Genomic DNA, 72,089 nt, shown 5'->3' on the forward strand with positions numbered 1-72,089 from the left:
GGTCTAAATGAGGACTAGAATCAATGTGGGCTGGGTGGGCTGAGAGGCCTGTTCTTGTGCTATATTGAATTGTCTTGTTGTTGGAATCCTAATGCAGGAGAACAAAAATTAAAGAGAATTGAACAGTGAAACAGAGGCGAGGCAGGAGAAAGCAAAAGGGCATCTGAGTTTTAAAGCTGAAATGGAGAAGGAGGACGCTGAGACTCTGACGAGCTTTCCAGTGGGGAAGCATCTACATTTAACCCAAGAGTAAGTGGGAAAGTTTATCAATTTGGGAAAGCCTTTCTGAATTTTGATGAAAGGGACATAGAAGCATTTTTGATTTTTTGGAAAACACAGCCAAACAGATGAGGAGGCCAACAGATAACTGGGCATTGCTTGTGTAAAGCAGACTGATCGGAAGAACTCATGTGGCTTTCACCTTGCTTCCTGAGGCGGGTTCTATAGATGTCGAGGTGACAAAAATGACAACTTTTAACACAAGACTTTGTCTCTGAGGCTCACAGGCAGATATTTCATAATATCCAGAAGCAGTCTATGCAGGCTTATGGAGAATTTGAGAGGGTAAAGAAAACTAATTTTGGTCCTTGGATGCAGACATTAAAGTTGGAGATGATCTAGGAGACTCTTTGGAATTAATTCCTTGAGAATTCCTAATTCCTTAATTATTTACTCTCTTTCTCCTCACATAGAGAATCAGATAATTGCAAAACCAGAGAGGCAACTGAGATCTAAGAGGAAAAATCCAGATTAAAAAAAGTAGGAAGTTTTGGAAATGAATGTACTGGTAGTATTGGAGCACTGTTCTGAATGAAACAAAACAAGTCAGACCAGTATACATCATTTGTAACTTTCACTGTTTTTTTTCACTCCTCGAATGATTGACAGTTCCATATGGTCCACAAATTAAATAATATCTTTCCTGTCAATATCACAAATCTGAGGAGGACTGAATGTGGGAGGACAAAAGGAAGACAATTAGCATGGGACAAGGACGGTCAGCTGGGAATCTCTCAGAAACATTTCCTCAGTCCAGGAGGAAAGGTGCTCGGGGTGGAAATGATATCCCATTTTCCATTGTTGGAAGGTGGAACATGCTCGTGAAAATATCTGGAAGTTGTGGGGTAAATCAATGGGATTTATAGTGGTCCACAAAATCGATGCAAAGTATCGAGCCCTGGCTGAGTGTACTCCAGGCCAGGTTGTAGCTCTGATTGTAGCTGAAAGGCCAGATACAACGTACACCTGAGAGTTAAATTGCATTTCTTGTCAAACTAAAAAGGAACTCCATATTCCTTACATGAGGAAGTTGAAAATGCAGCCACACTGGGGAAGACAGGAGCCATTCAACCTCTTGTACCAGTGAACAGTATAACATTTCCATCAAAGAGTTCACTGGATGCCAAAGTTTTAATAAATGGTATTGACAGGGTATATACGAGCTCACTTTTGAGAAAGTAGATCTCTGGGCCAGGAAATCTACATTCAATTCCTGCAGGTTCCAAAGATGTGTTATGACATGTTCGAGCAGCTTGACGACAAGCTGACATTGCTATCAGGTGCACCTGGATTGTGATCTAATGTCTGGGCCGGTAACTGTAGGCACAGTCTATAGCTTGTCTGTAGACAGAGTATGCATATTCCATCGTTCACCTGGAGACAGAGGTAGATACAGTCTGTAGTCTGCCTGGAGACAGAGGTCGGTGTAGTCCACTGTTTCCTGGAGACAGAAGTAACATAGTCCACATTTGTCTCTAGGTATCGGCAGGTGCAGCCCATGCTAGGCCTGTATTCGGAGTTGACCGATTCCTGGGGGTGATTTGGCCTGGATAGAAGTAGCAGCTTCTCTCGTCATCACTGAAAGCTCGGTGAGGTTAAGGAGATGGAGCAGTTACAGGAAAAGGTCAAAGAATTTATCCTTGATGTATAATAAGAATGTGTAAGGCAACCTTTTTCCTTGCCAGGTCTTCACAGGGATGTAATACAGTTTTGTAAAACAACCACATAAGCCAGATCATTGGAATACCGCAATCTGCACTCAAACTGTAACCCTCTAACTGTCATTCCAGGTTTTAAGGCAGGGTGTTAGTGGACTATGTGAGATCTTCACTGAAAACCAAGGCAGGCCACCAGCATATCCTTACTCCTGTGGATATATACGGTTCTACAGTTCCCAAAAACTGTTCCCTTGAGAACAATTACTGTTAATCTCGTGAGAGTGGTCGATTCAGTTCTTCACTTGATATTGTGATGAAGGTCATGATATATAAAGAAGAGTGCTGTCATGGTAATGTCAGTGGACTCCAAACCCAGAACTTCAGGCTCATGTTCTGCGGACATGAGTTTGAATCCTATTGTGGCAGATGGTGAATTCAATGTAAATCTGGAATAAAAATCTGGCCTAATGGTGACCGTGCAATGATTATCATAAAAACCCGTCTGGTTCCTTTTGGGACGGAAATCTACCATCCTCACCTGGTGTGGTCTGCACATGATTCCTGATCCACAGCATTCTAGATGGCCCTTGACTGCGTTCTGGACAAGTCGGGATAGGCAATAAACACTGGCCTTGTCAGTGGCTCCCACATACGAAGAATAAACAAAAACAAAATTGTTCGTGTAGTTTGGAAGCCTGGGCCCTAGACTGGATAGAACATATACAGCTTTATGTTTGAAGTGTATTGGTATTCAGAAGGAAAGGGCATCCTTTTAGTTTCATTTTTGAGCCCCATGAGTTGCACTGTGTTGTCTGGTGTTTAATTTATATTCTCCTGAATTAGGTCATTAAAGCACCTGAGGTGAACATGGTAGCGCATCTGGAATAGAGATAAAAGTAAAAAAAAAGTCTTCTGCTGTTTCAGATTAATAAGGTGTTGTGTGACTCAGAATGGCGGAAAGACAGAACCATTCAGCACATCAGGAAGAGTGTGCAGTTTCCATCAGAGAGAAGCGTGTCATTCAAAGAGGAATGGCCTGCAATGTTAATTGTGAAATTGGCACAAGAGCAGGCTGTTCAGCTCCTTGAGCTTGTTTTGTCTTTCTGGATCATGGCTGATCATTTACCTCACTGCCACATTCCCCTTGTGTCCCCTTATCCCTTCATGACCTTTGTATCTCGGAACCCATCAATCTCTCTCTGGAACTGAATTAATGACTGAGCTGTCACAGCCTTTGGGGAAGAGAATTCCAAAGATTCATCACCCACTATGTGAATAGATTCCTCCTCCTCTCAGTCCGAAAAAGCTGGCGTTTTATTCTGAGGTGTGTCCCCAGGTTCCACTGGAAGCCAGAGAAGTCTCATTGGACTTAGTCTGGGTATGGGGAGGATCTGTCTGATGAGGAGAGGTTGACTAGGTTGTGCTTGTACACATAGGAATTTAAAAGAATGAGGGGGATGACCTGATTGAAACACACAGAAGTCTTAGAGGACCTGAGAAGATAGATGCAGGAGGCTGTTTTTACTTGTAGGATATTCTAGGATGACAGGGCATAATCTCCATAAGATGTAACAGCAGAAGTAAGCCATTCAGCACATCAAGTCTCCTCTGCCATCGAGTGAGATCGCGGATGTTTTATTAATCCTACATTTCATATGAAGGTTCAGTTATTTAAGACAGAGATGAGGAGGAATTTCTTCTCTCAGACAATATTGAATCTCAGTATTTCTTGACCACACAGGACTGTTGAGGCTGGGTCATTAAGTATCTTTAAGGCTGAGATAGATGTTTGACCAGTACAAAAATTGAGTATCTTGGGGAAAAGGCAGGAAAGTGGATTTGAGCGTGATCAGATTCGTCATGATCTCATGGGAATGGTGGACCACTCAATGGGCTGAATGGCCTATTTCTGCATCACTGCCTTATGGAGTTCTTAGTCAGTGCATTGAGCATAGGAGTTGGGACAACATGTTGCAGTTGTACAGGACGTTGGTGAGGCCACATTCAGAACACTTCATTCATTACTGGCCTCCCTGCTATTGGAAGGATGTGATGAAACGTGAAAGAGTTCAGAAAGAATTGACAAGAATGCTGCTGGGATTGGAGGGTTTGAGCGATAGGGAGATGCTGAATTGGCTGGGGCTTTTTTCCCTGGAGCATGACACCTTACAGGTGTTTAAAAAATCATTAGTGGCATGAATAAGATGAATTCTTAAGGTCTTTTTCCCAGGGTTGGGGAGTCCAAAACAAAAAAGCATAGGTCTAAGGTGAGAGGGGAACCATTTAAAAGGGATATGAGTGGCAAATTTTCATGCAGAGGGTGATGTGTGTAAGGAACGAGCTGCCAGGGAATTGGTGGAAGGGGTACAATGACAATATTTAAAAGGTATGTGGATGGGTACATGAATAAGGAGGGTTTATAGGGATATGAGCCAAATACGAGCAACTGGGAATAGATTAATTTAGGATATCTGGTCAACATCGATGAGTTGGACCGAAGGGTCTTTTCCATGCCAAATGACTCGATGGTCTTACTAATCTCTTTGTGTCCCACACGAACCACTAGATCCTTGGATATTATTCACTGCAGGGACATGCTTGTGTTTTGATCTATGAATCCTTATTTAGTTTCTCTGACATGTCTCTGTATTGATTTGATTTATTGTTGTCACTTCTGGAGATACAGTTAAATGTGTTGTTTTTCTTGCTCTACAGGTGGATCGTAAAATACAAAGTGCATCAGGGCCACAGAATAGAGTGCTGAATGCAGTGATACAACAGCAGAGAAAGTGCAAAGAGAGAGATCAACATTAGCTTTTGAGAGGCCTGTTCAAACGTCCAGTAACAGTGGGGAAGAAGCTGTTGTTGAATCTGATCGTCCTTGTGCTCCAACTTTTCTATCTTCTGCCCCACAAAAGAAGTTGGAAGTTAGTATAACTGGGGTGAGAGGGGTCTTTAATGATGTTGGTTGCTTTCCCAAGGCAGTGGGAAGTATGGATGGATCAATGGACTGAAGGCTGGTTTTGGTGATGAAGTGTCTGTAGAGTCCTGTGGTTTTGAGAAGAGCAGTTGCTATCATATATCTGCTATTACAGATTCTCTTGTCTCTGCCTACAATGGACCTACATTTGTCTTTGATAATGTTTTCCACTTTACTAACGTATAGAAACGCTTCCACCCTTTGTTACGTTCCTTGCTATTGTATACTCATATCCTATGTTCTCTTTCTCAGTTTCTTGGTCCTCCTTTGCTTAATTCTGTGTTAAGAGTTTGATACAATTGGAGTAGTTTTAGTTCTTTCTGATTTTCAACTGCGGTCAGGGAAAATTCTGGCCAGGCATCATTCAAATAACTACACAGGTCAGTCAGGATGTACAAAGCACAAGCTCATGAGTGAATTGAGTGCAACCTTCAAGTATCATGACAGAAGTCTCACAGAAGCTGTCACATGTAACACAGAACTGGTGATGTTCACTCAGAAACAGTGGAGGCTGAACTGACTTACATCTGATTTGCAGAGCAGAGGGAGATGAAACCCAAGAAGACCATCGAGCAGTTTTAAGGTGGAGGTAGATTGATCTTGACAAACGAGGGAGTCAAAGGTTGACAGAGTGAGACGGGAATGTGAATTTGATATCACAATTAACTCAGCCATAAAATTATTCAATAGTGGAGCAGGCTTGAGTGGCTGTTTAGCCTATTCCTATTCCTAATTCATCTGCTTGTCTGTTCATATTAGAGTGTAAAATCCAGAGATGAACATTCAGTTCTCATCAGTGGGCGAGGGAAAAGGAAGGCAACATATCATGTAATTCCACATGCAGAAAAAAGTTAGTCTGGCTGTTTACATCCAGAACAAAACCTCATCCTCTCTTGGCAAAGATAAAGGGGGAAGATAAGCATGGGATTGCTTCACCCGCAACAAAACCAATAAGCTGGTGATCAAAAACAGTTTCAGCGTCAAAACCCAAAACCATTCACTGTCAATGAAACAGGTGCATCTTCCACAAGTGTGGGGTGTCTGTTATTTTAGATGCCGAGAGAAGGAAAGCCCAGACCATCAAGATGACCGGAAAAGCCTGAGGAAACAGAAAAAGTGATCAAGGAAGAATGATGGGCTGTGACACGGCCATTCACAGAGTATGTATCTCCATTTCAAGATAGAGACTGGCCACAAACCCTCACGGAGTCCCTGAAATTATATGTTTGCCCAAATTTCATTGTGAGAACAACAATTCTGACTGAGGATAGTGACTAGGATGGGTTTACTGGGAAAACAGCAGGCTACTGCAAATGCTCTGTCCCTGATCCCTGAGGCAAGGCCTGATCAAGACGAAATAGCCCTTGTTGAAGATGCAGAAATCTTTACTTTCTCAGTGTGACAAAACACTGCAATTTTCACTGAAACATAACTTTTAGAATTCAGAGTTCACATTGGAAGCAAATGGATGTTGGTTACCAGAGTGAAAAGCTTTCTTTAAAAATAAGGTCAGACAGACCTTTCAGCACAGTGATTAGAACCAGTATTTGGTCAGAAAGCGGATGAAGCAGATCCCTGTACTGTTAATGCAAGATGTTTACACTGTCATGCTTGTGTCAGGTGAGGGAAATATGCAAGGCCATGAGATTTGTTCATTGATCTGAGAAATCCAGGAGGAACATTACTTTTTAATCTACTGATAAAGCACCGGAATTAAATGCAAAAGCAAGTTTTGTTGCTCTCTCAGAAAGTATGAGGGTAGTTCAGGGAGCAAATTCTTGCAGTAGAAAGATTTAGTTTACAAACTGTCCAGCCCAGGAGTGTTTGGTCTGCCATCTGGAGGGGCAAACTGAGAAAGGTGAAACTTTCAGGTTTGTGAAAAGTTCATGTCAGCAGAATTGGAAAGGACTGATCGAACTGTCTCGATAGCCCACTGCTACGTAACAAACTATCAGAAGTTAGTTTAGTAAAACCCTGAAGAGCTGGAATAGCAGTGTAATTTCTCTGGACTTGAGTCTCGACCAGAGATGTTGGAAACAGGCTGAAACTTTGTTGCATTGTGCTCTGTAGAATCATTTTAATTGCCTTCTGTGTGTAGTTAGTTTGATTTTTCTGAATTTCATCTTTTTGTTTTTTCATTAACAGGATGAGGTCATTACTGGCGAGGGCAGCATTTATGAAATGTCTCTAATGGGCCAAAGGGTGGTCATGAGTCAGCCACATTGCTATGGGTCTGGGATACAGCGGCCAGACCAGTTAAGAATGGCAGGTTCCTTCCCGAAACGTCATTTGTGAACCAGATGTGTTTTTTCTGACAATGGATTCATGGTCATCATTAGATTCTTATTACAGATATTTATTGAATTCAAATTGCAGCATTTGCCATGGTGAGATCCAAATCCAAGTCACCAGGACATTGCCTGGGTCTCTGGATTAACAGTATCGTGATAATACCACTCAGCCATTGCCTCCCCTTCTGTGCAATAAATGTCTGATCTGTTATTGAAGAAAATCTGCAGCCTCACGTCAATATGTTTCAATAACTAACCACCACATTAACCAAACAAACAAAATCAAATGCTGAACTATAAGGTCAGATTCCATGCTTGGATCTGACTGACCCAAACTACTGTCAGCTCGGATTACAAGAAAAAGAGACACAATTCTCTCTGTCATACTCAGTGACTGAATGAAATTAGGGAGGCACAGAATCTGTTGAAGAATATGCACGGTACAGAGGATACTGTGCCAAAGGATGACCAGCTGACATGTCACTCTGTCCGACCACGGTAACTGATGGAATCTGAATACAATTAAGAAACCTGTTATTGAAGCTAGTCTCTGTAATGCTGACCATGAAACTGTCAGTGATTGTTGTAAAAACCTAACAGAAAGAAATCTGTAATCTTTGCCTGGTTGGGTCCAGGAAGTCACAGAGTCAGAGAGACCTACAGCACAGGAAAACCCCTTTGGCCCATCACATCCAGTCAGGACATCCACCTAACTGTGCTCATCTACTTTTCCAGCACTTGGCCCACAGCCTTAGCTTGGCACCACGAGTGCACGTTGAAATATTTCTCAAATGTTCTGACAGTTTCTGCTTTGTGACTTCAAACCCACAGTGATATAACTGACACATAACTGCCCTCTGAACTGGTCCAGCGAGACATCGATTCCCAGGAATTAGGGATGGGAACAAATGCTGCCTTTGCCTGTGACACCCATCTCCCTTGAAATAATATTTAAAAATTCTCTGGCAATGAGTGGGCAGATAAGTGTGGAACCGACGAGGACAGTCCCATTCTGCTGGACACTGGAAGAGGATGGTGGTGATCAATTGTGTGAAACGCTGCTGACACATTGAGGAGGATGAGGAGGGACAGTGTACCCCGGTCACAGTCAGAGTTTGTCATTTGCATCAATCATAAAGATTATTGAAGCAAATATTCCACAGGTAGAGTGACCAGCCCTGTAGGATGTGACAGTGTAGGCAGAAAATTTGCTTCATGTGAGAGACAACTGCCAAGTTTCAGTTCTAATACATCTATTAAACACGTTCTAACAGAATCTCTCAATGTGCAGCAATTGTTGTTGGATATTGGAATAGAAATCGGGGGAAATGATGATGGAGTTGAACAGATTTCTGGTTCCATCACTTGAGGAGAATGTCACTCATACCGGGACTGAAGCCCAGGAAGGCTGTATTGACCATGGTGAAGGTGCTGTGAAGATTTACCAGTATGATACCAGCTAAAAAGGTTACAACAAGACATCATTTATATTGTTTTGACTTGTCTTGCCTCAAATGTGGCATTTAGAAGATTGAAGAGTGATGTAATTGAGAAGTTCAAGCTGATTAAAGACTAAAGAGTATAAACACAGAGAAATAATTTATCTGGTGGAGGTGGGGGAGCAGATCGTTAAAATTTAAGCCAGGCATTCAGGGGCGCTGTCAAGAAGTATTTTCTGACACAAAGGTTGGTGAAAATCTCAAACTGTCTTCCCTGAGAAGCTGAGATAACAAGGTGTAGAGCTAGATGAACACGCAGGCCAAGCACCATCAGAGCAGCAGGAAGGCTGACAACTCAGGCCTAGACCCTTCTTCAGAAATGATCTTCCCTGAGATGCAGATGAGACTGGAGAATGATGTAAAAAGTTCAGCACTGAGATTGACGGCAATTTTCTGAAAGAAGCATCAAAGGATCTAGAACCGAGACCGGTAGGTACACCTCAGCCATGACCTACTTGTGAGTAATCAAGGGGCTGAATGATATACTCCAGTTCCGATTTTCTTTTGTATTTGAACAGCATTTCACAGTGTGCAGCTGTCAAGTTATAAGAAACAGGTCTGATATTTTCATTCATGGCTGTCAGACGTGTGAAACTTAGCAACAACCTCATGTCTATTTCCTTCTCCTTACATTTCCTGTGAGAGTTGGCAGCATCACAGAAACTGAACAGGGGGCCTCCCAGAGAGAACAGTGTTACTAAAAAGAATAAGCACAGTGTTTTACATATGGAAATATGCTTCTACTTAGTGACCAACACCAATGATTGATTCTTGTATTTACCCAAAAAAGATCAGACCAACAGGACTAAAAGTGTGAAAGGAAAAGAGGCTCAAAAATGAGTCTCCTTGTATGAGTAGAGAATAATCTGTCCCTCGGACAGAAACAGCACAGACTGTCTCTAAAGTGGAAAATCTTCACACTAAATTTGAGGAACTCTGTCATGATTTTAAACAAAGATACTAAGTGAGTTTACCAGTAAACGGGAGTTTGGCTCAGATTGAAGGTGGTGTTTACCTGATGAACAACAAAATGAATTAACGATGAACAACAAAATGAATTAACCTTGTGATCAAGAAAAAGTAAATCATTCTTCAGCTGACCTATGAATCTGCATCATTCAAAGCCCATTTACAATCCACACCGTCCTGGGATTACCACCCATTTAATATCCTTCCACATTTTATGGACACAGTATCCTGACCTCTAAATTTATTTACTCCCTTTAATCTCCTGAGGAAAGCCTATGGGGGAATAGTCTCTGGCTTTCAAACACAATTGAAGAAATCTCCTGAACATTTAACAATTCTCACATCTCCGTCATCAAGACTGAGCCTGGATCCTCAGAGAAAGTCGGAACTGCCGATGCCGGAGTCCAAGATAATCAGGTGTGGAGCTGGAGGAACACAGTAAGCCAGGCGACAGCGGAGGAGCAGGAAACTGACATTTCAGGTCTGGGCCATTTCTGACGAAGGGCCCAGACCCAAGATGTCAGCTTTCAGGCTCCTCTGATGCTGCCTGTGCCTGGATCCTCCACCCTTCCAGAATCCATTCTGTCCCCTGTAGTATTGATTCTCTGAAACAGAACCTGCTCCTCATCGATGGGCAGACCAGGAAAGGACTCCAGGATTTCTTCCGGAAAGACATTCATGACTTGGTTGCTGCCAGTTTATTTTTAAATGTCGACATTATGAAATGGACTTCCAACATTCAAAGTGGTGGGATTTGTGAACCCTAGTTCTGGATTGAGAGTACAGTGACAGAACCCCTCTGCCACTGTGTCCCTGTCAGGGAGACTGTCCAGTATGTGTGAACCTTTGGGAAAGAGAGGTCACTGAACAAATTCACCGCACGCCTTCAATTCCATCAGTGACCAGTCAGTCAAGGTCAGTATTGTTTCAGTGAGACTTCACAACCCAGTCTTACTGAGTGAGGTTTGAGGGGCAACAGTGAAGGAGACAACACGAGGGAAAACACAGGAGAGGGCCATGCAAGGCTGGGCAGCGATCTGAGCAGAAACAATTTGCCGCAAGTGGAGCTGTCACAGCCAGTGAAACATTTCGAATGCGGTTTCCATCAATCATTGCTGATGGGGTGAGGTTACTTTTGGGTGTGTAACGCTGCTTGTTGCTGATAAGGACTCAGTCTAAAAAAACATTTCCGCTGTTTATCTCGAGTGTAGCAGTGGACCGGTTCTGTGTGCAACCCACTGTGTTGGGTGGGTTTTGGGGCTGGAGCTGGGATTGTTGGGGACAGGGGGAGGGGGTGATCAGTAAAATGTGGATGATCGCCCCGGTCTCATTCACTGCTTAACTCTGCATTATCAGAATCAAGTACAGGCCATTCACCTGGAGAGCTGAAACTGCAAATGTTCAACTTCATAATTAACTTTAAGGAGCCACATATATTTTGAATATATTTATCGATGTAAAAATAAACATATAGCAATATAATGTATGTGCATTCCTATTAATAAATACATAGAAAGCACAGGATAAGGATATAGATAGAGAGATTGATTTTTTTCCTGCTGTTTACTAATAGTTCAGACAGCGTTCCTGGTGAGGGTGACACAATGACATTCAGTCCGGTTACTGATGCAGGCTCAGTACGAATACATCTGGTGTTGGTATATACAGGGAAACTCGGTGCTGTTCCTGATGCAGGTACAGTATTAATACTTTAGACTGTGTTACTGGTGTCAGTAAATTGTTCAGGCATCTGTTGGTGTTACTGCTGCAGGATATTTACTGATACACTTTGTGGTATTATTATGGTGCAAATGCTCCTGTTACTGGGAATGGACTAGTGGCGATTGGCATTTTGCCATTGTCCTATATCCTTCATTATGATCCAAACCTGCCATAGATTCCCTTTCAGAATCAGATTCAGTGACAATATACTGTCACTACATCCCCAATCATAGATTCTGATGCTGTCACACTATTCTCTCCAGTACGACTTCATTCTGCAGAACATCCCACAGTTCCTCAATTTCACCCAGATCCTTGATCCTCTCCTCCTTCAGGAATGTTTTGGGGTCTTCTTTAATATCTCTGCCCATTCCTCGTTCCCTGTTGGGATTTCCTCTGTTTCTGTCTCTTGGGAATCCATGTTTACTCTCATTAATTTGTTCCTTCTTACATTCTTCACTGGCTTTTGCAATAGCATTCTATGTTTGTTCCTCATTTACTATCTTTTTTGGATTTCTTTTACTTTATCAATGACTCAGTGTCCTTTGCCTGATTCTAATATCCACCCAATCTTTACTATTCTGTCTGCTTTCATAACAAGCTTCCTATGTCCACATGTCACTGACCCACTCACCCGAGAAAATATTTCATCTCAATCTGTCCTGAAACTTCTCACCAGCTAAATGGTTAGATCGTAACCATCTTGGCAACTTGTATTTATATGACACGTTCAGTAATGAAAACCATTCCAAGGCATTTCATGGGAGGGATATGAAATGTAATTTGACACAAGGCCTCAATTGGAGATATCAGAGAGATGGCCAAAGGTTTGACCAAAGAGTTGTGTTCTACAGCGAATTTTAAAGGAGGAGGAAGAGAGGGAGAGGTTGAAGGAGATTTCAAAGCATTAAGTCCAAACATTTCCAACTGCATCATAACTGAAGTCCTTCATTTCTGTTCACCCTCCTCTGATCCTTTTCTGTGATGTCCACCTTCTTCCTGGGGTAGAGTGCCCAGAATTGTATTTCCTACATCACTGGCCTGTCTGTCTGGCTAAGCAGCTGTCAGTGTCCAAACTCCCCACTTCAAGACTAGTGTCTGTGTTCTGTTCCTGAAAGCTCAGCATCTATCCACCTGCCCCTCTCAAACTGACATCAAAAAAGCATTATTTTAATGTCATGGGGAATGATGTCTTTCCCAATGCCCAGAAACGTAACACTTCTTGCTTCAACCCCAGGAAAGACACTTTGTGATGATTATTCCATATTTTACTGCTTGGTCACAGAATGTGGACATGAGCGGTTGGGCTATTTTTCATCTGTAAATGCCCTTGAGAAACTGGGGTGATCTACCTTTTTAAACTGCTTCGGGGGTTGGTGGCGGGGTTGGGGGGGACATGTAGCTGCAGCTGTCAGGGAGACAATTCCAGTATTTTGACTCAGTAATGATGAAGGAACAGCGATGTCGTTCCAAGTCAGGATGGTGTGTTGTAGGGGAACCTGCACGTGGTGGTGATCCCATACACAAGCTGCCCCTGTCCTTCAGTCCGGTAGAGGTTGTGGGTTTGGAAGGGGCTGATGAATGAGCTTTGGTGAGTTGCTGCATTCCACCGTGTAGGTTGTTCATACTGCTACCACTGTAGAGGTGTTGAATATTGATGGTAGTGGATAGGGGCCACACAACCCAGCTGCTTTGTCCTGGATGGTGCCAAGTTTCTTGAAGGAGATATCTGCACACCAACTGGTGTCTTCTTTCTGTCGCCTGTTATCTCTCTCTCTCTCTCTGCCTCTATCTCTCTCTTTCTCTCATGGAGATGTCTGCACACCAACTGGTGTCTCTTTCTGTTGCTTGTTATCTTTCTCTCTCTCTCTCTCTCATGGAGATATCTGCACACCAACTGGTGTCTCTTTCTGTTGCTTGTTATCTTTCTCTCTCTCTGCCTCTCTCTCATGGAGATATCTGCACACTGACTGGTGTCTCTTTCAGTTGCCTGTTATCTTTCTCTCTCTCTGCCTCTCTCTCTCTCTTTCTCTCATGGAGATATCTGCACACCAACTGGTGTCTCTTTCTGTCGCTTTTATCTTTCTCTCTCTCTGCCTCTCTCTCTCTCTCATGGAGATATCTGCACACCAACTGGTGTCTCTTTCTGTCGCTTTTATCTTTCTCTCTCTCTGCCTCTCTCTCTCTCTCTCATGGAGATATCTGCACACCAACTGGTGTCTCTTTCTGTCGCTTTTATCTTTCTCTCTCTCTGCCTCTCTCTCTCTCTCTCATGGAGATATCTGCACACCAACTGGTGTCTCTTTCTGTCGCTTGTTACCTTTCTCTCTCTCTGCCTCTCTCTCTCTCTGTCATGGAGATATCTGCACACTGACTGGAATCTCTCAGTTTCTTTGCTGTTCACAAGCACTTTATTTTTGAAATAAAGAAACAGGACAAACTGTGGCAGAATCTTTAATCTGATTATTGCTGCTGATCACCTGTTGCATAAATTTCTAACTGGCAGAAAATAGAAATCTGTGCTGGAGGCGGGGACAGGAAACTCTGTTTCTGGTTTCAGTGGGTGGAGCTGCTGTTGAACTTGTGGGACCCTCGCTCACTTCACTCCCCTATTTAAACAGCACTGACTCCAGCTCCAGATAAAGGCGTCCTGAAGCAGCTGGATTTCTGGAGTGTCTGACTCTGCCTCTGCTTCCACACAGCGATGGGGATTCTTCCTTATCTCTGCGTCCTCCTGCTCTGTCTGACAGGTGAGAGCTCCCGAGGCTTTCTCCCCACACAGTGAGGCTGCTTCTTCCCAGATTCTGTGACTCTGTTTATCTGACTGGTTTATTAAAGTGAGCTCTCTTCTGTTTCTCTTTTATTCACAGGTGTCCGGTCTGGGATCATGCTGAACCAGCCCGAGTCAGTTGTGAAAAAGCTGGGGCAGCCTCACAAACTGATCTGTTCAGTGAGTGGGTTCAACCTGGATGACTACGTGATGCACTGGGTCAGACAGGTCCCCGGGAAAGGCCTGGAATGGTTACTCAATTACAAGCAGGGTGGCAGGAGTGAATATGCACCTGGAATTCAAGGCAGATTCGTCCCTTCAAAAGGGTCCATCAGAGTCGCCCACCTGGACATCAGCGAACTGAGAATGGACGACACTGCCATCTATTACTGTGCGAGACACAGTGAGAGGATGTGAGGCTGGACTGGCACAAAATCTCACTGAGCGAATATCGTCAGGGGAATCAGTGAAAGGGAAGAAATGATCACGCAGCCCCAGCTATCAGCAAAGCTTCATTCCCTTCCTGGCTTTCCAGTGAATAGGGAAATGTGATTATTCACAGAGGATTCCTGCCGCTGGCGACACGATGGGAAGAGGATGTCGGGACGTGAACAAAGATTTCTCTGGACTGAAACAGGAGAGGGCATCCCCGGGCAGGGAGGCTCAGAGCAGCATTGCTCACTTGGAGCAGTGTCAGTGCGATCAGTTTAAATGTGAAGTGACTGTATTTCGTGACAGGGAAAGTGGAGGAGATTCATGTAGAGCTCTCCATCGCGGTGTGTATACGGCTGGGTCACAGTGAGAGAAATGGGAACCCTCTCCATTCAAAAACCGAGCACAGGAAAACAATTAAAACTGCACTCACTGGGTGCTCTCACTGGCCTTCAGCTCCAGAGCAGTGGATATAAATCAGATTCCGATTCAATAACCTGGATGTGGGAAGAACTTGCCATGAAGCTATTACTTGAAAGATGAAAAGAGCAGTGATGAACAGAAGAACAATGATGAAAAAATAAAAGTTTTTGTGGATTTGTCTCATCTTCCTGCACAGTACTGAAAACCCCAGCATTGACTCCTGGTGTGTGGGAGACACACAGAAACAGAGCGGGGAGTTCATGAAGTAGCCAGCTGTTTGTCCGGGATGTTTGATTTCAGGCTGGATCCTACAGCTGTTGTTTCTGATCTTGGATGAAGCATTGTGATGGATACAGCACCACAGCAGCACAAAGCTTGACATAAACAGCCCCGTTCCTAATGACCATGTATATCCATGGATTTCCCATTCCTGTTTCCCAGAGTGAAATATCTAGACACTGGCTCAGATTGTCAGGGAAAATGTTGATTTCTGGGAGAATAAAAGGCAAAAAGGAGGCAATTCTGTTTCTGGGTAACCTGCAGGATCTGGTGTCAACAAACAGGAAAAATGTGAAAACATTACTGGATACATTTGGGACAGGATTAAGATGGAATTTCAAATGAAAATACAGGAAGTTGCTGCTCCAGGTTCCAACACAGTTTATATTTACATTCCCTGGGGATTATTATATACGGTGCTCAGGGTCAGTTATTGTATTGGGTGAATAAAGAGACAGAGCACAGTGCTGGACTACTGGGGCAGCGGAACCTTTCTGGAAGTGACTTCAAGTAAGACAACCTTCTCTATTCTACTCTTTTCTACTGTACATTGTATTTAATTTGTGTTTTTGATAATTCAGTAAAATCAGTGAGATATTTCAGACAGTTACATGATTCCATCCTAGAGTGGTGAATTTCTATTGAGTCAAGAATAAACCCAGTAACTGGAAGTGAAATCTGAGATGAGATTTCTTCTCAATTGTTCATATTAAACCCCAGAAAATCCAGGATTCCAGGATCTGTTTGATATGTTCAGCTTGGTCCAGTTTACATTATTCAGGATACGTGTTGTATTGGGCAGGTTTGATGATTTTGGACTTTAGGATACTTGAAGGATTTTGTTATAATTGGAGTTAAAATATATGATTCAATTGTTTTGTGATTCAGTCATTGGTGTCATAGTTGTTTACATTTTCTGCGAATGTAGTTCATACCTTGTTGAACAGTTTTAAGAATAATAGGTTCCAGATTCTACTTGATAATTTTGCAAACAAACAGAAATGATTTGGACAGAGTGAGACACAGGGATTACTTTATATTTAAAGTAACTCAGCCCAACATGTTTACAGCATATGTCCAGAGAATTCACTGGAAGACAGCAAGCTGGCTGTGTGTGGAATAAAGTTGAGTCTCATTGACATGCGTGTTTTCATATTAATTGTTCAATTATCTGTGAGATTTCAAGCCATCTCTCACTCTGAAATCTCATCTCTAACTGGACCCACATTGAAGGGTTGAGAACTGCAAGAGTTTCTGTTTGGTTGAAATCATTCTTGTGCAATAACCGCATGGGATCAATTTTTTTATTTGTTGATATTAGATGTTTTGGTTCACTGTTTCTATATTTACAATTATTGGATTAAAGCATTCAACAAGGGTACTTCAGACTAATAAATGAACTGGTCGATGCATAAATCTCACCTTGAGTGGAAATCCGTAGGGCAGGAATATGATTTATTGTTACAGGGTCAGTGGAACAAGGTTTAATATTCAGCCAGCTCTGACCACTGTGTTCTTTTAGTTGGTCTGATCCCTGAAATATAAGTTAGACATATTGGAAAGGAAGGGCACGATCCTTTCTCAGTGGCAGGGTTATGATCCATTTGATATCAATTGACATTTCACAAGCTTCTTGGATGGGATGGCGAGTTTTGTGAAGGAACCTGATTCTCTGATTATTCATGAGAACTATAATATTCTGCTGTGTGCTTTTTAAGATGAGTTTTCCACATTTATTTGAAATAGATTTGTTTTAATAACATCATTAACTAAATAAACAGGAAGGACAATGATGATTTCAACATGTCCTCCTGAGGACATGTTGACATTTTTTAGCTAAAAAGCTGATTTTTACAAGAAGCACACAGTAAACATTCATTGCACCTCCTCTATCTCCCTGGATTCACTGGTTTAGAAATTCCTCCCAGGGAGTGAGACAAAACAGGCAGTTCTCCGACCTGCCACTCATCCTGCCCACTGCCTGAGCCGGAATTCCAGGGACTGATCTGGAATTGAATGCTAGGCACAGTGTGGAACAGGCAGGCGATCACCTCAGGTTTCCTTCACCCACTGTGAACAGTTTCTTGGCTGCAGTGTTTGATTGTAACATGGACTGTGTGGTGGGAACATCCCTGATCACAAACACTGAGTGAGCTCGGAGTCAATTTTACTGCAGTGTCACACCTCAGTCTGTGTGATTCCAATTCTCATTCTTCCTCACCAGGAAGACATAAAACACTGGACAAATATTTCTTGTAGTTGGGTGATTCTAGATGTGTTTCTGCAGTTGTTCTTGTTCAGCCTCTTGTCTGAATTTACTCACTGGGTGCACTCTCCTTCCTTTCTCATCTTTCCTTTTGTCTTCCACTATCTTTTCTTCGTTTTTTGTCAGTTCTTTCTTTTTTCTTGGTCTCTCCTTCTCTTCCCCTGATTTCAGTCATCAGACTTTATCTTTCAACTTTCTCACCCTCTGTGTCCCACAATTCCAGTCGACAGTCCCACCACCCATCAATGGGGTTAAAGCTGGAACATTTGGAAAGATGTTGAAAGGATCAGTTCAGTGTGAGGGGATGACGTCTGCAGAAGGATGTTGATATTGGACTGTAATATACTGGATGAGGGCCATTACAGCGTACGGCGTGAGCTCCTGTTAACATTGAAAGACATTTCAAATCTCTCTACTTCAACTATTGAGGATCTAGAAGCTTGTAATTTGATTACATCAGTGATGGGAAAGGGTATTTAAAATTCTGAATGACATTGAGAAAGTGGCTGGAGGATACAAGGGAGGGAATTAAAAGCAGGAATATTACTGACATAGTACAGTCCAGTCAGCCTGATGGCATGTCTGAGGAAATTTTGAGAGAGAATAATTCAGGGTAAAATTTATGGCAACATCATTTACCCAGGGCATTCTTGTGATCTGTTATATTCTGCCCGAATGGACAGAAGGATCAGATTCCATTGTAAAAATCAAAATGAAATAGTATTGATATTGAAAGGAAAACATTTGACAGCCCTCTGGCAGAAACAGGGTGGTGAGATTGTGTGTTTAGTCTCACCAAAGAGTTACCATACACTGGTACTTGTCGCATGGACAGAGTGGGACCAGTGCATGTAGCTTCTGGATTTTCAGAAGACATTTGAGAAGTTCCCACACTGGGGATAATAGATTAGATTTGGGGGAAATATACAAGTATGATTAGAGAATCGGTCACTGGGCAGAGGCAGGGAGTTGAATAAATGGATCATTCTCAGGATGGCTGTTACTACTGGGGTGATAAAAGGGTCAATGCTAGTTCCACAACTGCTTGCAATCCATATAAATGATGTAGATGTGTGAACCAATGTGAATATCTGCATATTTTCTGATGACATCAAACTGGCTGGGAGCATGATTTGTGAGGCGGGTGCAAACAGACTTCAGTAAGATTTGGACTGGCTTTGTAAATAGGCTAGAACTGGGCTGATAGAAGAGAGGAGTCTGAAGTTATTCACTTTGATTAAAAAAAACAGGAGGTGTGATTTGGAGGTGCAAGTGTCCAAAGGGATCTGGATGCCCTTGTCCATGAGTCACTCAAACCTAGTGGTTGGGTATAGCTTAGAAAGGAAACAGTATGTTGGCATTAATTTCAAAGGGATTTGAGTATGACAGTAAAGATGTCTTGCTGCAGTTGTCTCTGGCCTTAGTAAGACCACGCCCGGAGCACTGTACACAGTTTTGGTCCCCTTATCCAAGAAAGATACGTTTGCCATGGGGGCAGTGCAAAGATTGTTTACCAGACTAATCCCTGGGATGGCAGGGTTGTCTCATGAAGAGGGATTGATGAAACTGGGTCTGTATCCTCTGGAGTTTTAAGCATGTGAGGTGATCTTAATGAACTTGCAAAATTCCTAGAGGCTGACAGGGTGGATGTAAATAGGACAGTTCCCTTGGCTGGTGAATCTTGAACCGGGGACCAATAATATTAGGACCAGAGTCTGGTCATTTACAACTGAGATGAGGAGGAATTTCTCCTTTCTGAGGGGAGTAAATCTTGTGGAATTCTCTACCCATAGGGCTGTGGAAGTACAATCATTCATCAGGTTCAAGACAGAAATCAATGCAGTTCTGGAGACTGATGACATTAAGGGGTATGGAGGTTGTTGCCTTGCTCACTGAGCTGGCTTGTTTTTGTTCAGCCGTTTCATCACCATTCGAAGTGACATCAGACGTGGTGCCTCCGATGAAGCAATGTGATTCTGCTCTGCTTGGAATTTATACTGTTCAGTCCGTTATGGTGAGTAGTGTCATTTATGGTTTTGATCTGTATGAGTTTGTATATGAGGACCATTTCGATATGTTTGTTGATTGAAGTATGGTTGGAGAATCATGCCTCCAGGAATTCCTGTGCATGTGTATGTTTGGCTTGGGCTACTATGGTTACCTTGTCCCAGTTAAACTGATGGCCTTCATTGCCTGAATGGATTAAGGAGAGTTTGTTGTGCCATTTTGCTGTTCATGAAAATCAGCTGGCAGTAAAATGGCACGTCTCCTTCATATCAATCCATTCAGACAATGAAGGCCATCAGTTTAACTGGGACAAGGTAACCATCAGAGCCCAAGCCAAACATAGACACATACGGGAATTCCTAGAGGCATCGTTCTCTACCCTTTCTTCAATCAACAAACATATCGAACTGGACCCATATGTAAGTCCACACAGATGAAAACTGGAACTGACTGGGCTCACCATAACAAACCGGACAGTATAAATTCCAAGCGGAGTAGTATAACATCACTTTATCGGAGGCACCACGTCTGATGTCACCTTGCATGGTGATGAAACAGCTGAACAAAAACAAGCCAGCTCAGCGAGCAAGGCCACAACCTGGAGCTTCTTTAGCCGAAGAGTGGTGAGAATGTGAAATTGTTAAAGTACGGAATGGTTGAAGTGAAGAGTAGAGATGGATTTTACAGGTAAGCAAGACAAGCCCATGAGGGGGAAGGGAATGGATGATTATGATGGGGTAGATGAGGATCCTTTTAACCCCTTCAATATCTGCTCCCTCCAGCACTGACCCTTTGTGTGCACTACCTAGACGATGCACTGCAATAAATCACGAAGGCACCTTCAACAGTCTCTTCCAAACCCACAACCACCACTATCTAGAAGGACAAGGGCTGTAAGTGCTTTGAAACCTCTCCATGTTCACGTTCCCCATCTCTACCTGGATCTATGTTGTTGGACATTTACCGTCACTGGCACGCGTGGGTGTCTGTACACTAAATGGTCAGTATGGGTTCAAGAAAATGTCTCACCATCACTTCCTCCAAGGCAGTTAGGGATAAGTAATAAATACTGGCTCCGATAGTGAGTACTGAGCCCAGGAATAAATGGAATAAAAGGAGGCTTGAGCAGAGTATGAACACGCATGGACTGATCAGCCAAAAGGACACATTCTATGCTGCATATTCTGTCTAGATACCAAAACATCTTTATTGTATTAGCCAATACTCTTTGTGATATGCTTGAAGTAGTTGGAAAGTAAATAACTTGTATTTTCTAGCACGTTCCATGAATTTGGGATGTTGCGGTTTTGAGTATATCTGAAGTGCTGTCAGTTTTGTGAAGGCATTTTGTGCAAACCAGGACTCATGAATAATAAGATACTGACCGGGCAATGGCTTTTAATGATGTTGGCTGGAGATAAATACTGTATGGTATACTCAGAAATCAATTTAATGTCTGATCTAAAAGCCCAGCCGCACCTGCCCCCAACAGTGTAGCTCTCTCTTAGTAATATCAACCTCGACGCTGTGCTCACGAATCTGCTGAAACCCCCAACCTTCTGGTTTTGAAGTGAAACTGCAACCATTGAGGCACTGATGAGTGAACAGCCATTGTCTGTTGTACACCAGTGCCAAAACATTATACTGCTCAACTCTTCCAAAGGAAAGAACATCAATCTGCTTCATCTTACCCCGCACTTCACTTCTTAAAACTCTGAGCCATTCTGAATCTGTTGGACCTTGAGTTCTCATGGACCACAGTATCCTTTAGCTCTGTTGGACAATTCAGAATTACACACAGACATGAAATGAGGTTTCACCAATTACACACAGAGGGTGAACGTGGTCTTGGCTGCAGAACACATCAGGTTACATTGAATCACCCATGTGTTTCACAGCTGCCCAGATTTTCAATCCCATTGAGTACAGTAGGAAAGAGGCCAGGGTGGACTGTAACCTGGGCTGAGAATCACACTCACCAGAATCACTCCAGGCTAGGTTCACCCTGAATACCATTTCATAAATTCCAGCTCTCTAACGATATAGTGACACTCATCATTCTCCTCATTACTACTGTATTTCAGCACAATGCTGACATCCTCAGGAGTTTATCAAAGTTATCCCCAGATCCATGCCCTGACCACCATTTCCCAACACTGCTTGAATTATGAATTCTGAATTATTATTGAATTATGAATTATACTTCTGGCCCACTGGCTCCAGGATGTGAAAGACCGTCAACTGTAAATGATGTTGACTGATACGATCCTGTCACCTACACTGGAAAAGATCAGCTGCTCCATCAAAGTCAGTGCAGAGAGAAATAGAATTAAAACTTTGTCAAGTGCTCACACCCTGATTTCTGAGACGTACAGCTAATTGATTTAGTTTCACTGTTTTTTTCAAAATGCCTGAATTTATATCTTGCCTTTGGGAAAACTTTTGGCAGCTAATGAAATACATTTGAAGTGTCGTGATCAGTGGAATGTAGGGAACACAGTATCTAATATCTAGAAAAACAACAATAAGATCATGAGATAATCAACCATGTTCAAACTGATTGAACCAGATGGTACATTGCCTTCACACCCGCACAATATTCCAGTCTACTCAAGTCTGTGGGATAAGTGTATACCTGCTGTTCCTTTGAATAATACAAGATTCCAGCCTGATAGATGGACTGTCTGCGTTGACCTCCATTTTGCAGTTGTCCAATATTTTGTCAAGGTAACTTCAACAATAATTTCTTTATTTACCTCCCCAGCCTGCACCAGCTCCCCCTTTCCACTGACAATCACCAACTATTCATTGGCTTTTACCAGTTGTTTGATTTCACACACACTCCCAAAGTCTTGCAGCATGGAAGCTCAGTCATTAACTCAAGACAGACATTCATAGATTTTGAGTCGCACTTGATGTCAAGGGACACTGAAATAAGATGACAGATTTCCCTCTGCAAAGTACCTTAAGGGTTTGTATTAATCTGCCACTTTCTCCAGAGTGTGTGTTCTGGTGCCACTCCATGCAAATCAACAGCCATAACCATTTCAATTCACCAGGGTAAGATTTGAACTCACAGCCTCTTGGACGATATATTTCTATGGGTCCTGATCCCTTTCTTGCTAGTATTCCCATTTTTCTGCAGATTGGAAATGTCACTTGTTTATGTTCTATGGTATTTTAATATCTCAATTACTCTCACCTTGAAACAAGTCTTGCTCTTATCATAATTTTTGAGTCAAATTCTGCCATTTATATAAATTACCATTTGATCCTGTCAGTTTTATAATAAATTAATTTATTCATTACTTAATTTGTGCTCTCAGTTAATTTCTGATATGGAAGACGGTGGGACACTCCCTTAGTATGTGCTCAATTCTGAAATGAGTTTGAACCCATCACCTTCTGAATTTGACGTGAGAGTGAGACCCAACTGAGTCACAGATGATATATACATGTGTAAACTCTGTGTCTGACAGTGTAATTGTTTTCAGAAACAGCTGCTTGTAGCTTTAACCCAAATTCTCCAATTTGCCATGAATTTATATATTGGTTTTGTCTATTTACGTTTCAGATGCCCAGACCAAACCTTCAGTTTATGTTTCCAGTACTTCCTGTGACACAAGCTCCAATCAAGATCAGATCAGCCTCCACTGTCTAGTCAAGGATTTCCAGCCCAGGAGCATCCAACAGACATGGTCCAGTGACAATAGAGAGATCACAACTGGATTCAATAAGTATCCCACAGTCTTGGGGCAAAATACGAAGTACACGATGAGCAGTGTGCTCAGTGTCTCTGCGTCGGATTGGAATGCGGGCAAGGTCTACCACTGCAAGGCGGGCTACAAGGCAAATGAAATGGTGGAAGCTGAGACCACAAAGCCTCAGCCTCAATGTTAGTAAAGAGCTTACTTACCATTCTTAACTCTACAGGATTGGGGGATATGGTTAGAAAAGAATCTTCAGCAACAAGTGAGGGAGGTTTCTGCCCAAAACACCACAAATTAATTCTTGTCTCCAGATGCTGTATCCTTGCTTGTTGGCAGTCTGCCAGGAGCTAAATAACCATCATGAAATTGTGCAAAACAGGCTAAAGCAGGGCAACAACGTTGTTGCCTGTGATGCCACAATTCCAACATTTAGTTCTGCTGGAGTCAGTGCAACTGAAAATTGTGGCGGGAGGGGGTGGGCAGTGCGCTGCTGGGGGGTTGTTGAGGTTCACCACACAGGAAAGAAATGCCATAATCTCTGTACCGTTTCTGATTCAGCTCCAATAACAGAGGCCCCACCCCTCACCCTTTAGCACATCATCAATTTATAAGAGCTTACAGGAAAGGAGGCTATTTAACCCATCAGATGTGTGCCAGTATTATCAAAGATGCAAAATTGTTCCACTCCTCAGCCCTTTGTCCATGATCCTGCAAACATTTTGTATTCTAAGCAAGAATCCAATTCTCTTTTGGAAAATATACTTGAATCTGTTTCACCAGCCTCTCAAAGGGAGTGCATTCCAGATTCAAACAAATTGCTGTGTTTGCAAAGAAAAACATCCTCACGCCTGTCTGGTTTTATTGTATCACTTATCAAGACTGAACTTCCTGCAAATGGAAACCATTAACCCAATCTTTTACTGGTTGCTTATCTACTTTGACACACACAGTCAAAATCAAGCAGTGTAGAAGCAAGACAGAGATTCATTGATTTCCAGATACTCTTGAACTGAAGGGACAGAGGATAATATGAATATGGCATTGAAGGAGCTGCTGAGCAATGGCATATGAACAAGGGGAGGCCAGTCAGCTCCTTGAAACTGCTCCATTTTATTAGATCATGGCTAATGTCCACCTCAACTTCCAGTGACCTGCCTTTGCTCCAGATCTCAGTAAAATGTGATGCTGCACTCTGCAATCCGTAGGAATGGTTCTTGCACTCCCTATCACAGCTCACTTGGACATGCAAGATCATTCTCATCAGGCTCATTATTCCCAGGCAAATCAAGGTCAATATGGAAGGCACTGGCATTGTGGTGATTTCTTTAGATGTTAGGGGAAATGTGTGCATCTTTTCTGTTCCATGTAATCTGAAATATTGCAACATTCCACAGCTCCCCATGTCTTCTCTGTTGTTCCATCTTGGGAGATGGTCTACAATCAAACCACTGCTGCCCTGGGGTGCATACTATCTGGATTCTATCCTGACATTGTCCAGGTTTCCTGGTTTAAAGCCGGAGTGCTCCAATCGGGTGCCAAACTCCTCTCCAAAAAGGCAAAAGGTGGTACATTTGAAACAGTCTCTTACCTGACTGTACAGGTGGCGGATTGGAAGAATGGGGATGAATTCACTTGTGCAGTGTCCCATGAGCCGACAAGCTTCAATACCAGGATCAACATGAAGTATCGGGAGGGTAAGTAGACTCTGAGAGGGAGTAAGGATACCCTGTCAGAAATTCAATCTTCTAATAACCGAATGTGCGAGCACTTGCTCACAATTTTTGAATCACTGACATTGATTATAAGAACGGCGGTGGGGGGGGGGGACACTTAGTATTTTCTGTTTTGATATTAAAACCACATCTAACTGAACTATTGTAACGTAAAGCACTGAGGCTATTTAAACCCTCATTCAATTTTACTTGATGTGACTGCAATAGAAATGAAAATGGGGCGAGATGTCAAATGGTCTTCTGAAAACATTCACACTTCAAATCACCTTCGGTTTCCTCCCACTGCCATCCAAGTGCTGTTTTATTAAATAAATCTTTCGAATGCTGAATTTGAATGAATTACCATGATGTGCTTCAACCATCTCCCAAGGGAGCCAGTCCCTGACAGAAGCAGGAGAGCTAAAAATGTATAACATTTAAATTTGTATCTCTTCCAATTCCAGGTGGATGTACTCCTCACACTTGTCCTCCTCGCTCTTGTTCTGAGTCTCCGCCAGTCCTGCTCTACCATACTAACCTTAATGTGACCCTCAAAAATGGTGAAAAGCACCAATATAACTGTGCCAATCAAATGTGTAAAATAAAGTTGTGAATTCATTGTGAATGGAACTGGCCATTGAATTTCATTACAAGTCTCTGACAGGTTGCACTTAGTGTTTCCTAGCCAATCGACTTATCTAAGTAGTCATTTCTTGGTGACCTGTACCGGGTTAGGTTGCAAGGTCCTGATCCCACGGTTTGACCCCCGCCTCTTGGCTCTGACTCAGGTTGACAAGAATTTGAAGACTATTTGTCATCCAGAGGGACAGTCACCTTGATCCAATAAAATAGGAGCTTGGCCTCTTTCTTCAGTGATGTTGGTCCTGAGGCAAGTTTGTGATTCAGGACTTAAGGATTTACCTGGGGCCCTGTAGGATCTGGTAGGTTTTGGGTGTAAACACAGGTCAGGAAAATGAGAGACGATCCCTTCAATCCTGCATACTGACAACTGTCAATGAACTGTACTCAATATTGACAAGGACTTCAAATTGACAAAACTTTTCTATTTAACTTCTCTACGAAGGTGAATGGAATGAAATGTCCCTTATCCTGTGATTCCACCATTTTACAATGATAAGGGGAATACTTCTGATTCTGTGAGGTTTGATTGTCAGGGAGCAAACATTAAGAATTGGTCATTAATATAATGTTCATTACTAATCTTGGAGGAAAATGCTCAACATCTTGTCTGACAGGCAGGTGACAGAAATGGAACATATGAAGTTAATACCACATGTGTTCCTGTCACTACTCTGAACATCAGCTCAAACTGCATTGGAAGATTTGGTACTTTGTGTTCATAAATGTTTTGATTAGGACACAGACATAGTAATCATTTCTCTTTTCAAGTATTAACTCAATGTGATATAGACAGAGAGCAATCAGCGTGGATCAAAGCAGACACCATAGTTACGGTTTGCACAGTGAATGTGTTTGGACATTGACCATGTGCAGCGCACACAGGTCGCTGCAGAATATCTGAAGTAATGATAATTCTTTGAGAGACAAGTATAAAGAAGAACATGTGATCAAATCAATGCGTGATTACCCTCAAGTCTAATATTTCCTGAACAAATTTGGATTGTGTGAGGATCATGTTCTGTATAAATGATCTCCAACCTGCAACAAGAGAGGGCTTTTGTGACTTCCTGTGATACATGGGTTTGCTCTCCCAATGCAAAAATGAACCAACTTCCTTGGCAGGCAGGATTATGAATAACATCTTGCATTTATAGAGCTCTCAAATATGGCAAAAATAAATCCCAGATGGTGGAAAACCAGAGAGGAATTGGCACTTAGTCAAAAAATGCTGAATGTAGGATGTGACCAAAAACTTGGCCAATACGGGCCAAAATTGTGTCTTGAAGGGTAAGTAAGAAAGAGCGAGAATAGGTCACTGAAGGTTAGGGAATGAGTCCCAGAGATTAGGACCTGACCATCAATGTTCAAATAAAGGGTTTATAGAATTTACAACAGACCTAAATTTTACAGAGTTTCCAGATTATTGTAGAGTTGAAGAAGATTACAGAGAGAGGGAAGGCCAAGGCAATGGAATTTTAGGATTGGAATCATAAAACGAAGCTTTCAGTGCTGACTCCAATGAGAGCAAGAAAAGTAAAGAAAGATTTGCATTTATATCTCATTTCCATAACGATAAGACATCCTAAAGTGCTTCACAGCCAATTAGGTATTTTAAAGTGTAGTCGCTCTTTATTCATTCACAGGATGAGGGTGTTACTGGCTAAGCAGCATTTATTGCCAATTCCTAATTGCTCAGAGGGCAGTTCAGAATCAACCACATTGCTGTGGGTCTGGAATCACATGTAGGCCAGACCAGGTGAGGATGGAAGTTTCCTTCCCGAAAGGACATGAGTGAACCAGATGTTTGTTTCCAACAATTGAGAATGGATTCACAGTCAGCGCTTGACTTTATTGAATATTTATCAAATTCAAATTCCACCATCTGCCATGGTAGGATTCGAACCCAGGTACCCGGGACATTATCTGGGTCTCTGGATTAACAGTCCAGCAACAACACCACTCAGCCATCATCTCCCTCTCTTGTAATGTAGGAAATGTTGCAGTCAACCCGCACAGAGTAAGTTTCCATTAAAAAAAATCTCAGAATAACTCAGTAATCTGCTGCTTGTGATTATGAGTGAGTGATAAAATTGTCTGGGAGATCAGCAATAGCTCTCCTGCTTTTCTTCAGAATAGTGTTCTGTCATCTGGTACTTCCACCTGAGACAGCACAAGGTGCGTCATTTTCATTTCTCAACCAAAGTGCCTTTGACAGTGCAGTACTCCCTCTGGACTGCCCTGAAATGCCAACTTTGAGTTTGCACTCAAGTGGATTATAAGCCAACAATGTGAACAATGAGAGGAGTCAGCAACTGTGTCATGGGTGAGAGAAATAGGTTTCTCATTGATTTGGTGTGTTCGATGTCAGGAATCAATCACACACAAGAAGAAGAATTTGTACAATTGTTCTTTTTGCTGGGCAGCTTGTATCTCTGTCTCACTCCATTTCGCAAATCAGAGATTGCATTTATTAATATTGTTGTCTCCGAAATCTGCTCAGCCCACAATTGATTGCAGGGCTTGCAGTGAAGTTTTGATCTCAGACGTGGGAAACAGATTTAAGATGGATCTGCCTCATTCTTAATGCACTGATTGTACATCCTTGGTCAAAATTTACAAATGAGGAACTGCAAAACATGTTTTAAATAAACCTTGGATTTTCTAATGGTCGAGTATCTGCTCCAGATGTTCTGGATTAAAAAAGAATCCAGTTCAAGTCCACTTTTGTTGCCATGTTTCTTTGCTTCAAAAATAGCAAAGCCTTCCCCAAACGTCTGAAACCTGCTGACACCAGAAAATATCAATTCTTCTGAAGTTTTTCCTTTCCCATTCCCAGAAGTGTCTGTCTTTCTCCGAAATCCTTCAATCAAAGAGCTTTGGATCAACAAGACTGCCACCCTGGTGTGTACAGCAGTGTGTTCTGATCCCAGCCAGGTACAGATCACCTGGAAGGTAAATCGGAGGCAGAGAAGCAAAGGGGTTACAGCTCAGAGAGAGGAAGGCGCCCAATACGTCATCATCAGCCAACTCCAAACCACAGCACAGGAGTGGGAGAGTGGGGTGGAGTTTGTGTGTTCTGCTCAAAGTGGTCCCTCCTCCTCATCAGTGTCAAAGTGGACAAGGAGCCTAAGAGGTGAGCAAGAGATCACAAATTACATACCTGACTTTGCCAAGCTCATAGTAAGAGGTTAACACCTTCTTTGTTTTTCCCATCTGTTCCAGTTCCACAAAAAAGTCCCGAGGTCAGATTGCTGCCTCCACCAGCCCAAGAGACCAAGAATCAGAGCAAAGTTACACTCGAGTGTGTGATCACTGGATTCTACCCAGACCTCATACAGGTCTCCTGGGAGAAGGACAGCAGCCTGATCTCCTCCAACACCCATGCTGGCCTCACTGCTCTGGAGCAGACAGGGACATTCAGTGTCAGGCACTACCTGACTGTGAACACAGAGGAGTGGAGGAAAGGTTCAGTCTTCACCTGTGCAGTGTCTCATCCACCGTCCAACTTTACCAGCAGGAAGGAGGTGAAGAATGTCCAAGGTAAGTCCTGGGCCTGGTGACAAGATTAATGTCACTTATCCTCATAGAAACTCTTCTTACACCAGTTTGAAGAAGAGAAAGTTGTGGGCCTGAGTGGAACTCCACATTCCCTACCACAGGGCAATGGAGGTGAAGATATTTGTTACCAAAGTCAGGAGCTCTTCCAGTTTGAGACTGGAACAGAACCCTTCTTATTCCTGGTGGGAATGGTGGATACTCTTGTTCTCGCTGCATGGCAAGTTTCCTGTGTGAGGCTAACTTTGACATCACTTTCTCTGAAGGCAATATAAATGTGACCAACAAATAGAGTCCATTGATGGGTAGTTTGTGAACACAATCATGTTGATCTGATAAAAGGCTGTTCCATTGTAATGATGTTGGTCATCAATGTAATTGCTGAGAGAGAACACAAGAATTCTGCCATGTCCTGTGCAGCCCAGTAAACTTTGAGAACCTTTGATCATTGAAAGACAAACTATTCTATTCAGATTAGAATTAGAGTTGGCTTTACTGTCATGTGCACTCAAATGAGTGCAGTGAAAAGTTTGCAATGTTACTGCTTATGTCCATCTCAGCGACAGATAAAGGTACTTGAGTATTTGTTCCATAATTGAAAGAACAAAACATAAAATTCAGCACAGGAATACAGAAATTTTAAAAACAACTTGAATTACTCAAAAAGTCTGGCATAAGAATAAAAAGGTTTTTAAGAAGTGCTCAAATTACAGTCCTTTTCACCAAGTCTGCGCCTGCACCTCAACTCCAGAGTGCACCAGGTAAATCTCCAGATCACACAAGGCTTGAAAAATCCAAGCCTGGCTTCCAGTGTGCAAGGGCCTTGCCTCCCCGGTGCTGGCCTCCAGTCCAGGACCCGCCCTGGGACTCAACCCCCTGCACGAGCATCTGGTCTGGGACTCGCCTCCTGGCAACAGCCTCCGGCCCAGGGCTTTCCTCCCATGTTGGCCTGGTCTCGCATTCGCTCCCACGCTGGCCTGCTCACAGACATACCTCCAGGATTCATCAGTGATGTCCTCTGGTCTGGGAGTCACCTCCTCCATTCTCTCAGGTAAGTTAAGACATTAAAAGTTTGGGAAGAAAAAAATGCTGCAGAAAAGGGAAGAAAGAAAGAAAAGAAAAGGATCTGGGGCAGGAGAGTAGCTCTGGCTGGAGTACCCGAATCTGATGCCATCTTCCTGATGTACCCATCATCCAGGTATTGGCCAAAGTCCATGATAGTTCAAAACTCAGAAAATAGTTCCGAAATTTATTTTTGTTTTGAGGAGGAAATGAAAATGAACATTGTTCGCTCAGCAGCATCAGAATTTCACAACAATGAGGAGCATTCTCCACCTCTCTGAGAGCTTACACGCTGAGAGATCACCATACATTCCAGATTGTTAGATGTCAACACTTGGTCATTTTCTCATCACTAATGTGGATGTTGAATCCCGAGTCAAATTACTGACTGTACCCAGTGTTTATTAAACCACAGAATATGAAAGTCTTCAGAATGAACAATCTCAATTTGTCAATACATTTAGCATAGAATTGTTTTTTTATCATGCTTAAAAAGTGAGCAAGGGAGAGAAACCAAAGCTCTGTCAAGTGAATAAAAGCCACATTCTCATCAGACATCATGTGCAGAATATCATCTAAGAATGCAGTCAGGGGAAAAGACTCTCAAAGCTCATTAAGGATGTCATCCTGATGCAATAATAGTTATCCTTTACAATGCATTCAAGAGTTACATTGCAATTTCCTACAGGGAGAAGAGTTGTGGCTTTTGGGTGCAATGTGCTTGAAAAGTGTTCAGAACATGTGCTGAACTGTGGGATAACAGAAATGACTGATGGTTTAGAAATCAGTAGCAATGGGGAAAATGTGTGATGAGTTTGGTGAACCATCCAATTTCTTCTCCCATGACTCAGACATGCAAGTACAGAACAGGATGTACATGTTATGCTCAAACGACCCCCGAACTATAGCACAAGGGGGATTTTTGTCACTTTCAGGCACACAACAATGTTGAAGACTAATTACTGCCTTTGATAGAGCCCAGCAGGGTATCAGTTTTATGTGTAATGATGAGCATGAATTGTCAGCCATGCAAGTGACACTGACATCCCACTGGGGAGTTAGGGAGTAATAATTGTCATTGTCCTCCCAGATGAATGTTTGGACACTGGAATCTTGGTCACCTTAAGCAAGCCTCCTTTTGAAGAGATCTGGAGGAACAAAACAGCAACCATTCTGTGTGAGATACTTCACCATGATTTACAGGGAGTCAGGGTAACCTGGAAAGTGGATGGAATCATGAGACAAGATGGAGTGAAGACCCAGGGTCCCAAGAAGAATGGACATGAAGAGATAATCTTCAGTAGACTGACGGTCCCTGCTGCAGAATGGGAGAGTGGCGTAGAGTACATGTGTTTGGTCGAGGATGAAAATTTGCCAACGCCAGAGAAGAGGTTCATTAGGAAAGCCCAAGGTACGTGTAGATGGAAATGTGTGTCTGATCTTAGCAACTGAAGTGATTTATTGCCAGAGAGTGAAGCAGCTTATCGCAGGCTGTCAGAGTATGTGACAAGCTCAGAGATGTGTGTCAACCCCGTCGAGGAACTGACCAGATGAAGCCTCAAATGACCTCAGCAACCTTGGTGTGAATCATACATGGTTCCCAGGGAATGGGATCAAGCTGACAGGATAGTCAGAGAGGGATTAGCAGTTTTTCAACATTTAATATTCCATCAATCCAGCACTGGATTGGAACAGAGAGTGTCAATCTGAGGTGGAGGGTGAATATGAGCAGACACATGGAGAGGAAAAGGAGAAAGAGCAGGCAACACCAGATTAGAATAATGCCTGAAGCCTACCTGTTGACATCAGGAAGTGGTTCTCTGGTGTTTCTCAGAAAACTGGGCCATTTTAAAAGATGCCATTTTGTCTGTCACGTCACTCTTTGAAATAACTATTCAAATTATCCCACATCCGATCTACTCCATCTCAGCAACCAAATTATTGTCCATTTTTCAATTTTATGTCCAATTCCCTGGTAAAAGTTACGAGTAAATCTGCTTCCACCCTCTTTCATGCTTTGCATTCCAAGTCATCAGAAACAGGGGAGCAGATCAAATTCATTTGGCAACTCATGAGTTCATTTCTGATTCCTCTGAAATGTCTGTTCTGACTCATCTGTTGCTGAAAAAGAGATTCTCTACATTTATTCCATTCAAATCACTGATAATTTGAAGGACTTTGATTAATTTGAAGAACTGCCCAGCTCTATGAATGATTTGGACATGATTTATGAAAGGGGGATCCTCACCCATGGTGAGAGAATCAACAAGATTGAAGACCCTACCTTTGCACAAGCTGCTGAAAAATTGAACATGAACAGAAATGCTTTTAGTTTCTGAACTCAGAGTTGCTGGGGATACAGAAGTTGTTTAGTTTTGTGCAAGAGACAAACGTGTCAGGTAAATACAGGTTAAGAGAAAGATGAATTCTAACCTCTGTTTTATCTGTTTGCAGTTGAGGTTAAGACTCACCCTCAACTCTACCTCCTGGCCCCTTCACCGGATGAGATGGAGACTGCTCACACTGCGACCCTGGTTTGCCTGGTCACTGGATTCTCTCCTGCAGATATCTACCTGGCTTGGATGGCCAATGATACCCTTCTGAAGACAGGGTTCATTCATCAGCCAGTGACTGAGGATGGCAGAGGAGGCTGGAACTCAGGCAGTCGCTTGACCGTCTCTGCAGAGGAGTGGGACAGCGGCACCACGTACTCCTGTGTGGTGGGACACGAGTCAGTCACAACAAATGTGTTCAGAAGCATGAATAAATCTCACAGCAAGCCCAACCTGGTTAATGTCTCACTTGTTCTAACTGAAAGCTTTACCTCCTGTTCATAACAACTTGCTGATTCAAATAATCACCCATTTATATAATCCCTGTAAATGAGTGGTTAACACAACCAAAAAACTGTTGTGAGCACTTTGAAACCTTTCTCCTGGTAGCAATGCACTTCCAACATGAACAGAATTCAACATTGCTCAGTACTTGAGAGAAAAAGAAATCTCCAAGTCAGACAACATCATTTTCTCCAGATGCCTGAGATCCTCAGGTCTTTTGAAACATTTCTTTGTGCTGTTCCTGATCATTTGCGAAACACGTGAAACCCCACAGAATGTTAATTGTATGTCATTGTATTGATCAAATTTCAATAAACCTGACATGAAAAGTTTCAATGTTTTGTTTTGAGTGATCATTTTTGTGGTTAGGGAGAATATAAATGGATGACTTGGGACATGAACTGGGGTGAACGGAAAATGTTCTGAAGAAAAGGAGCTTTGGATCTTTACTTTACAAAGACCCCAACCCCATTTTGATTTGCTCACCATAGGCCTTGATTTATTGTAGACTTATTGATGTGACCAATTGCTCTGATCACTTCACACTTTAAATATCATTGTGTTCATATGTGGTACACAGCTTTGGTCTCTCTTGAAGCCCAAATTTCAAATTGCACACACTAAGTTCCAACAGTAAAAACCTTGGTAATGATCGGTTCACCTGCTTTTTGCTGTTGAGAGATAAATGTGACTGGCTGAGACACTGAATAGAGCCATCCAGCTCTTCCAATGCAGCCATGTACATTAACGTGGGGGCCATTGTTTATCAGTTCATCAGGAGGTATCTCCTTCCACACTTGCAGCACTTTCTCAGTCTGCATTGGAGTGCCTACCTAACTGATGGCCTCAAGGATGAGTGGTGAAACTTGAATCCACAATATCCTGACCCAGAAACAAGAGTGCTAGATGCTAAATCACATCACAATGATCCATGAACTGTAGGTTTTACGAATCATTTCATCCTTCACATCACCACCCACAAACCTTTGTGTTATTGAGCAGATGTTCTATTCAACAATTGATATTACGAGTTAGCTTCGCGCTGCCTGTTGTAATATTAGGTCAATTAAAACATTGCATACAATCAAAAAGAAAGACATTTTTGGAGTTATAAAGGATGTCATCCAGACTATGGGGATAATCCCAGAGTTCTGCACAATAAACCTGCTTGTTTGCTGGTTGAGTGTTATGGTGCCAAGATATCAGAATATTGTGTTTTAAAGCCTGCAGAAACTGATTAAATATCGAACAGCATCTTAGGTTTGTTTAATACATCCTTATCAGTAGTATGACCCTTTGATTTTTACTTATGAATTTGGTGCCTGATATAACATTACTCACTAACATCTGAAAAAGGAGCGAGGCTCAGAAAGCATGTGTTTTCAGATAAACCTGTTGGACTATAACCTGGTGTCATGTGATTTCTGACCTTGGATAATGCAACTGAGAAGCAGAGAACTGATAGAGTTGGGTGACAGGAGGATTAAGATTTTGGAAACAATTTAATGTTCATCTGTTATTTGTTTGTGCATACCTCTGAGGGGATCTATGATTGTGACCCAGACAGAAAGCAAATGATGAGAGTGACAGTGAAACAAGGAAGGGAGAGAATCAGTGAGGGATAAATGAAAGGCAGTGAAAGGGAGAAAGATAGAGGAAAACACAGAGACAAAATCATATAAATTGAAAATGAGAGAATGATTGTCTAAAGGTTCACTGCTCCCAGTGCAGCTCTGCCATGGCTTGCTCCTTAACTGTACTATCTTCAAACTACTAAGAAGCTGTTAACCTTGATGAAATGTTTGCAGTCAGCTTTAACAGCAACAATTTTTCTTTGTTTTAGCAGTCCCTCCAGATGTGCAAGGAGAGGAAGGAAAGGAAGAGGTGGAAGATATGGATGGAGATGACAACGCGCTAACAGTTGCTGCCTTTGCCATTCTGTTTATCCTAAGTTTTCTCTACAGCACCTTTGTAACTGTTGTCAAGGTAATTGGACATTAACTACCAAATGAACAATAACACATACAGACTGTTTGTGTAAGGTTTATATTTTATTTATCAATATAACTAATTATCTGACTCTGAGATTCTAGCTATCACATTAGAATCAAACTAAGAATCAAATATGGAACTTTTCATACTTTGAATATTTTCTCTTCACTTGGCCTGTGGGTCTTCATCCACCACTGGGGAAGGCCAGGCCCATAGGCCTGGTGTTCCAGAATAAGGTCAGACATCCTAGCATTTACGTCCATCTCCAGCAATAAGGTCAGACTACTTGACCGGAACAATCCATCTCCGAGAATAAAGATACCTTTGTCCCCACTTGCAGTCCCTTGCCCACTAACCAATTCTGTATGCAAGCTAATGTACTGCCTGCAACACTGTGGGCTGTTCTTTTCATGACAACCTTTTGTGAGGCACCGTGTCCATCTCCCAGATTAAGGAAAGACCACCCGTTCCTTTTCGGTCTAACTCCAGAATGAAGAATTGACCACCTGTCCTTTATGATCAATCTACCAGGATAAGGAAAGACCACCTGTTCCTTCGGGTCTGTTTGTACATTTGGTTCAGACTCCCATGACCACACAATTGTACTTTACTCTGCTTTCTGTATTACAGCTTCAGCAGTGACCAGCAGATGGATAAGACTCATATTCTGACTACTTCAAGATTACAATTGTCAGGAAGTATGGCTGTAATGTTTGAGAATGGTGCTTTCCAATTTGCAATGGAAAATACTTGGCTACTACACTGCAACAGCTCATTCTGGGAGATCAAGCTTCAAATGGACTGGGGAAAATTGAAAAGTGGAACTGGGAGGGAAACAAAAGAGTTCGTGAAGAAGAGAGGGGAATGGGGATAAGGAACAGAGGAGTGAGAAATGGGGGAGAACGCAACATAAATCACGATAGAGTGTCGGTACGGCATGGAGGGTGGAGGACTGATTCCTTAGATCTTGTGAAGAGTATTGTACAAACAAATGTTCTTCAAATTACTGCCTGCAGCTTTTTAAAATGGGATTCCACTGATGTAAATGATTTGATGTGAACTTAAATTAGTAAAAATAAAAAGGTGACATGAAATCAGTGCTGGTCTGATGAGATGGGGAGAACTGAGGGAGAATAACTAATGATACTCGGCAAATATGCCCAAGGATTTGATGTTGGAGGAGATCCACAGTGCTGTATATGAGCAAATACCCAGTTACTGGGAGATACAGCTCACTGAACCAGAGAGTGGAGATCCACAGACTTCTGATTGAGTGAATATTCCATAATAGACGGGACAGATTGAGGGTTTCGGTCCAATGGAGTAAACAAGGTAACACGCCCAGGACAAGATATTTTACGGGAGAATTCCTGGTAGGAAAAGGGATGGGAATACCACAGTTTTATAACCAGAGGAGTGTTATATCCCAGAAATAGATATTTGGTGACTTCTTTATTCATTTGTTAATGGGGTGTGGGTGTTGCTGACTAGGTCAGTGGTTCTTGCCTAACTCTAATTTCCCTGGAGAAGGTGCTGATGAGCTTTCTTCTGGAACCACTGCAATTATTTCACTACGGGGGCTGATCATAAGTGGGTTCCAGGATTTGGACACAGTGACAGTGAAGGAATGGTGAAATGGTTCCAAGTTGGGATGGTGTGCAGCGTGGATGGCAAATTGCATGTAATTGCACTCCCATGCATCTCCTGCCTTTGTCCCTGTCAAGGGACTGTCAAAGGAGCTTTGGTATGATGCTGATGTGTTTCTTGTTGATGGTAAACACTGCTGCCACTGTGTATTGTTATGAAGGGAGTGAATGTTGAAGATGGTGGATGAGGAGGGAAGGTGATGCCCCAGTGGCATTATTTGCAAGACTATCACTACAACTTCATAGTGCCAGGGACCCAGGTGTGATTCCACCCTTGAGTGACTGTGGAGTTTGCACATTCTCTCCATGTCTATGTGGGTTTCCTGTGGTTGCTCCGGTTTCCTCCCATGGTGCAAAGATGTGTAGGTTGAGTGGGTTGGCCATTCTAAACTGTCCATAGTGTCCAGGTATGTACAGGTGAGGTGGATCAGCCATGGGAAATGCAGGTTTCTTAGGGATAGGGAAGAGGGGTGTGTCTGAGTGGGACTCACTTTAGATGGTTGGTGTGGACTTGATGGGCTGAATGGCATGCTTCCACACTGTAGGGATTCTAGATCCAACAAATATTCCGAGGATATGGGTTCAAACCCCATCTTGGCAGATGCTGAAATTAAGAGTTGGATGAGAACCATGAAAAATATGATCTTGGGGAAGACAAATTCAGGACCAGGCCTTAGCAGAACAAGGAACAGAAACAAACCTTTGTTAAGCTTCCCAACACCATTTTTGAATGAATATTCCATCTTCACTATGGTCATTGCAGAAGTACACCTTGGATTATATATTGAGGAAGATTCACAGTCCTACTGTTGGAGAGAACGCACCTATGAGGTCAGTGATTAGGAAACCAAATTCTAGTACCAGATACTCGGGGAAGATTTCAATCCAAGCATGAACAGAATAAAACCAGTAGAAAGTGTGGGAACATAATCAGGATATCGTATTAGGTTCTTGGTCCCAGCCATGAGGGAATTCCACCAGTAAAGATAATATTGCATATGCCAAGGGCCAGCTAATGGTGGAGAACGGTTCATCATTGAATACAGTGGCACTTCCATGATTGACTGAATATCCCTTGACATCATGAGTCTCCAGAAATCTAAGATAATACAATGTGAGGCTGGATGAACACAGCAGGCCAAGCAGCATCTCAGGAGCACAAAAGCTGACGTTTCGGGCCTAGACCCTTCATCAGAGAGGGGGATGGGGAGAGGGAACTGGAATAAATAGGGAGAGAGGGGGAGGCGGACCGAAGATGGAGAGTAAAGGAGATAGGTGGAGAGAGTGTAGGTGGGGAGGTAGGGAGGGGATAGGTCAGTCCAGGGAAGACGGACAGGTCAAGGAGGTGGGATGAGGTTAGTAGGTAGCTGGGGGTGCGGCTTGGGGTGGGAGGAAGGGATGGGTGAGAGGAAGAACCGGTTAGGGAGGCAGAGACAGGTTGGACTGGTTTTGGGATGCTTTGGGTGGGGGGGAAGAGCTGGGCTGGTTGTGTGGTGCAGTGGGGGGAGTGGACAAACTGGGCTGGTTTAGGGATGCAGTAGGGGAAGGGGAGATTTTGAAACTGGTGAAGTCCACATTGATACCATATGGCTGCAGGGTTCCCAGGCGGAATATGAGTTGCTGTTCCTGCAACCTTCGGGTGGCATCATTGTGGCAGTGCAGGAGGCCCATGGTGGACATGTCATCTAGAGAATGGGAGGGGGAGTGGAAATGGTTTGCGACTGGGAGGTGCAGTTGTTTGTTGCGAACTGAGCGGAGGTGTTCTGCAAAGCGGTCCCCAAGCCTCCGCTTGGTTTCCCCAATGTAGAGGAAGCCGCACCGGGTACAGTGGATGCAGTATACCACATTGGCAGATGTGCAGGTGAACCTCTGCTTAATGTGGAATGTCATCCTGGGGCCTGGGATGGGGGTGAGGGAGGAGGTGTGGGGACAAGTGTCGCATTTCCTGCGGTTGCAGGGGAAGGTGCCGGGTGTGGTGGGGTTGGAGGGCAGTGTGGAGCGAACAAGGGAGTCACGGAGAGAGTGGTCTCTCCGGAAAGCTGACAGGGGAGGGGATGGAAAAATGTCTTGGGTGGTGGGGTCGGATTGTAAATGGCGGAAGTGTCGGAGGATAATGCGTTGTATCCGGAGGTTGGTAGGGTGGTGTGTGAGAACAAGGGCCTCACATTGAATCCAGCCTCACATTGTATTATCTTGGAATTCTCCAGCATCTGCAGTTCCCATTATCTCTCTCCAGAAATCTATCCATTTTTGCCATGAACAAACTCAAAGAATGAGCTTCCACAGTCCTTGGGTTAAAGAATTCCAAAAATCTACCATCCTATGCATGAAGAAATTTCCCCTCTTCACAATTTTAAATAGTCGACCCCCGTGCTGTGATTATGTCCCTGTTTCTAGACTCACATGTCAGGAGTAACATCATCCCTGATATGCCTTTGAGGAATTTTAAACTTTTATGACTTCATCTGTCATTCCTCAAAGCTCTGGAGAGCACTGCCCCATTTCCTCAATCCAGCAAATTAAAACAATCCCACCATCACAACAATGATTCTGGTGAACCTCTGTGCAATCCTTCTCCAGCACGGTTTATCCCTCCTGAGATAAGGAGACTAGTCTATCAACCTCTACTTTTAACTCAAACATCCTTAACATCTGCACCCTCTCCGATTTAATTATACCCTTCCTATAGCAGGGTGGCCATAACTGCACATTGTACTCCAAAAGTGGCCTCACCGACGTCCTGTACATCCTTGGTCTGATGCTCAATGCTCAGACCAATGAAGGCAAGCATGCCAAACATCACCCTCTCTACCTGTCACCCAAGGAACTTTCAAGGAATGATGTACCTAAACTCCTAGATCTCTATGTTTGACGACACTCCCCAGTGCCCTACCATTAACTGAGTATGACCTGCCCTTGTTCATCTTACAAAAATGCATTGCTTCATATTTATCTAAATTAAACTCCGCCACTGCTGGGCCCTGAACTTGTGTTTGCCACTCTTGTAGCCTAGGTAGTATTTCTTTAAACACTTGCCGTTATAAGTCTTCCATTCAATCTTTCAGTCCCTTTTCCGAATGCACGATTGCCCGCTTACTTTTCATTCCTTCATAGTTTCCCTTGTTCAGCTTGAAGACCCACATTTCAGAATGAGCCGTAAGACATTCGAGCTTCATGTGAGATTTTTTGAATGATACTGGGCTGAGGTACAATCACAATTATGCCGGAATCTTCTCAAGCACACAAATTGAGTCAACACAGACAAGCATCAGATATTGAGGAAAACATTTCAGATCTCAAAAATGAAGGATGCTTCCAGGCTCAGTATGAGTGAAGACGAACAGAAGCCAGAGACATATTTACGAGTGAAGCTGAATGGCTTGTGGACTCTGCCTGCCAAGAGCTATGTGGATTGTTTATCAGGTAGCTGAACAGTTTGGGACTGTGAACAAGACAGAGACAGCTTGGTTCAGATCAGGAGAGAAACGACAAGATTAGGTCACAAAGGGACATTGATAGGATGCAGAGCTGGGCTGAGAAGTGGCAGATGGAGTTTAACCCTGAAAACTGGGAGGTGATTCATTTTGGAACGACAAACGCAAAAGCAGAATACAGGCTAAGCAGAAAGACTGTTGGCAGTATGGAGGAGCAGAGGGATCTTGGCATTGATGTTCACAGTTACTTGAAAGCTGCCAGCCAGGTCGATAGAGTTGTTAAGAAAGCTTATGATGTGTTTGTTTTCATTAATAGAGGGATTGAGTTCAGGAGCCGCGAAGCTATGCTCCGGCAGTACAAAAGCCTGGTTCGGCCACATCTGGAGTATTGTGTCCAGTTCTGGTCGCCTCATTACAAGAAATATATGGAAGCATTGGAAAAGGTGCAGAAGAGATTGACCAGGCTGTTGCCTGGAATGGAGGGAAGGTCTTAGGAGGAAAGGTTGAGAGAGCTACAGCTTTTCTCTTTAGAACGACGAAGGATGAGCGGTGACTTGATAGAGGCACACAAAATGATCAGAGGTACAGATAGAGCGGACAGCCCGAGACTTTTTTCTTGGGTGGAGGTAGCTATTATGAGGGGACACAGTTTTAAAGTGAGTGGAGGCAGATATAGGGGAGACGTCAGAGGTAGGTTCTTTACTCAGAAAGGAGTCGGGGCATGGAATGCGTTATCAGAGAGGGTAGTGGAGTCAGCCTCAACAGGGGCATGCAAGCGGCTATTAGAAAGGCATATGGATGATAGTGTAAGGTAGGGGTGGAGGTTAGATAGACTTCAGGATTGGGGGAAAAGTTTGGCACAACATTGTGGGCCGAACGACCTGTACTGTGCTGTACTGTTCTATGTTCTGTGTTCGATACAGAAGTGAGGAGTTCTTCTCTCAGTTCTGTGCAGCAAGTCACTTTAAACATGAAGAAAACCACCTTATCTTCCCTTTCGCAGTTGTTGCAGCAATGATTTTTTTATCGATAAGCCAGAGACCACTTGTAAGTGAACTGACTGTCCAGGTCTCTTACAAATTAGTGGAAGCTTTCGGGAAAAGGAAGGCCGATGAGAAACCATTGAACCAGTGAGAACCGACCCTAAACATCTCATGAACAAAGCGTATGGATTTGTTTCTTCTCTGCCTCTGTGTTCATTTTACCACATTTATGTTTATGCCTGTTCGTGTGCCACTGTATGTCAGGGGGAATTTATAAGGCAGTATAGAGTTTTAATGAGTAGGTTATATGCTGACATTGATATTGATTGATCTATACTAAAATCTATATTGTTGGCAATAGGTAATAATTCTTGCTGAGGACAGAATCCAGGCCTGTGCTTTCTGTCAACCCTGGCCTGCAATCAGGCAGTTTTGGAGGTTTTTCTTTTAAAAACTTGAACGTTTGTGAAATTTCCAAGAAGAGGGAGTCTTGACTTCCAGCATGCTACTCCAGTGAGTATCACAAAGTTTAGATTAGATTAGATTATCTACAGTGTGGAAACAGGCCTTTTGGCCCAACAAGCCCACACTGCCCCTTGACGCATCCCACCCAGACCAATCCCCCTATAACCCACACACCCTTGAACACTATGGTCAATTTAGCATGGCCAATCCACCTAACATGCACATCTTTGGACTGTGGGAGGAAACTGGACCACCCAGAGGAAATCCACGCAGACACAGGGAGAATGTGCAAACTCCACACAGTCACCTGAGGCTGGAATTGAACCCGGGTCCCTGGCGCTGTGAAGCTGTAGTGCTAACCACTGAGCCACCGTGCCACCCTTGGCTGCGATTAGACTTGAAACCGAGGCAATGAGGATTTGGTACAGAGTTGGTGAAGGAAAACACCAGGTTCTGTGCCTGTGTTTGAGACTTGGCACTGGAAATGGCAGAGTATTTCCTGCAGGTGGCAGACTTGTCCCTGGTACTCTTCATGGTATTTTCAAAGCCGAGTTGGTTGGCCTGGTGAATAAGGACAGGACAAGAAAGGCACAATAATTCAAGGTCTCAAATAGCACTTAGGTTTAGAAGAAAGTCAGAGGATGCTGAGTATTTCACACATGAAACATAGGAATCAGGACGCAATCAGTTACAGTGGTTGGAGTGTAAGGAAAGAATGAAGAAACAAGAGATGGCAAAAACGGACAAAGATAGAGCACAGAAATATAAGAAATTGGAGATGGGGATGGAAACAAAAATACTTTTACAACTGCTAATGCTGCAGCTGAGGCTGAAGGAGTTCCATAGTGTTATTGTATTAGAGTGACCAGACGTGCAGGTTAAGAATACACAGTTGTTGATCAATAACCGTACCTCCCAGACATCATGAGGAGAAATTGTGAGGAGCACATGGAGATCATGTAGCATAAAGGAATATGGAAAGCATAGGTATGAAAATCAGGTATTTTACATGGCCACAACTTCATAAATATGTACTACAGTTTTGTAAAACATGTCACATTTGTCAGATCATCAGAAAACCTCAGCACGTCATCAAATCAGCACTTTTGATGCCTGTCCAAGATTTTGATGGACCATTTAGTAAAATTTCAGCAGGTTATGTATGATCATTACGAAAACTAAAAGTAGGACATCAGTACATCCTTACAATCATGGATATGAAAACCTGACTCCCAGAAGCTATTCCTTTCAGAATGAGATAGTAGGAACTGCCGATGCTGGAAAATCTGAGATAACACGGTGTGAAGCTGGATGAACACAGCAGGCCAAGCAGCATCAGAGGAGCAGGAAAGTTGACGTTTTGGTCGACCCAAAACATCTTCACACCGTGCTATCTCCTTTCAGAATGAGTCCAGTTGGATGTTAACACAGTTATTTTTGAACTCATTATGGACTAACAATGAAGGTACAGTCTGTTCAAGGTTCTAAGTTGATGTCTGAAGCTTTCCATCAAATAATTAGCAGCTTGGGAATTAAATAATTGAAGTCATTTGTGTATAATCTGCAAACACAGTCAGCTCTCCAAAGGTACCACTGAACTGTCAAAAGCATAATCAAAGCAGGCTGTCATGAATACCCACAGGATTAAGATAAATGATTAGATTTCTATTTGCTACCAGACATTCACAAATAAATCTCCTGGATTTCGTTCATTAAAATATTTAAAGAGGGTGGTGAAATTTTAGTGTTGTTGCCATTACAAGATGAACAACTGAAAGCAAAATTCAGTGCTTCATTTGAAGATGTTTGGGGGGAGTGAGGTGAATGATTGGATAAATACTCCTCGCCGTAGGAAGATGTATAGGTTTTGTCACATCAACATGCTGTAAAGGGATTATCATTGGGAAGACGATGGGGAGGAACAACTGTGTCAGATGGTTAGTGTAATGGGGGATGATAAATCTAGAAGGACAGGTTGACAGTTCTCAAAGCAAACCTCCTCCAACTGATCTTGCAAACATGGGAATATTGACAAAGTTAGACACTATTATCATATTTACAGGCAGGACAACAGGGAAATATTGTCAGACTGCTAATGATGCATGAGCGAATCTGTAGACATACACCTGAATGTACTTTGTTAGCTGGATGTGATGTGGACATAGGAAATTCAGGGCTGATTAAAGAACATGTTTGAACCAAGGAAAACATGGTCAAGTGGAAACAGAGATTCAGAACATGCCGGAAAACCACTTGACTGAACTGAATCAAAGCAACTGAAGTTCACCAATAACATTGTTTCTGGAACTGGGTGGATGAGCTAGAATTTGTGTAGATTATATGAATGTGAATACGGTTACAAGAACAGGTTTTAACCAAATTCCATGGTTGGAAGACTGCATTGATTGGTCTGACAGTGCCTCATTCCTTTGGAGATTGATCTCATGCCATGTTTACATCCGAGAGGCATATGAATCAAATTATAGCTGAATGACTCTGGACTTGGAATCAGAATCCCTACAGTGTGGAAGTAGGCCATTTGGCCCATTGAGTCTAACCAATCCTCCAAGAGCATTGCACTGAGACCTCCCCATTGCTCTATCTCTGTAATGCTGCATTTCCCACAGCCAAGCCATCTAACCTGCACATCCCTGGCCACAAGTGACAATTTAAGCACAGATGATCCACCTAACATACACATCTTTTGATTAAAGAAGAATAAAACAGAGCACATAGACAAAACCCACACAGACTTAGGGAGAATATGCAAATGCCACACAGACAGTTGCCCAAGAATGAAATGCAATCCAGGTCCCTGGCATTGTGAGGCCTCAATACTAACCACTGAGCCACCATGCCACCTTTAGATGATGATGCAAAGTGACACATGTGGGTTAAGTCGAAGATCTGTTTAGGCAGCTACAGTTGGCTGGGTGTGTGATATATGTATAGTAAAAATACATTTCTCCAGGATCTGGGCCAGCAAGCCATTATAGTTGCTGCCAGTATGCAGATTTGAGACAGCAAAAGAGTCCCATTAGGCCTGAACTGAGAAAGAGAATTCATAGGCTGGTATCCAGGCGAGTGCACACCCTGGGATGCCCACTTACATCTGGCTTGAAGCAGTTAAATTGCTCAGCAACATCCGAATCAGAATCAATCAAGAAGAACATCAAGTTAATCAGTCACACAGTTCTCACGGAGGTTGATACGACACGGCTGTGTTCGTGATTGCAGAACCAGTCTTTAACTCTGGAATCTACAGTGTACGTTTGCAAAGGACGTGGCTAGACTGAGAACCAATACAGAGGAACTTTTACAGATTAACATAAAAACACAGAAAATAGGTGCAGGAATAGGCCATTTGGCCCTTAGGTATTGCGCCATCATTCAATAAGTTGATGGCTGATCAATTTCAGTGTCCTACTCTCGCCTTCTCGCCTTTTTTTACTTCTATTCCTTTGTGGGATGTGGATGTCATTGGCTGGCCAGCATTTCTTGCCCATTCTCACTTGCCCTTGAGAAGATGGTCGTGAGATGCCTTCTGGAACTGCTGCAGTCCTCTCCTGTGGCTTCACCCACGATGCTAAGAGGGAGGGAATTCCAGGATTTTGACCCAGCGATAATAAAGGAATGGCAATATATTTCGAAGTCAGGATGGTGAATGACTTGGGGGTGGACTTTGGACGTGGTGGTGTTCCCATATATCTGATGCCTTTGTCCTTCTGGGTGGAACTGGTAGTTCTGCTGAGGCAGAAATCAGGAGGCTGGAAAGTGAAGAAATCATCAAATCAGTACGGTTAGTGGAACGGGCAGCACTGGTCATATTAATTGTGAAGCCTGACGGGTTGGTTCACCTTTGTGGGGATTACAGACAAACGGTAATCTGCTTCGCATAGCTGGATAAATACCCAATCCTCACATAGAGGAATTATATGCAAAACTGCCGGGGTTGCTGTCATTCACAAAGTTGGACATGGGGCATGTGTTTTTGCAATTATGGTTAGATGAAAATTCAAATCAATCAGTCTGGAGTTTGGAAGGTGCTGTCTGAGGATCTTTTGTGAATTTCTGCAGTGCATCTTGTAGATAGTACACACCGCTGCGACTGAGCATCAGTCATAGAGGGAGTGATATTCCCTTTAGCCACAAGGGCTATGTTGATCTCCCTCTTGAATGCATCTAATGAACTGGCCTGAACAGCTTTCTGTGGAAGAGAATTCCAAAGCTTCACAACTCTGAGTGAAAAATTCTTCTTCATTTCAGACCTGAAAGCCTTACCCCTTGTTCTTAGACAGTGACCCCTAATTCTGGACTTCCCCAACGTGGGTAACATTCTCCCTGCATGTAACCTGTCCAGTCACAACAGGATTTTATATGTTTCTATGAGTTTCCCCCTCTTAATTTTTTGAAATTCCTGTGAGTACTAGCCCAGTCGATCTAGACTTTCTTCATGTGTCAGGCCTGCCATCCTGGGAATCGGTCTGCTGAACCTTTGCTAGATTCTGTCAAAAACAAGAATGTCCTTCCTCAGGCTAGGAGGCCAAAACTGCACACGATATTCAAGATGTAGCCTCACCAAGGCCCTGTATAACTGCTGAAAGACATGCCTTCTTCTGCATTCAAGACCTCGCAATTCATAGTGAGTGGATTTGATGACAGGAGTACAGTAATGATGCAACTTTCGTTCCGGTCTCTTATGAAAAACAGCTGGTTGTAGTAAAAGGCTCAGACCCAAGCATGAAAGGGTGAAATTAGATGAGAAAGATTCATTTTGATTGGCTGAATATTTTTCATTTAGAAATTGGCTGCCTGAGTGAAGTCCTCATTAAATAGTTGAAAAGTTTTCAGGAAGAGCTGGGGACTAGGAAAGGAGTCAAAGCCACTTTGCATGTTGACCAGGAATCAAATCAATCAGTCTGCAAGTCCTGCCCAGTGCCATTTGCATTACATGCAAATGCTGAGGCAGAAATCAGGAGGCTGGAAAGTGAAGAAATCATCAAATCAGTACGGTCAGTGGAACGGGCAGCACTGGTCATATTAATTGTGAAGCCTGACGGGTTGGTTCACCTTTGTGGGGATTACAGACAAACGGTAATCTGCTTCGCATAGCTGGATAAATACCCAATCCTCACATAGAGGAATTATATGCAAAACTGCCGGGGTTGCTGTCATTCACAAAGTTGGACATGGGGCATGTGTTTTTGCAATTATGGTTAGATGAAAATTCACAGAGGAACGCTACAATTAATACCTAGAAGTGGTTGAACCAATATACTAGGTTGCCAACAAAAACAGAAGTTGCTGGAAAGGTCAGCAAGGCTGGCAGCATGTGTGAAGAAAAATATCAGATTTAACAATTTGTCCTTCAGGGATGCTGCCACACCTGCTGGGCTTTTCCATCAACTTCTGTTTTTGTTCCTGATTGACAGCATCTGCAGTTCTTTTGGTTTTTATACAAAGTTGCCATTTGGGGTGTCATCAGCTTGTGCCATTTTTCAGCAGATGATGTAGAACATTTTACAAGATTTATCCCAGGTTTCCATTTATCTTGAGTAACAGGAAAAACCAAAAAAGAGCACTTGGAGAACTTGGACATTGTCTTTCGACATTCCACCAAACTGGGTGCACACCATCCAGTCAGGAAGGCTGTCAGGACTGATAGGTTTTCCCTCTCCATCAAGTGTTGAAGAGACCTCTGAATCTGAGATGGACATGGCAGATCTCAGTGCATCGATGCCTTTGCCAAGGAAGAAGACATGAATTTCTCTCGAGATGCTCTGGGCAAAAAGGTGAGTTCCTGTGCACTACATACAGCGCCTGTATCTGACATGGTGCTGGAGGAACCTAACCCAATGCTAAAACACCCAAGGTGGCACGATAAGAAAAGCACTGGCCTATGTCCTTGGACACAGTGAGGGAGAGATGCGGGGATTGTAAGGTGGTCAGCCAGATGGGCCTCATAGAATATGTATTCCCTTTTTAAGGCTGTTAATCTGGTCCAATCATGACACAAAAGCTTTTCTCATTATTCTGTCAGAAGGTGTGGACTCTTCACTGATTGGGACAGTATTTATTGCCTGTCCCTTGTTTCTCTGAGAAGATGGGATGGACTGCCTACGATTTGCTGTGGGTGCAGCCATAACACTGTTATGGAGGGAATTCCAGGATTTTGATCCAGTGACACTGAAGGTAAAGTGAAATATTTCCAAGTCAGGATGGTAAGTGTAATCTGGAAGGTGCTGTATGAGGAGCATTTGGTGAATTTCTGCAGTGCATCTTGTAGATGATAAATGCTGCAACTCTGCATCAGTGGCGGTGAGTGCAGTGTGGTGCTAACCAAGTGTTTTAGTTTGTCCTGGATGTTGTCTAGCTTGTCAAGTGTCCTTGGAGTTGCACTTATTAGAGAAATGGGGAGCATTCCATCACATTCTTGGCCTGTGATATGTAGATGGTGGACAGCCAATGGGGAGCTCCTTGCTGCAGGATTCCTGGCCTCTGACAGTGATAATGTCACTTGTCTAGTAATCTGGAAGTCCAGGCTAATTTGCTGGGGAGTTAAAGTAAAATAATTTAGCTCTCAGAAATGTGAAATAAAGACAACGAGTGCTGGAGAAACTCAACAGGTCTGGCAGCATCTATGTTCGATGAACAGAGTTTACATGTAAGGTCTGACATGCAGAGTTTCTCTAGCATTTTGTCCTTTTAATTTTCTGTGGATATGATCTCAAATCGCTCTGCAGCAGCTGATCAAACTCAAATTCAGAGTTAAATCTGGAGTTGAAAGCGAGTCGCAGTTTCGGTGAAAAGTTGTAAAAACCCATTTTGTTCACAACTTCCCTTCAGAGAAAGGAATCTGCTTTCTTTACCTGGCATCGCCAAGATGTGACTCCACACCCACAGCAACGTGGCTGATTCTGATGAGAAATGGAAAAGCAAGCCGCTCAGTTCATGAGCAATGTCAAAAATCACAAGACACCGGGTTATAGTCCAACAGGTTTATTTGAAAACGCACGCTTTCCGAGCTCAGCTCCCTTCTCAGGCAGAGCAATAACCTATTGGGCTGGGACCTGGTTACAGACTACAACCTGATGTCGTGTGATTTTTGACCTTGTCCACCTCAGTCCAACTCTGGCATCTACACTTCATGAGCAATGAGGGAGGGGCAGCAAATGCTGTCGTTGGCAGTGGTGCCCACATCCCATGAAATAATCAATCAGACACAATATACCCATTCCATGAAATACAACACAATTCAGGCATGTATGCCTCCTCTTTCTCAATCGCCACTTCTTACACTCTGTAACACCACATTCAATTCATTTCCTCTTATGATCTCTCTCTGTCTATTACATTCCTTCCCTCGCTCCTGCTTTATAACACACTCCTCCGCTCCATTTCCTTCTCTACCTCACTGTCCTGTTGTGTACGACACACATTCAGCCTTGTTTCCCAGGTAAGAAACAACATTCCGCCCACTGCTCCCACAACTCAGCCATCGACAAACTCACTCTCAGAGAGGAATAGGTGATTCTCTTACCATGACACCGCAGTATATTTGAGTCAGCTCCTAAACACGGCCATTCTTTCTTTCTCTTTCTCTCCATCCGAAATCCGAAACCCTCTGTTCTCAGTATAATGTTCACACTCAATGACTGCAAGTAACGGCCTGGGCCTCTGTTTCCTGTTTTGTGACTGTTCGCTTCTCTCTGATCAGTCATTGTCCAGGCAGCGTGTTTGCACAAAGTGCTGCCAGTGTCTGAGAGACAACTTCTACGCTGCGCAGGATCAGCTGGGACAGGAAGGAACAGGGAGAAAGGGGAATAAGGGAGGGAGAGAGAAAGGGAAGCAGGAAATAGAGTGGGAAAGGGACAGAGAGATACAGGAACAGATGTGGGGAGAGGGAGAGTGAGAAAGCAGTGAAGGTGGGGTGAGGGTGGAAGGCAGAAAGTATGGGGTGGCGAGGAAAGGAGAGGGAGGTGGGAGATGGCTCATGTACCCATGGCAGCCAGCCTGCTGGAGGAGAGAGGGTGGGAAAAATTATAGAGGATCAAAGTGAGTTTGGGGTGGGAGTCACTTTGGTGACTGTTTCCATTCCTGCATGGATAGAATGAGGAGACAGGATGGTGGTTTGTGCACAGGCTCCAGTTTGACAGGGTGAGGCTTTTCACCTTTCTCATGGAATTTGAAGATCTCTTGCAACACAAGCATTGATTGCCCAATTCTAATTGCTCTTCATCGGTGGTTGTAAGCCTGCTGCTTAAGTCACTGCAGTCTATCTGGCACAAGTGTAACCACAGAGCTGTGAGGGACACAAGCCCAGTTTTTCACCCAGTGATGGTGAAGGAACAGTTACAAACAATCCTGTATGATTTTTAGAGGAACATGCAGATGTTGCACTGGGGTGGATCTATGCAGCATGGAGAGTTTGGTGCATTGGGTGAGATTCCTAGGAGGGGGTTTTCCAGTGAGCAAGTTTCATAGCTGGCGTGGGGGTTGGAAATGTTTTAATGAGCATATTTAAACCTACAGCCACCCAAGACATTTGTGCATCTCTGATTTGAATTACTCCATCATCAATGCCGGGGACTTAAGCTGCAAGTCCCTCAGCTCTGGAGTTCCCTATTAATTCCTTTCTGCCGCTCAATCTCTCTTTCCTCCTTTCAGCTGCTCTATAAAGCTGACACCAGGCCTGTTATCTCCTCATGTGACTTGGTGTCATACTTGGCTTGAATTCCCTCCTCTGACTTGCATTGGAATGTTTCATTCAGCCAAAGGCTCTCGATGAAGGAGGTTGTTGTTGTACTTGTTCCAGATGTCTCAGTTTCTCATTTTTGAACATCGGCTCTTCCCTGATAGCTGCCTGGGAACTAATGAAGTGTAACCTGGGCTACATCGGTGGCACAGTGGCTCAGTGGTTGGCACTGATGCCTCACAACGTCAGGGATCCAGGTTTGATTCTGGTGGTGACTGAATGGTATTATTGCTGGACTGTTAATCCAGAGACCCAAATAATGTTCTGGGGACATAGGTTCAAATCCTGTCATGGCAGATTGTGGAATTTGATCTGGAATTAAGAGTCTAATAATGATCATGAAAGCATTGTCGATCATCCAAAAAACCCATTTGGATCACTCATGTCCTTTGGGGAAGAAAATTGCCATCCTTACCTGGTCTGGCCTACATGTAACTCCAGACTTTTAACTGCTGTCTGGGCATTTAGGGATGGGCAACAAATGCTGGCCTAGTCAGCGATGCCCTCATCCCATGAATGAATAAGGAAATAAAAGTTCCACCCTTGGGTGACTCTCTGTGTGGAGCCTGTGTCTGCATGGGTTTCCTCTGGGTGCTGACAGTCCAAAGATGTGTAGGTTAGGTGGATGGGCCATGCTTAAGTTGTCAAGAATGCTCAGGGATGTGCAGGCTAGGTGGATTAGCCATGGGAAATGCAGGGTTACAATGATAGGTGGTTGGGTCTGGTTGGAATGCTCTTTGGAGGGTCAGTGTGGAAATGACGGGCCAAATGGCCTGCTTCCACAGTATTGGGATTCTATGATTTGCCTCACTATGTCTTCTCAGCTATTCAGTCAGGTTGTGTTCTTGATTTTACTGTCCCTGACACGCATAGTCTCACGTAAAATTTGTCTGGTGGATGTTCCCACTGCCTTTCTGCTCACCCTGAAACTGGTGCCCCATGTTCGAGGGTGGCATGTGTATAGCACCTGCTAGCCTGACCACAATGAGGACTATTGAGGCTTGACACTTAGTTGCCCCTTCAGGGCCTAAAACTGCCATACAATGGGATGTATCCCATCCGATGTTTTAAGGCCAGCTTTTCACCCAAGTAGATGAAAAGGCAGGAAGGAGATGGGGTACATCCTCTGAAGTGATGCCTGTGATAGCAAGATCATCCATTCTGACAATGACACCCATTGTGTGTCTCTTGACTTGGCCTCCAAAACCCAGCCCCAAATGATGTGTTGGGTTACTTATGTGCCAAACAACAGAAGAAGCAAGTCATAGACAGGGCAAAGTAATCTCACAACCAATGGATCATGTCTCAGTCCTGCCACATCCAGTTGTGAATGATGGTGTCTGATTAAACACCTCACTGGAGGAGGAATCTCCACAAATGTCCCCATCCTCAAAGATAGTGGAGGCAGAACATCAGTGCAAAAAATTAGGCTGAAGCATTAGCATTAATCTTCAGTCAGAAGTGCAGAGTGGATGATCCATCTTGGGTTCCTCCTGAGATCCCCAGAATCACAATGCCAGACTTCAACCAATTCCATTCACTCAACGTGATATCAGGAAGCAGAGAACATAGAACATTACAGCACAGCACAGGCCCTTCGGCCCTCAATGTTGTGCTGACCTGTCATACCGATCTCAAGCCCACCTCACCTACACTATTCCATGTACGTCCATATACTTGTCCAATGACGACTTAAATGTACTGAAAGTCGGCAAATCTACTACCGTTGCAGGCAAAGCATTCCATTCCCTTACTACTCTCTGCATAAAGAAACTATCTCTGACATCTGTCCTATATCCTTCACCCCTCAATTTAAAGCTATGCCCCCTTGTGCTCGCCGTCACCATCCTAGTAAAAAGGCTCTCCCTATCCACTCTATCTCGCCCTTTGATTATTTTATATGTCTCAATTAAGTCACCTCTCAACCTTCTTCTCTCTAACGAAAACTGCCTCAAGTCCCTCAGCCTTTCCTCGTAAGACCTTCCCACCATACCAGGCAACATCCTAGTAAATTTCCTCTGCACCCTTTCCAAAGCTTCCACATCCTTCTTATAATGCGGTGATCAGAACTGTATGCAATACTCCAAGTGCAGCCGCACCAGAGTTTTTTTACAGCTGCAGCATAACCTCTTGGTTCTGGAACTCGATCCCCCATTAATAAAAGCTAAAACACTGTATTCCTTCTTAACAGCCCTGTCAACCTGGGTGGCAACTTTCAAGGATCTGTGTACATGGACACTGAGATCTCTGCTCATCTACACTACCAAGAATCTTACCATTAGTCCAGTACTTTGCCTTCTGGTTACTCCTACCAAAGTGCATCACCTCACACTTGTCTGCATTAAACTCCATTTGCCACCTCTCAGCCCAGCTCTGCAGCTTATCTATTTCTCTCTGCAACCTACAGCATCCTTCGTCACTATCCACAACTCCACCGACCTTAGTGTCGTCTGCAAATTTACTAACCCATCCTTCTACGCCCTCATCCAGGTCATTTATAAAAATGACAAACAACAGTGGACCCAACACCGACCCTTGCGGTACATCACTAGTAACTGATCTCCAGGATGAAAATTTCCCATCAACTACCACCCTCTGTCTTCTTTCAACAAGCCAATTTCCGATCCAAACTGCTATATCTCCCACAATCCCATTCCTCCGCATTTTGTACAATAGCCTACTGTGGGGAACCTTATCGAATGCCTTGCTGGAATCCATATACACCACATCAACCGGTTCACTCTCATGTACCTGTCTGGTCACCTTCTCAAAGAACTCAATAAGTTTTGTGAGGCATGACCTTCCCTTCACAAAACCCTGCTGACTATCCATAATCAATTTATTCTTTTCTAGATGATTATAGAAACATCTGGAGAAAATGGATATTGCAAAGGTGATGGGCTGTCACAACACACTGACAATAGGATGGAAGCCAACTACTGCCCCATCAATCTACTCTCACTCATCAGTAAATTGATGGAAGTTCTCATTAACAGTGCGATCAAGCTGCATTTGTTTTGCAAAACTGCTTCGAGTTTCAGTTTCACCAGGACCACTCAATTGCTGACATCATTACAGCCTTGGTTCAAATGTGAACAAAAGAAGTGAATTTCAGAAGGGAGCTGACAGTGACAGTCACTGACATCAAGATTACATGTGACTGAACGCGGCTTCAAACAGCCCTAGCAAAACGGTCATCAATGAGAATCAGGGAAAAGTTCTCCTCTTGTTAAAGTTACACCTGGCACAAAGGAAACTGGCTGTGGTTGTTTAAAGACTGTCATCTTAGCTTCAGGACATCTCTGCAAGGAGTTCCTCAGGGTCATGTTCAAGTTCCAGCCACTTTCAGGTGCATTCTCAATGACCATCCCTCCATAATGTGGCCTGAAATAGGGATGTTCACCAATGACTGCACTGTGTTCAGCAATATTCATGAATCCTCAAACACTGAATTACTCCACGTCCAAGTGCAGCAAGGCCCGACAATATATAGTTTCAGCTGACGAGTGCCCAGCAACATTTGCGTCACACAAATGCCAGGCAATGAGCTTCTCCAGAGAGAGACATTCTAACCACTGCCCCAAATATTCAATGGCATTACCATTGCTGAATCCCCTGTAAACAGCGTCCTGGGGTGGGTTATCATTCACCACAAACTGAACTGGATTAGCCATACAAATACAATGGCTACAAGAACACATTAGAGGTGAGCAGTCCTGTCGCAAGTAACTCACCTCCTTACACCACAAAGCTTGTTCATCATTGACAAGGCACAAGTCAGGAATGTGATGGAACACTCCCAACTTTTCCGGAAGGGTTCAGCATCAAAAACATTCAAGATATTCGGCAACATCCAGGAAAAAGCAGCTCAATTGATTGGCACCACATCCACAAACATTCACTCTGCACCACTGACACTCAGTAGCAGCACTGTGTACCATCTACAAGACGCACTGTGGAAAATCCCCATGGTGAAATAACTCCATGAAGGCATATATGCGATCATCAAGTCATCCTTTATTGATATGTGTGTTGTATATAACACTGACCGAGCTAGCACAGAGCTGGCTCTGAGAGTGAACAGAAGTCCGGACACTCCTTTTTGTGACTGTCAGCCAGGGATCCCTGATTGAACCAGGTGAATAGCCCCAATCAGGGAACTCATATTGTGTTGATCTGCTTGGCTTGTCTCATTCCAATCACTTCATCCCTCTACCTCTAACTCCTGGGATGTACACCTTTTTCCTGTCACTTCGCCAGGGACATTTTGGCACTAGGTCTGGTTTCTCCGACCCTGCCTCAGATAGTGGTGGCATGTACCACAACATAGCCTGCCTATTGTACCTGAAATGTCTAAGCCAAAATCCACCTCCTCCGTCAGGCGATAAGGGTGTCAAGGCTGCAACATCTGCTTTGTTCATCTTGTCATCAGAGGTTTCTCCTTATTGTCACTGAAATAATACCATGAAGGCCGGTATCCAATCACCAAGTTACCCTTTATTTACATGTGCACAGGATGTGACACTGACCCAGCTAGCACAGAGCCAGCTCCAAATGTGAACAGAATCCCTGAGAGCCTCGTTTACATCTGTCAGTTAGGGCTCCCTAATTCGACCTGGTTAACATCCCCAATCAGGGGAAACATCTTCAATGAGATCCCCCCACCTCACTGATATAATTCCAATCACTACACAAGGCTCCTTAGACAGCACCTTCCAAACCGAGGGCCATTCCCATTCAGAAGGACCTGACCAGCAGACATAAGGAACACTTCAACCTGAAAGTTTCCCTTTAAGGACTCACCATGCTGTTTTGAAAATCTATTGTCCTTCCTTCACTGTTGCTGGGACAAAGTCCTGCAGATTCTTCCCTGAAAGCATTGTGGGTGCAACTGCACAAAATGTACTGTCAGCTGTTCATGAAGGCCGGCTATCAGCACCTTACTCAGGGGGAACTCGGGATGGGCCAAAAATGCTGGCCTCGGGAATCTGAAGAAGGAATTAAAAACAGTGAAGTACTAAAATGGATGGATTAAACAGCAGCAACTTAGGCACCAAACAAAAAAACATTGCCTGCTCAGTCTGTAGAACCCAAACATAATCTGACCTGCTTACACAAAGAGTTGGGATGCAGGGCATAGGTTGGGAATTTTTCAATAAAATAGACAGACCCTGGTCTGAACAAAGCCTGTCCTCCACGTACACGGCTCAAGTTTGGCATGTTATAGAATACTGTTCTCTTGCCTGGATGAGTGCAACTCCAACAACACTTAAAATTCAAAAACAAAAACAGAAATTACTGGAAAAACTCAGCGTGTCTGGCATTATGTGTGAAGAGAAATCAGAGTTAACGTTTTGAGTCCGGTGACCATTCTTTAGAATTTAAAAACTCAATACCATTCTGAACCAAAATTCCCTGCTTGTTTGGCACCCCCTCCGCCACAGTTTCTTGCTGCAGGATTCCTAGCTTCTGACATACTCTTGTAATTGCGGTATCTATAAGGCTGTTTCAGATCAGTTTCTGATCAATGCAACCTCCAGGATGTTGTTGCTATGGGATTCAGTGATGGTAATTTTTTTTCCAATTCTTACAGAAGATGTTAACATCCCTGCTCCGATCAGTATTTGTTGCCCTCGAACTGACTGGAGAAGGCATATCCGAGTCAAACAGGTTTCTACGGGTCTGGAGCCTATTGCAGGCCAGACTCTGAAATGTTGGCTGGTGTCTTTTCCTGGAGGACATTAGTGAACCTGATTGGTTTTTATGACAATCAATGCTGGTTACAGAGGTACATCAATCAAGCTTCTTTTTAATTCCAGATGGTATTGAATTCAAATTTCCACTATTTCTGACAGTGGGATTTGAAACGAGGTCCAAAGAATGTTACTTGTGGTCATGGATTTCTAACCAGCCAAAAATACCTTTTCCAACTACTTTTCTGCTGTGAATTGACAAAACTGACAAGATTTTCAAAAGAGCACATAATACTCAATCAGAACTCAGTCAGAACATTAGTGCATCACATGGAGGAGGTGGTGTTGTTGTGGAATATCACTTGATTTGTAATCCAGAAACCCAGGCTAACATTCTGTGGAAATAGGTTTGATTACAATAAAAAGCTGGAATAACAATCTGACCTAATGATAACCAGATAACCACTTCTGACACGAAGTCCCACCTGGTTCACTAACGTCCTTTACGGAAGGAAGTCCGCCATCCGTACGTGTTCTGGATCACCTGTCACTCTGGATCCATGACAAAACGCTTGACTCTTAACATGATATAAGGAGGTGGAGTACATTATTTGACCCCTTAAGCATGCTCCACCATTCAATATGATCATGGCTGATCATCCAACTGAGTACCCTGTTACTGCGTTGGTCCTATACCCTTTGATCCCTTCAGCACTCAGGATTTTATCTACCTCCTTCTCAAATACATTCAATGTTTTGGCCTCAGTTGCTTTCTGGGGCAGAGAATTCCATTCGCTCACCAGTCTCTGGGGGAAGAAATCTCTTCCCATCACAGTTTGTAATGGCCTACGCAACATTCCGACTCTGTGACCTCTGGTTTGTGACTCACCGGTCATTGGGAACATTTATCTGCCTTTATCTTGTTGAGTGCTGTTCGAAGCTTAGAGATAACACATGTCATCCCTCCCATTCCTCTCCTATCTCTTTCCCACAGCATAATATACACTCACCCTTTATTCTATCCTGTCGCTCTCTTCACCTGCAATTCTGTTTAATCCCCTTTCCTTTTTTCCAATCCAGAAACACAATCCTCCCCAATTTTTCCTTCTTTTCACACACTCTCCCACTCTATCCTATGCCTCTGCTATCACAGAGTCTGTGCATCTTTGCAGCTACAGCATTTTTTTTTGCAGTGAATGGAATTCAACACTGAGCAACAGAAACCTCTCACATATTTCACCCATCTACAGATTCAGTACAGAGACAAATTCATCTTACCCACACAATCACTCATGAGAAACAACCTGGTCCTCTGCTTCCTGTTTTGAGCTGTTGGCTTGTCTGTGTCCACACAGTCTGTTTAGACAATGCGCAGTCAACCTGGAAGTGCAAGCATTTGCTTTTTTGCAGTGTCAGGAGGAAGGAGGAAAAAAAGCAGATGGGCGAGGGCACGGGGCAGTTTGCTTGATAAAAGTGAACCGATGTGCATGTCTGAACTACTGTGCAATGTTGGCTGTGAAGGAGGAGAGGAGAAAGGAAGGCAAAAGAGAGAGAGGTGATGAGAGGGAGGGAGAAAAGGTTGAGAACATCAAATGGGAGACAGAAGAAAAGAAAACGGACAGATATAAACAGAGTTGGGTCGAGGAAGAGAGAACTGTGTGATTGTGTACAGTAAGGACACAATATGAATTACTGTCTGTGTGGAGGTTGGAGTGGAGATTGGGATGGAAGGAAGGAGCAAAACAGAGAACACAAGGACATGAGAAATATGGGCAGGATGTGACCACTTTGAGCTTATCTGACTAATCATCAGGAACATGTTTGATGTTCTCCCAAAGCTCCAGCTTCTCACATCCCTTAATTTCCTTTGTACCAAAACCTAATCAAGATCTGTTGTGAATGTACTCAACAACTGAACCACAGTACTCAGGGGAAGAGAATTCAATAGATCACAGTCCATTGGGTGAAAAAATTTCAAAATGGCATCTTCACTTGTAAGTCAGGCACACAGGATACTTTAGAGTTTAGAAGGATGAGAGGCGATCTGATTGAGACGTATACGATTATTAAGGGATTGGACACTGTGGAGGCAGGAAGCATGGTCCAGGACCAGAGGACACAGTTTAAAAATAAGGGGTAGGCCATTTCGAACAGAGTTGAGGAAAAACGTCTTCGCTCAGAGAGTGGTGGATATATGGAATGCTCTGCCCCAGAAGGCAGTGGAGGCCAACTCTCTGGATACTTTCAAGAAAGAGATGGCGAGAGCTCTTAAAGATAGTGGAATCAAGGGTTATGGGGATAAGGCAGGAACAGGATACTGATTGTGGATGATCAGCCATGATCATAATGAATGGTGGTGCTGGCTCGAAGGGCCGAATGGCCTACTCCAGCACCTCTTGTCTATTGTCTATTGTTCTGGAGGAATGGGCTCAAATAGTAGAGTAGTTGAGCATGAATTGAGTGTGCTATTTTTTAATAAAATAATGTGCTTCAAAATATTCGAATTAAAAGTTAGGCCAATGAGTACAATGGATTATTAGGGACTGGCGGAAAATTCACCTGTTTCACCAATGCCTGTCAGGAGAGGAAAATCATCCAGTTTGTCCAAAATGCCACGACAGATCCAAAGCAATGTCTTGACTCTTAAATGTCCTTTGAAATGATTTGGCAAATCACTCAGTTGCACCTGAAGGCTTTTGCTTCATCACTCTCTCAAGTCTATGCACGCTGTTCCAATGCAGTAACCACACTGACATCTATGTGGCAATATGCAAAAGCAGGAGAAAACCAACTTGGTCAACCAATACTCCATTTGTCTCTTTTTAATCATTAACTAAAGTGATGAACGTGTCTTAAGCAGTTCCATCATGATGCAATAATAACGTGTCGACTCGCGTTCAGTTTCGGTTCTGCAGAAACTGCAGCATATATAGGATGAACATGTGGCTGAAAAGATGGTCTGAGGGGAGGTTTTTAGATTCGTGCAGCATTGCGACTGGTTCTGAGATACATGGGGCTCGTACGAACTGGACGGGTTACATGTGGGCAGGACAGGAACTGTTATCCATGGTGGGGATACTTGGTAGAGTGGTTTGGGAGGGTTTAATCGAGTGAGGCAGGGGAATGGGCACCAGAGGTGTAGATTAGTAGAAGCAGGAATTGATGGAGAGCTAGAAACCATTGTAAACATTACTAAGAACGAGACCCGGCAGGAAACACTGTTGAAAAGAACAGAGGAGGTATTCTGAAATGCATGTGTTTCAACTTGAGAAGTATAATAGGCAAGGTAGGTGAATTTAGAGCTTTGGTTAGTACATGGAACTGTGATGTTATTACAATTTCAGAGTTTTGGCTGAAAGAGGGACAGGATTGGCAGCTGGATGTCCCAGATTTTCGATGTTTCAGGTACGGTAGAAAGGGAGGTAAAAGGGGTATGGAAGCGAGGATACATCAGAGGTCTCATGCAGCAAGGCAATATAGGTAGAATAATATTGCATGCAGTTCTGGTCGCCCCATTACAGGAAGGATGTGGAAGCATTGGAAAGGTGCAGAGGAGATTTACCAGGATGTTGCCTGGTCTGGAGCGCAGGCCCTATGAAGAAAGGCTGAGGGACTTGAGTCTGTTCTCATTGGAGAGAAGGAGGCTAAGAGGGGATTTATTAGAGACATACAAGATGATCAGAGGATTAGATAGGGTGGACAGTGACAGTCTTTTTCTGAGGATGAGGACTTCAGCTTGTACAAGGGGGCATAGCTACAATTTGAGGGGTGATAGATTTAAGACAGATGTCAGAGGCAGGTTCTTTACTCAGAGAGTGGTAAGGGGGTGGGACGCCCTACCTGCCAATGTAGTTAACTCAGCCACATGAGGGGCATTTAAACAGTCCTTGCATAAGCATACGGATGATGATGGGATAGTGTAACGGGAGGGGCTTAGATTAGTTCACAGGTCAGCGCAACATCGAGGGCCGAAGGGCCTGTTCTGCGCTGTATTGTTCTATGTTCTAACTCAGGAATAGGAAAGGTGAAATCACAATGCTCTAGGTGTATTACAGGCCTCCCAGCAGCCAGCAAGAGATAATGGACAGAATGTGCAGACAGACTTTGGAAAAATATCAAAACAGCAGGCTACTTTTGACTTCCCCGATAGAACATAGAAAAGTACAGCACAGTAGAACATAGAACATAGAACATAGAACAGTACAGCACAGAACAGGCCCTTCAGCCCACAATGTTGTGCCGACCATTGATCCTCATGGATGCACCCTCAAATTTCTGTGACCATATGCATGTCCAGCAGTCTCTTAAATGACCCCAATGACCTTGCTTCCACAACTGCTGCTGGCAACGCATTCCATGCTCTCACAACTCTCTGCGTAAAGAACCTGCCTCTGACATCCCCTCTATACTTTCCACCAACCAGCTTAAAACTATGACCCCTCGTGCTAGCCATTTCTGCCCTGGGAAATAGTCTCTGGCTATCGACTCTATCTATGCCTCTCATTATCTTGTATACCTCAATTAGGTCCCCTCTCCTCCTCCTTTTCTCCAATGAAAAGAGACCGAGCTCAGTCAACCTCTCTTCATAAGATAAGCCCTCCAGTCCAGGCAGCATCCTGGTAAACCTCCTCTGAACCCTCTCCAAAGCATCCACATCTTTCCTATAATAGGGCGACCAGAACTGGACGCAGTATTCCAAGTGCGGTCTAACCAAAGTTTTATAGAGCTGCAACAAGATGTCACGACTCTTAAACTCAATCCCCCTGTTAATGAAAGCCAAAACACCATATGCTTTCTTAACAACCCTGTCCACTTGGGTGGCCATTTTAAGGGATCTATGTATCTGCACACCAAGATCCCTCTGTTCCTCCACGCTGCCAAGAATCCTATCCTTAATCCTGTACTCAGCTTTCAAATTCGACCTTCCAAAATGCATCACCTCGCATTTATCCAGGTTGAACTCCATCTGCCACCTCTCAGCCCATCTCTGCATCCTGTCAATGTCCCGCTGCAGCCTACAACAGCCCTCTACACTGTCAACGACACCTCCGACCTTTGTGTCGTCTGCAAACTTGCTGACCCATCCTTCAATTCCCTCGTCCAAGTCATTAATAAAAATTACAAACAGTAGAGGCCCAAGGACAGAGCCCTGTGGAACCCCACTCACCACTGACTTCCAGGCAGAATATTTTCCTTCTACTACCACTCGCTGTCTTCTGTTGGCCAGCCAATTCTGTATCCAAGCAGCTAAGTTCCCCTGTATCCCATTCCTCCTGACCTTCTGAATGAGCCTTCCATGGGGAACCTTATCAAATGCCTTACTGAAGTCCATATACACCACATCCACAGCTTGACCCTCATCAACCTTACTAGTCACATCCTCAAAAAACTCGATAAGGTTTGTAAGGCATGACCTACCCCTCACAAAGCCGTGTTGACTGTATTTGATCAAGCCATGCTCTTCCAGATGGTCATAAATCTTATCCCTCAGAATCCTTTCTAACACCTTGCAGACGACAGACGTGAGACTTACCGGTCTATAATTGCCGGGGATTTCCCTATTTCCTTTCTTGAAGAGAGGAATTACATTTGCCTCTCTCCAGTCCTCAGGTACGACTCCAGTGGAGAGCGAGGATGCAAAGATCTTCGCAAGTGGCGAAGCAATTGCATTTCTCGCTTCCCAAAGCAGCCGAGGACAAATCTGATCCGGGCCTGGCGACTTGTCAATCTTAATGTTTGACAAAATTTTCAGTACATCAGCTTCCTCTATCTCTATCCATTCCAGCATGCACACCTGCTCTTCAAAGGTTTCATTCACTACACAGGTCGTTTCTTTCGTAAAGACAGAAGCAAAAAACTCATTTAGGGCTTCCCCTACCTCCTCAGGCTCCACACACAAGTTCCCTATGCTATCCCTGATCGGCCCTACTCTTTCTTTGACCATTCTCTTATTCCTCACGTAAGTGTAAAATGCCTTTGTGTTTTCCCGGATTCCTTCTGCCAAGCCTTTCTCGTGCCCCCTCCTGGCTCTCCTCAGACCATTTTTGAGCTCCTTCCTTGCCTGCATGTAATCCTCTCTAGCTGAACTTGACCCTAGCTTCCTCCACCTTATGTAAGCTACCTTCTTCCTTTTCACGAGAAGCTCCACCGCTCTCGTCATCCAAGGTTCCTTTATCTTACCCCGTCTTGCCTGTCTCAGAGGGACATATTTACTCATCACTCCCAACAACTGTTCCTTAAACCATCTCCACATGTCTATAGTTCCCTTACCATGGAACAACTGCTCCCAGTCCATGCTTCCTAACTCGTGTCTAATCGCATCATAGTTTCCTCTTCCCCAATTAAATATCCTCCCATTCTGCCTAATCCTCTCCTTCTCCATAGCTATGTAGAATGAGAGAGTGTTATGGTCACTATCACCAAAATGCTCTCCCACCACAAGATCTGATACCTGCCCCGGCTCGTTTCCGAGCACCAAGTCTAGAATGGCCTCTCCCCTCGTCAGCCTGTCAACGTACTGCGTTAGGAAACCCTCCTGAACACACCTAACAAAAACAGCTCCATTCAAATCTTCTGCTCGAAGGAGGTTCCAATCAATATTAGGAAAGTTAAAGTCACCCATTACAACAACCCTACTGCGTCCACACTTTTCCAAAATCTGTCGACCTATGCTTTCTACAATCTCCCTGCTGCTATTGGGGGGCCTGTAGTAAACCCCTAACGAGGTGACTACTCCCTTGCTGTTCCTAATTTCCACCCATACTGACTCAGTAGGCAGATCTTCCTCGACAATGGAAGCTTCTGTAGCTGTGATACCCTCTCTGATTAGTAGTGCTACACCCCCTCCTCTTTTTCCCCCCTCCCTATTCTTTTTAAATGTTCTAAACCCTGGAATATCCAGCAACCATTCCAGCCCATGAGAAACCCATGTCTCTGTTATGGCCACAACATCATAGCACCAGGTACTGATCCATGCTCTAAGTTCATCACTTTTATTCCTGATACTCCTTGCATTAAAGCAAACACACTTTAACCGATCCCTTGGTTCCTTCCCAGGAAAATCCTTCCCACTAGCTGGTCTACCTCTTGCTACTGCCTCACCTGCATCAACGCTCACCTCTGGTATACAGCTCAGGTTCCCACCCCCCTGCCATACTAGTTTAAACCCTCTCGAACTACTCGAGCAAACCTTCCACCCAGGACATTGGTCCCCTTCCAGTTCAGATGCAACCCGTCCTTCTTGTACAGGTCCCACCTTCCCCAGAAGGCATCCCAATTATCAACATATCTGAAACCCTCCCTCCTACACCAGCTGCGTAGCCACGTGTTCAGCTGCGCCCGCTCCCTGTTCCTCACCTCGCTATCTCGTGGCACCGGTAGTAAACCAGAGAACACTACTCTGTTCGTCCTGCTCTGCAGCTTCCATCCTAACTCCCTGAAATCACTTTTTATATCCTCAAACCTATTTCTGGCTATATCATTTGTGCCAATATGTAACACGATTTCTGGCTGTTCACCCTCCCCTTTCAGAACTTTATACACCCGATCGGAGACGTCCCGGACCCTGGCACCAGGGAGGCAACATACCTTCCGGGAATCCCGATCTTGCCCACAAAATCTCCTGTCGATTCCCCTAACTATCGAGTCCCCTACCACGAGTACTTTTCTATTCTGCCCCCTTCCCTTCTTTGCCACAGTGTCAGGCTCAGTGCCAGAGAACTGACTACTATGGCTTTCCTCTGGTAGGTCAACCCCCCCAGCAGTATCCAAAACGGTATACTTATTGCTGAGGGGAATGCCCACAGGGGATCTCTGCACTGTCTGTCTGTCCCCTTTCCTCCCCCTAACTGTAACCCATCTATCCTCGTCCTGAGCCTTAGGAGTGACCAACTCCCGATAACTCCTCTCAATTACCCCCTCTGCCTCCCGAATGATCCGTAGTTCATCCAGCTCCAGCTCCATTTCCCTAACACGGTTTTCAAGGAGCTGTAGCTGGGTGCAGATGTAGCCAGCGGAGACGTGTGCCACATCTCCCAACTGCCACATTTTGCAGGAGGAGCAAGCAACTGCCCTAGCATCCATACCCCACTTATCTGAACACCCACTCAATACAAAACCAGAAAGCTTACTTCAAGTAATAATAACAAATTAATAACAAACTTATGTTCAATAGAGAAAGTTTAGAATGAACCTTACCTTATTAACTAGGTTAGAGGAGGAGGGCGGGTGGGAGACACTACAGTTGTAGAGTCTCGGGTTAAGCCGCCTTGCTGATATATATGGTCACTGCTTTCCTTCCCGGCTGCCCCTCTGGTCCTCGTCACTTCCTCTGATGCTCCCGCTCCTTCTCTGAAAGAGGAAAAAAAAACACCGCTGCCCGCTACCGGTAAGTAATTTTAAAAATAAACTGCTTTACCTTAGCTGCAGTCTTCCGGGTACGTCTTGCCTCCGCTGCTGCTCGCACTCAAAATGGCCGTTGGCGTCGAAGGGTGAGTATTTATACTCACTGCTTTCCTTCCCGGCTGCCCCTCTGGTCCTCGTCACTTCCTCTGATGCTCCCGCTCCTTCTCTGAAAGAGGAAAAAAAAACACCGCTGCCCGCTACCGGTAAGTAATTTTAAAAATAAACTGCTTTACCTTAGCTGCAGTCTTCCGGGTACGTCTTGCCTCCGCTGCTGCTCGCACTCAAAATGGCCGTTGGCGTCGAAGGGTGAGTATTTATACTCACTGCTTTCCTTCCCGGCTGCCCCTCTGGTCCTCGTCACTTCCTCTGATGCTCCCGCTCCTTCTCTGAAAGAGGAAAAAAAAACACCGCTGCCCGCTACCGGTAAGTAATTTTAAAAATAAACTGCTTTACCTTAGCGGCAGTCTTCCGGGTACGTCTTGCCTCCGCTGCTGCTCGCACTCAAAATGGCCGTTGGCGTCGAAGGGTGAGTATTTATACTCACTGCTTTCCTTCCCGGCTGCCCCTCTGGTCCTCGTCACTTCCTCTGATGCTCCCGCTCCTTCTCTGAAAGAGGAAAAAAAAAACACCGCTGCCCGCTACCGGTAAGTAATTTTAAAAATAAACTGCTTTACCTTAGCTGCAGTCTTCCGGGTACGTCTTGCCTCCGCTGCTGCTCGCACTCAAAATGTACAGGCCCTTCGGCCCATGATGTTGTGCCGTGGAATAATCCTGATCCAAAACTAAAATAACCTAACCTACATTCCCCTCAATTCACTGCTGTCCATGTGCATGTCCAGCAGTCGCTTAAATGTCACTAATGACTCCACTTCCATGACTACCTCTGGTAAACTATTCCATGTGCTCACAACTCTCTGGGTGAAGAACCTCCCTCTGACGTCTCCTCTATACCTTCCTCCTAACACCTTAAAACTATGACCCCTCGTGGCAGTCAATCCTGCCCTGGGGAAAAGTCTCTGGCTAACCACTCTATTCATGCTGCTCATTCCCTTGTACACCTCGATCAGGTCACCTCTCTTCCTCCTTCTCTCCAGAGAGTAAAGTCCGAGCTCAGTCAGCCTCTCCTTGTAAGACGAGCCCTCCAGTCCAGGCAGCATCCTGGAAAACCTCCTTTGCACCCTCTACAAAGCCTCCACATCTTTCCTATAATAGGGCGACCAGAACTGGGCACAATATTCCAAGTGTGGTCTCACCAGGGTTTTGTAGAGCTGCAGCCTAACCTCGCGGCTCTTAAACTCGATCCCCCTATTAATGAAAGCCAAAACGCCATATGGCTTCTGACAACCTTATGCACCTGGGTGGCATCTTTGAGGGAGCTATGCACTTGAACACCAAGATCCCGCTGTTCCTCCACACTGCCGAGAATCCTGCCTTTAATCCTGTATTCAGCATTTAAGTTCGACCTTCCAAAATGCATCACTTCGCATTTATCCAGGTTGAACTCCATCTGCCATTGCTCAGCCCAGCTCTGTGTTCTGTCAATGTCTCGCTGAAGCCTGCAATAGCCCTCGATACTATCAACGGCACCTCCAACCTTTGTGCCATCAGGAAACATACTAACCCACCCATCAACCTCCTCATCCAAGTCATTTATAAAAACTACAAAGAGCAGAGGCCCAAGGGCAGAGCCCTGTGGGACACCACTCAGCACTGACCTCCAGGCAGAATACTTACCATCTACAACCACTCTCTGCCTCCTGTCAGCCAACCAATTCTGAATCCAGACAGCCAAATCACCCTGTATCCCGTACCTCCTGACTTTATGAACAAGCCTGCCGTGGGGAACCTTATCAAATGCCTTGCTGAAGTCCATGTACACAACTTCCACTGCTCGACCCTCGTCAACCTGTCTCGTGACTTCCTCGAAGAACTCAATAAGATTTGTAAGGCATGACCTGCCCCTCACAAAGCCATGCTGACTCCCTTTAATCACGCTATGCTTTTCCAAATAGTCATAAATCCTATCCCTCAGAATTCTTTCCAAAACCTTGCTGACCACCGACGTAAGACTGACTGGTCTGTAATTGCCAGGGATTTCCCTATTCCCTCTCTTGAAAAGAGAAACAACATTTGCCTCCCTCCAATCTTCTGGTACGACTCCCATGGAGCGTGAGGAAGCAAAGATCTTCGCCAGTGGCTTAGCAACCTCCTTTCTCGTTTCCCGGAGCAACCTAGGATAAATCTGGTCTGGCCCTGGGGACTTATCAATCTTAATGTTTGTCAAAATTTCCAGCACATCAACTTCCTCAATCTCGAACTGTTCAAGCCTGTTTACCTGCTCCTCAAAGTTCTCATTCACAACAAGGTCCCTTTCCTGAGTGAAAAACGAAGCAAAAAACTCATTTAGGGCTTCTCCTATCTGCTCAGACTCCACGCACAAGTTCCCTACGCTATCCCTGATCGGCCCTACCTTCTCCCTGATCATTCTCTTATTCCTCACGTATGAGTAAAATGCCTTCGGGTTCTCCCTAATCCTTCCTACCAAGCCTTTTTCCTGCCCCCTCCTGGCCCTCCTCAGTCCACTTTTGAGCTCCTTCCGAGCCAGGCTGTAATCCTCTAAAGCTGTGCTAGACCCTTGCTTCCTCCACCTTACGAACGCTGCCTTTTTCGTTTTGACAAGAAGCACCTCTGTACCTGTCATCCAAGACTCCTTAATCTTACCCCTTCTTACCTGTCTCAGAGGAACAAATTTATACATCACTCACAACAAATGCTCCTTAAACAGCCTCCACATGTCTGTGCCCTTTCTGTGGAACAATTGCTCCCAATCTCTACTTCCCAACTCCTGTCTGATAGCATCATAGTTTCCTTTTCCCCAGTTAAATATCTTCCCCTGGTAACTGCTCCTTTCCCTTTCCATGGCTATGGTAAATGTGAGGCTGTTGTGGTCACTGTCGCCAAAGTGTTCTCCCACCACGAGATCTGACACCTGCTCTGGCTCATTGCCGAGCACCAAATCCAAAATGGCCTCCCTCCTCGTCGGCCTGTCCACATACTGAGTAAGGAAACCCTTCTGAACACACCTGACAAAAACGGCTCCATCCAAACCATCTGCACTAAGGAGGTTCCAATCTATATTGGAAAAGTTGAAGTCACCCATAACAACAACCCTGCTACGTTTGCACTTTTCAACAATCTGCTGGCCAATGAGTTTTTCAATCTCCCTCCTGCTATTTGGGGGTCTGTAGAAAACCGCCAGTGAGGTGACTGCTCCCTTGCTGTTCCTAACTTCCACCCATACTGACTCAGTCGACAAACCTTCCTCGGCAACCTCAGTCCATACCACCTCAGTAGACGAGTCCTCAAAGGTTCTTTCAGCCGCCGTTATACTGTCCTTGACCAACAAAGCCACACCTCCCCCTCTTTTACCACCTTCCCTGACCTCAATGAAAGATCCGAACCCTGGAACCTGCAACATCCATTCCTGACCCTGCTCTATCCATGTATGTTGACTGGGACTGACCAAAATACCAGGGGTTTGAATGGGGCAGAAATCAGAAGAACCATTCAGGAGGGATTCGTGACACAACATGTATCTAGTCCAAAGATGGTAATGAAATTATTGGGAAAGATTCTCAGGGCAAGTTATATACACATTAGAAGCAAATGGATTTATCAACAATAGACAGCATGGTTTTGTGCAGGGGAGTTCATGCCTCACTAACTCGTTGGAGTTTTTTGAGGAGGTGATGAAGATGATGGTTGAAGGAAAGGAGGGTTACATTGTCTTCGTGAAATTCAGTACAGCCTTTGACATGGTCTCTCATGGCAGACTAGTACAAAAGTGAAGACTCATCGTATCGGGGTGGGCTGGCAAGATGGATACTGAACTAACTTAGTCATAGGAGACAGAGGATAGTGGTGGAAGGATGTTTTTCGGAATGGAGGACTGTGACTAGTGATCTTCCACAGTGGTCAGTGCTGGAACCTCTGCTGTTCGTGATCAACATAAATGACTTCGAGGAAAATATATCTTGTCTAATTAGTGAGCTAATGATACAAAAGTTGGTGGTGCTGCGGACAATGAGGAGGATTGTCAGAGAATACAGCGGGATACAGGTCAGTTGGAGGTATGGGCGGAAAAATGGCAGATGGTGTTTAATCTGGACAATTATGAGGTGATGCATTTTGGAAGGTCGGGTATCAGTGGAAATTAAACAGTGAATGGCAGAACCCTAAGGAATATCAACATTCAGAGGGATGTGACGGTGCAGGTCCACAGTTCACTGAGGGTGGCAGCACAGGTAGATAAGGTTGTGAAAAAGGCTATGGCATGCTTGCCTTCATCGGAAGGGTCATTGAGTATAAGGATAGGCAAGTTATGCTGCAGCATTATAGAACTTTAGTCAGGTCACATTTGGAAAATTGCTTACAATTCTGATCAACAGACTAGCCAGGAGAATGTAGATGTTTTGGAAAGGATGCAGAAAAGAATTTACCAGCATGTTGCCAGGTATGGGGGATTTTAGCTACGAAGAAAGGTGAGAAAGTCTGGGTTTGTTTTCTCTGGAATGCAGGTTGTTAAGGACTGACTATAATAGAAGTCTCTAAGATTGTGAATGGCATGAACAGAGTGGCAAGTGTGAGGCTTTTTCCCAGGGTGAAGGGTTGAATTACTGGAGGACACAGGTTCAAGGTGCTTGGTGGGGTTGGCGGTGGTTTAAAAGAGATGCGTGAGGTACGTTTTTAACACAAAGGGTGATGAGTGCCTGGAACACGTTGCCAGAGGAGGTGGTGGAAACAGGCACATCAGCAGCATTCAAGAAGTATCTGGACGAAGACATGAACAGGAAGGGAATACAAGGATACAGATCCTGTAAGTGAAGCCAGTTTTAGTATGGAATGGTAAACTGTGTCTGTGCAGGCCTAGAGGGCCGAAGGGCCTGTTCCTGTGCTGCATTGTCCTTTGTTCTTTATCATTGTCCCGAACACTGAACAGCTTTTGACTGAGTGTGAAATCAAGGAACCCTTGTAAACTTGAGTCAATGGGAATGAGGGTGATACCCTCTAATGGTCAGACTCATACCTGGTGCATAGGAAGATGGTTGTGGAAGGTCAATCATCTCAGCTCCTGGACATCTCTACCTGCCCCCACACCACCACCCTCACCCCCATCCCAACCCACAAGATGACTTTCCACATCAAGCACATCAAGCATCCGCCAATGTGGTATACTGCATTTGCTGTACAAGGTGTGGCCTCCTCTACATTGGGGAAACCAAGCGGAGGCTTGGGGACTGCTTTGCAGAACACCTATGCTCGATTCGCAGTAAACAACTGCAACTCCCAGTCACGAACCATTTCAACTTCCCCCCACAATCCTTAGACGACATGTCCATCCTGGACCTCCTTAGGGCCATAATGATGCCACCTGTAGGTTGCAGGAACAGCAACTCATACTCCGCTTGGGAACCCTACAGCTCAATGGTATCAATGCGGATTTCACCAGCTTCAAAATTTCCCCTCCCCCCACTCCATCCCAAAACCAGCCCAGCTTGTCCCCGCCTGCCTAACCTGTTCTTCCTCTCACTTATCCCCTCCTCCCACCTCAAGCCGCACCTCCATTTCCTACCTGCTAACCTCATCCCGCCCCTTGAACTGTCCATCCTTCCCGGACTGACCTATCCCCTCCCGACCTCCCCACCCATACTCTCCTCTGCACCTATCTTCTCCTCTATACATCTTCAGTCCGCCTCCCCCTCTCTCCCTATTTATTTCTGAATCCTCTCCCCATCCCCCTTTTCTGATGAAGGATCTAGGCTCGAAACATCAGCTTTTGTGCTCCTAAGATGCTGCTCGGCCTGCTGTGTTCATCCAGCCCCACACTTTATTATCTTGGATTCTCCAACATCTGCAGTTCCCATTATCTCTCATCTCTGTGGGTGTTCCTCAAGGTGGTGTCAATGACCAAACCTTTTTCAGCTGCTTCATCAATGACCTTCCCTCTATCATAAGGTCAGAGTTGGCATTGTTCACAGACGCTTGCGGCATGTTCAGTCCATTTCCAACCCCTCAGATACCAAAGCAGTCCATGTTCAAATGCGACAAGTTTTGGGCATCACCCAGGCTTGAGCTGAAAAGTTGCCAGTAATATTCATAACACACAAGTGTTATGTAATAACAATATTCAACAAGAGAGAATCAAACCATCAGCACTTGGTGTTCAATACCATTACGATTTTGAAATGCCCCACTGTAAACATTCTGGGAGGAACCACTGACCAGAATCTAGACTGAACCAGCCTTATAAATACTTTAGTTGAAGCAACAGGTGAGATGACAGAACATCTGCAGTGAGTAACTCACCTCCTGTCTTTCCAGCATCTGTTCCCAATCTACAAGGCACAAGACGGGAGTGTAGTGGAATTTTCTTCAAACCCTAGAAAAAGTGCAATTACAACAACAGTCAAAAGCTTGAATTTTCCAGTACAAAGTAGATAACTTGATTGGCACCCCATCAAACATTGTCCCACTTCATAATGGCAGCAAAATGTCAAGACCCACTGCATTAATTCACCAAGTCTACCTGAAAACATCTTTTGAACTCATAATCTCTACCATGGAAAGGACAAGGCCAGCTGATACATGGAAGTTCCCTTACAAGTCACACACATCTTCACAATATGGAATAGAGGAACAATATTGCCAGTTCTTCATTGTTGCTGGGATAAAGCCTTGAAATTCCCTTCCCAATGCCATTTTCCATCAACATACACCAAAAGGCAGTTCACCACTAGCCTCTCCTGGGGAATTATGAATGGGGAACAAATGGAGCTACCACAGAGGGATTAGGGTGGTACTTTCAGGATTTTAACCCAGTCACTGTGAAGGATCAGTAATGTAATTCCAAACGAGGACGGTCAGTGACAGAGAGTGGAACTTACAGATTGTGGTTCTCCCATTAGCTGTTGCTCCCTGCCCTTCAAAGTTTTGGAGGTTGTAGTGCTTGGAAATTACCATTGAAGAAATCATGGAAAAGTCAATGTTTAAGGTGGTGGATGGTGTTTCAATCAAATGGGGCTGCTTCATTCTGGATAATGTTGAGGTTCCTAAATGTTGTGGGAGCTGCATTCATCCAAGCAAGTGTAGAGCATTCTATCACAGTCCAGATTTATAACTTGTATACAGTGGAAAGGCTCTGGACAGTCAAGATGTTTGCCATTCACTGTAGTATCCTCATCCTCTAATTTCTGTTGTGGCCAGAATTCTTATGTGGCTGTTCCAATTGTGATTTCAGTACACAGGCTGATGAAAAGTACCTTACCAAATCTGCCACCTGGATCAATGCTCTTTGATCCTTCCAGATTGACTTTCCTGCAGTAGTCTGATATAACTGAATGCTTTTCAGAGGGTGCCCGATATTCAATGAGAACACTCAAGTGGTGTTTCAGAATAATCAAGTCATTTCAAGAACCTCAGCATACTTTTTCAAACTGTTTATTTGCACATGAGGGTCTGTGATTTGTAACAGACATGAGTGAACCAGACGGGTTTCCAATAATCAACAAATCTGTCATGGTTATCATTTGTTAATGAGTTGAACTGATACCATCTACCATGGCAGG

The 72,089-nt window shown here is 44.0% G+C and overlaps 1 gene segment (V, D, J or C); it reads left to right on the forward strand.

Moving 5' to 3' along the window:
• The first annotated feature begins 14,050 nt into the window (after positions 1 to 14,050).
• Positions 14,051 to 33,359, forward strand: LOC125448978 (Ig heavy chain C region-like). The segment is given in 9 exon segments: positions 14,051 to 14,148; positions 14,269 to 14,581; positions 15,757 to 15,812; positions 23,150 to 23,470; positions 24,680 to 24,979; positions 28,476 to 28,772; positions 28,862 to 29,179; positions 31,347 to 31,667; positions 32,711 to 33,359. Coding segments are annotated over 9 exon segments (2,355 nt in total).
• The last annotated feature ends 38,730 nt before the right edge of the window (positions 33,360 to 72,089 follow it).

This window comes from Stegostoma tigrinum, chromosome 43, assembly GCF_030684315.1.
Source record: "Stegostoma tigrinum isolate sSteTig4 chromosome 43, sSteTig4.hap1, whole genome shotgun sequence".
Classification (NCBI taxonomy): Eukaryota; Metazoa; Chordata; class Chondrichthyes; order Orectolobiformes; family Stegostomatidae; genus Stegostoma; species Stegostoma tigrinum.